The 72,089-nt window shown below is 32.6% G+C and overlaps 2 protein-coding genes and 1 long non-coding RNA gene across 3 annotated transcripts in view; all 3 read left to right on the top strand.

The window, feature by feature from the left end:
* The first annotated feature begins 3,720 nt into the window (after positions 1 to 3,720).
* On the top strand, positions 3,721 to 4,375 carry LOC143258147 (uncharacterized). Its single transcript, XR_013032162.1, has 2 exons — positions 3,721 to 3,864; positions 3,957 to 4,375. It is a non-coding gene; the product is annotated as an uncharacterized LOC143258147 (long non-coding RNA).
* Positions 4,376 to 35,425: 31,050 nt separating this feature from the next.
* Positions 35,426 to 36,392, top strand: LOC143258148 (uncharacterized). The gene is made up of 2 exons (XM_076517161.1): positions 35,426 to 35,635; positions 36,013 to 36,392. The coding sequence occupies exons 1-2, from the start codon at positions 35,624 to 35,626 to the stop codon at positions 36,334 to 36,336; spliced, it is 336 nt and encodes a 111-aa protein (XP_076373276.1). The 5' UTR covers positions 35,426 to 35,623; the 3' UTR covers positions 36,337 to 36,392.
* Positions 36,393 to 72,070: 35,678 nt separating this feature from the next.
* The window catches only part of LOC143257824 (uncharacterized), an 813-nt gene continuing 794 nt past the window's right edge, over positions 72,071 to 72,089 (top strand). Inside the window, exon 1 of the mRNA XM_076516852.1 lies at positions 72,071 to 72,089. This exon is cut by the window's right edge and continues 6 nt beyond it. Coding sequence (XP_076372967.1) covers positions 72,084 to 72,089 — 6 coding nt within the window. The 5' untranslated portion in view covers positions 72,071 to 72,083.

The raw sequence follows: 72,089 nt of genomic DNA on the forward strand, positions 1-72,089 counted from the left end.
AAAAAGTGAGATGATACATTGAAATTTTGAAAAACAACGAAACATAAGTGAAGTTTCTGTTCTACTAAATGCCAACAAACGTAATGTTAGTTCTCAAATAAACATACTTTTAGTAATTTAGTATTATAATGTAATGTTATTTCTCATATGAAAGTGAAATATTTTTCTTCTTAAATATATGTTCTAAAAAAGAAAGATGTTCTAAAAACTGTTACATTGCAAATGGAGGAGAATAATAAGACATACCTTTTGTAATTTAGTATTATAATAAAGGTTTAAGAGAAAATATGTACGTCATACTTGTTCTGGTAGGACAAAACTGTAGATTTCGACTAATATAACGTTTAGCCAGGTCATGTGAACAAATATAACAGTCACTAAATATGTCCCTTTAACACTCTAAGCGAAGAAATATGACAGTCATTAAATATGGCATTTAAACACTTCAAGTGAACAAATATGACAGTCATTAAATTCAAGCCTTGAGCACATCAAGTGAAAAATATGGCAACAACTAAAGACGGCCTTTGAACACTCCAAGAGAAAAAATATGACAATAATTAAAGATGGCCCTTGAACACTTCAAGAGAATGTACATGACACTTACCAGAGAGGAGACTTGAACATTCCTACTCAGCTACTTACTGGTCACAAAGATTGAATATTCTTGTTCATAGTTGGAAAACTATGAGAGAATCGCATATCCTAATTTTCATGATTCGTTGTTAAAGAGCATCCCAATAGTTAAGCAGTGTGTTATATTAACTTCTATCTAATGTTTCGCTTTATATTATGGACAGCGAGCATATTTGATGTGACGGCGATTTGAGCCCACGACTTTCAGATTACGAGCCGAGTGCCTTAATCACCTGGCCATGCAGTGCCTAAAAATGTTTGATTCACTCGTTATAGTTTTGTGTTTCTGTTTTATAAACTGCTACTCTAAAGTGCTCAAAAAAGTTTAATCGCTGTTGTGATATACTTTTGAAATCTCCGCTCACTCAATGTTTATCTCAGTAACTGTTTTCGTTCTAATAATAAGACAGAACGTTGAATTATCGATTTTATTTTATTTTTATTAATAACACCAAACCACATACATATAGTTTATTTAATGTCCGTCGTTGGTAAAGAAAAATATTATATTTTTCGATATAATGTGACATATACTGAAATCCGGACAGAAATTCCTAAATATAATAAATAAATTTATCATAAACACACTTCTAGTAAATAAATTTAGGCGAATACAATAACTAAAACAAAAAATATCAACACGGTAATTTCACAAAATATTAAATCACTACTAATATTCCGAGATACACGAGGGCTATCTGCTCTTGCCGTCCCTAATTTATTAGTTTAAAACTAGAAGGTAGGCAGCTAGTATTCACCACCCACCGCCAACTATTGGGCTACTCTTTTATCATCGAATAGTGGAATTGACCGCACTTTATAATACCCACACATCTGAAACTGCGAACATGTTTGGTATGACAGAGATTCGAACCCGTAACCTTGTGATTACAAGTCGAGTGCCGTAACCATCTGGCCATGCCTGGCTCAATGTGATGGTCAAGTCCCACTTCTCGACTAAATTAGCCAAAATATTAGCGGTGATCGCTGTTGATAAGCTTACTCTTCCTTGAGTATATCAGTTCAAAATTAGCCACGGTGAGCGCAAGTGTGATAAACAAACCAATTAACAAAACTAAATCATTTAACAAGACATCTTTCTTTCGAGCTTATTTAAAATATGTGAAATTTGATATTTTAAGACGCTCAATGGAAATTTAAACGTTTCAAGGCTGAAAAAACCCCTATACAACATAACTAGATTTGTAAAGAACTGGATAAACACTAAAAGATATAGCCAAAATGGTTTAATAACACATCTTGTTATAATACGAAATTATTTTTAAAACAAATAGCCGTTACAATGAACGATCGCACAAATGCACGGGAAGCTCAAAAAACATGCTATTAATTCGTCTAAAGATTTAGAAGAATGCGAAAATTTACATTACAAAATTAAAATTAAATACGAAGCCCAATCAATACCTAAGTCATTTGATTCAACACTTGTGTCTGATTCATACCGGTTTCATGAAGTTCCATGGATAAAGAAAGGTCGAAAAGACAAAGCAGGCTTCTAACAGTGGTGAAGTGTATATGTATGGGGTGGAATACGTCACCACCATCTATTCTGTAAATCATGTAAATGAATCAAAACTCAAAACACCATAAATATTAAAATTTACACCTGACAAACAGTTTTCTCATGCAATCTCAAAACCACCTGGATCAGTAAATAATGTTTGAGTGTAAAAAATTAAATGGAGCTGTAGAGAGATGAAAAATATGCAAACCTGATATTAATTCATGTTCATGTTTGTAGCACAAATAATGTGAACATGGAGTCGAATAGGGTTTTGTATTCCAGAGAAAATAATGTAGGAACGAAATCAAATCCAGTTTCAAGGTTTTTAGAAACCCTAGTTGTATACTTGAAAATATAACATTTGTATTTTGATTGGACTTGTTTGTTTACTTCTTAACGATTCCTAATTCTTCTATCAAATTATCAGTTTTTAGTTATATTGTGTTTACTTACATTTATTAATGAAGAGCTTCCCGTTAGTACAGCGGTATGTCTCCGGATTTACAACGCTAAAATCAGGGGTTCGATTTCCGTCGGTGGGCTGAGCAGATAGCCCTTTGTGGCTTTGCTATACGAAAAACACACATTAATGAAGAATGGTGTTACTGTGTGTGTTTTGTTATAGAAAGCCACATCCGGCTATCAGGGGTGTCCACATAAGGGAAACGACCTCTTATTTTAGCGTTGTAAATTCAAAGATTTACTGATATCCCGGCGAGGAACTAACGAAGGAAGCAAAATAAAAGTGAGAGAAAATCTGATTATGATTTCTTTAAATAAAAGTTTTGTTGAGACTGAGTAATCTAGTTACTGGTGGTCAAAGGTATTGGTTAATTATAGACACGTAATTGACTATTTAAATGTTTCATTCAAAAAATAGATTAAAATATACCGCCATCAGAGTCTTCTTTTCTTTATGTGTGATTTTTTTACATCACTGTCACTTTATTAGAGAAGTAGAAACACCATTAGGAAACGGAGAGACAGCAAATAAATATTTTACATAAGACAGTTCCCCAGTAAATATTTAGCTATTTACAAAGAACAGAGCAATTAAACTATTCGTGGATATTTATCATCTAAGAAAATATTAAAATAAGTCTAATAATTTATAACAAAAGTGTTAACTCAAACGTGAACTCAGTCTGGAAGAACATAATGCTATAAAACAATCTTACCATGCAGTGGTTACATGTATAAAATCTAAAGTAAAATTAATAGCTGTTTTTTTGTTTTTCTTTTTTAGAATTTTGGGTTGATTATCAATTTCAATACAGCTCAAGCCAAAAGTACTACAAGCTAACTTACGAATAGAGCATGTTGACCCTGATATTTTACTTAACGTAAATTAGTCTAACGCAATAAAATATCAGCGATTTCTAAAGGTACTACAAGCTAACTGACGAATAGAGCATAATGACCTTGATATTTTACTTAACGTAAATTAGTTTGACGCAATAAAATATCAGCGATTTCTAAAGGTGGAAATACGAGCCAGAAATGCGTGAACATGCAATATGTATAGTTAAGGAAAACGAAAGAAAAAGTTGACCACCTTCCTTTGAAGGTCTGAATTATGGATGGAGAACTAAACATATGCATTCTTCTGAACCTAAAAGAGAGTATAAAATAATTTGGAAATCAGAAAACAACACATTTCTTTCTGAGAACTAGAGACACAAGCAGTAACCATGAACACTCGGGTAAGTTTCAATTTGTTACGTTTAGCCCGATGACGTTCGAATCGCTTGAACTCTATAAAAATATAAAACAAATGATTATTTCTTTTTACTAGATCGTTTTTCTCGGTCTTCTGGCCTTCTCCCATACTGTTTTACCAATCGCTGGTCTTGTTTTTCAATCTGAGATTGAAGATGTTACTCCCGAACCACGTCGTTTTGCTCGTTTCGCCGTATCTCCCGCTACCTCCACATTTGTCGATGACGTTCATGCAAATGGCGCTGTTTCCGCTGCTTAAGTTTGGCTGCACATTCCTGTTGGACGAACTGCTGCCTCCGACACTCCGTCGGAGTTATACTCAAGAGTAAAAACATTATTCACTAAAATGTTTTCAGTTTAGCTTTAAGAAGCTACGCTCTATTTACTATTTTAATTGAATAAGAATTAGAACTTACTGTATAAATTCTTTTTTCTTCATTTTTTGTAGTTAATCATAAAACTGAGCAATAAACTATACTGCGCTCTGCTTAACAAGTGTACTGAAATTAGTTTCTATTGTTGTTCATCTTGTTTATCTACTGCTCAAATATACCGTTATGCCAATAAAGGACAAAATTGTTTCCCTCGTTTCGTACAATAACATATATTTTATAAACTAAATATTAATATCGTATTAGCAAAAACCCCTTTCCAATTATCAAAGATTATTTGTGCTGCAGAAAAACCGGTTTAATTAATAGAGAACATGCACCAAATTAAAGCAATGGGATAAAGAAAATATATTGTTTGTATTTCAACCGACTCGAAAATTTGTTCTATATCTTAATAAAATGTTTAAAATAGTACCAGTTTGGGAATTTTGTCAATTTTACATAACACTTATTCATGTTTGCAATAGAGCCGCTCTCTCTTTTTGTATCAAACTTTTTCATTCTGTTACAAAATAAAGTCGTTTCAGGATTGTCGTTTCACAATTATATTAAGTAACTGGCTTTAAATTTTGAATGAACGGTATATATTTTTATATAAACCGCAATGGAACGATTCTATTTCACAGCCTACGTTTTCCAGGAGTTCTTTATCACACGTAAAAGTTATATAATATCCTCAGACTTATAAAAAAAAATTGGTCAGTTAGAGCAAATGTCTAAAGAAATTCTTAAAAAATATTCTGTAGAAGTGCATGGCGAAGGACGTGCACACATATTATAACCTCCCTCTTGAAATAAACAAAATAAATGACACGATTGCCGTGAGCGGAAACTTTTGCTGTTTAATTAATATCATATATATTATATTTCCCGTGCAATATTTACTAATGGCCAAGCTTAAAATTCCAGTGAAGGTCAGCCACTTTTTCTCAAAATACTAGTTCTACAAAAAAATATACGAAGAAATAAACAGTGCTGCACCAATTTTAATAATGCAAGAAACTTGTTTAATTACACAAACAAACCAGTAAGTTCAATCAGAAAACAGGTGTTTGAATTATGTTCAACATATACCAGAACAAAAAGAAAAGTAATGGCAAATTTTTACTTCAAGTTTTATGCATAAATTTCCAAGGTTATTATAACAAATGAGCATTTAGTTGTTTTCTAGTAGTTAAAGGAATAACATTCAATTGATTATTTATAGTTAGAGAGACTCGTGGACTATATGTAGAATATCAGTTAAAAAGAAAACGGAGACTTCTCTGCTAAAAGGTTTTCACCGAATGAACATACAAGTTTTTTCTTCAGTTGTTGTTGTTCATTTATCATATTCGTTCATTTGATCGCCGGTTACTTAATAAATCTAAATAAACAAATAAAATAAAAAAGAACACGAATTATGATATTCTTTCATTGTTAAGAGATTTCTGTTACAACAAGTAAATCTCAATAAACAATAATAAAAGGAGCACACTACGATTTTTTTCTTTTTTTACACTTTTCTTTTACAGCAAGTAAATCACAGTAAATAATAGTAAAAAAAAAAAGTACGCTTTACAATTTTTTTCATTTATCAGATTTTTCACTGTTACAACAAACCAAAACGAAATTGTTATTAATGTTCTTCGTAGCAACAAATTTAAGTGCTCACACACAAATAATACGAGCGTGAGAAACTATACAAAACTAATTAAACAAAACAAATGGCCAATTGCGTCGCTTTGTATTTAATAACAAAAAAGAAATACACTGACGCACGTATTTATTATGAGATACATATAATTAGAACTAGAAAACATAAACACAAATTTTTTTACAAAGATCAGCAAAAAGAAAACAACAACATCATGAATATTTGATCTGTTTTTAATTTCGCTCAAAGCTACACGAGGGCTATTTGCGGTAGTTGTCCCTTATTTAGCAGTTTAAAACTAGATGGAAGGTAACACTATAGTCATCATCACCCAACATCAACACTTGACCTACTGTTTTACTGACGAATAATGCTATTGACCATAACATGGCAACGGCTCCACAGCTAAAAGGACGACTTTCATATAACAAATTAGTCTTTTAAATGTCTGGCTATAATAGGCCCCAAATATTTGACATGATTTACTAAAGTATTCTTGAGTTAAGAAATACTTCAGAGGTTTGCAAAAGATGTGAACAAATCCTTTTTATGGTATTGTAAAATGACAGTCAGTCCCATTGTTATTTGAGAAAGAGTAACCCAAAGAATGACAATGGATGGTATGGAAGGATCTACCTTCCCTCTAGTTTAACACTTCAAAAAATATCCCTCGAGTATTATTTTACGATGTTCAATAAATAAAAATTTTCCAAACAATCTCTAGCCTTCATTCAATTAACTCTGTATGCTCATATTATGCATTGTATCGGTATTTGAAGGAAAAATAAAATATTCAATAAAAGTTCAGTGAAAGATACCCAAAAACGGACATGATAAAACAACGTTGCTAAAGAGAAAAATACAACTGGTACTGAATAACCTGAATAAAACAAGAGAGAAAAAAGTCCATAACCTTCAACGATGGGCGTGAACTATGAAAACGATTTAAAGAACATACTAATATCTAACAGAACAAGTTTAACAAGAGTTTGAAGACACGATAAAGGAACCGAGAAGCAAGCGAATAGTATAGTTTTCTTACAGATCAGAAAACAGTAGCACAAACCATGAAATTTCTTGTAAGTGATCATTTAATATTACATTGGGATTAAGCTATTTAAATGAAATCTATGGAGATTTATAAGCGAAAATTTCAACTTGCCAATATCTCTTGTTATTCAAAATATTCTCTGTTGTTTCAAATTTTGCTTTTTAGTTGAAATAAAGATGACAATAAATAGCATATACATATGTATTTTATAATTTATTAACATAAGATTAAAGTAAATTGTTTGGAAACAGTAATTATATATAACTTCAACTTTCCTATTACAACTAAAGTATTAGTCAAACTAAACAGTAACATTTAGTTTTTATTATTTATCAGAAAAAGAAAAAAAACAGTATAACCTTGATAAAATATTTATAATCTTAATATCTATTATTTTACTACTAGATCGTTTTTCTCGGTCTTCTGGCCTACAACCATGCTGGTCTGCTTGGCGCTGTTCATGTTGATCCAGCTGGTGTTGCACCTGTTGCTGTCGCTCCCGCTGCTGTTGCTCGTATTGCCGAAGCTTCCTCTGCCGTAGCACATGGCACTGTTGCCGCTGCTCAAAGTTTTGCTGTACGTGGCATTCCCGTTGGACGTGCTGCTGCCTCCGTCACCCGTATCAACTGACTGTCTGGGAGGACTGGGATAGGAATATGGTCTGGGTCGACTAGGATATGGCTATGATATCGGGTTAGGAAAACCTTTACTACATTAAAGCCCCTGTTTTGACATAAGGTAAATATTTTTTAACGAAACAAATTTTATTGTCTAATCAATGCAGTGTGTGTAATATTTAAGAAGCAGAGTTTACAATGTTAAAGTAAGTCATAAAGTACTGTAGATAATCACTAGTGAAACGTGTAATAAAATAGCCTTTGTAACTTTGTACTTAAACTTTACAAAAGGTTGATCAATAATCATAAAAATTCATATTTTGTTACTAAAATATGTCTTTTATGTACATTTCAGTGTTTTCGATCTGTTGTCGTCTATTGAATTTTCGGTGTTGATCCTCTGATATTTGGGGGTGTAAATTAATTAGTGAATCTATTTCAATAAACGTTTGCAACTTAACATTGCTTTCCTTATAATTCTTTTGTCCACGAAATTATAGCAACAATATAAAGAAAATGATAAAACATATCTGCCCAGACATACCGTTATGCCAATGGAGGACAAAATTGTTTACTACGTTTCATACAATAACATATATTTTATCGTCTAAATATTAATGTTTTATTACGTATAAACCCCTTTCCATTTATTAAAGAGTATTTTTGCTGAAGAAAAACCTGTTTAATTAATAGAGAACATGCACCACATTAAAAAAATGGGATAAAGAAAATATATTGTTTGTATTTCAAACTACGCGAAAACTTGTTCTATATCGTAAGCAAATGTTTAAAATACCGTATTTTCCGGTTAATAAGCCGAATCGCCGAATAAGCCTAGGCGAATTTTCAGCTCTGAAAATGAGGGTTTTTGCTTATTACCGCCCAATAAGCTGAAGCCATTTTTAAGAAGTGACAAGTTTCTTCAAAATGATTTCTTAGTCTCGTTTCAGCGTCAGCATGCATGTTGTGTGTGATCATTGGCGTTCTCTAGTAAAGCAGAACGTGTTGTATTGAGTCAGAGATGGAATCAATATGTCATTCGTTATTGGCTCCACTCAGTGTAATTAGGTAACCAATGAAATTCCACAAACAATGTTTCACTGTAGTATTAACGTGCTTTGCTGATGGGACAAAATTACCGCCTATGGTAATTTTCAAAAGAAAAACATTTCCTAAGAAGAAGAAATTTACGAAAGAAGTGATCGGTCAATAAGCAGACCCCGAAAAGTCAGGTCCAAAATTTAGGGCCAGAAATTCGGCTTATTAGGCGAAAAATACGGTACTATAAAAGAAACATTTCTCGTTCTCCAGTTCGAGTATTTTGTCAATTTTACATAAGACTTATTCATGTTTCGAATATACGAAAATATACAAAGAAATAAACAGTGCTGAACCAATTTTAGTGATGAAAGAAACGTGCTTAATAACACTAACAAATCATTAACTTCAATCATAAAACAGGTGTTCATATTAAGTTCAACGTATACCAGAACAAAAAGAAAAATAATGGAATAAGGCATATTTTTTATTCAAATTTTATTCAAAAATTTCAAAGGTTATTATAACGAAAGGAACATATTATCGAGTGTTTTAACCATCTAGCCATACCAGTCGTCAAATATTTGTCATGACTCACTAAAGTATTCTTGAGTTAAATAATACTTAGGAGGTTAGCAATAGATGTGCACAAATCCTTGCATCCATCTTTTTTTTTCTCTTATCCAATCAAGATATTTTCGAGTCTCAGTTCTTACTAAAATGTCCAAATGATGTCGTTAGTTGTCGGGTGAACATTCTTATGATGTTATGCACTCAGGCTGTGAACTTATTGCTTCAAAAATCTTCACTATAGATTGTATTTTTTAATCATGAACATTTGTTGACTGTGCTGACTCTCCCAGGGGCAAAAAAAAATGGTATTAATATTTTTATTGTTCTAAACATTTTCTAGTATTTACTCTAAGGACACAGAATGTATTTCTTGCCATGAAATTCAAAACAGCAAAACCGTTAACATTGTTGGATAACCTATAGCCTGTGGTTAAAAATGTATGAATATATATTATCACAGTTTTTTCGAAGAATTCAGAATGCTGTAAAAGCAAAGATAGCAAAAAGATACTCAGTGAGAGATAAAATGTGTAAACTTCACATAAAATAGAATTTAAAATGTAGAAAATACATTAGATTCTAATGTAGATTAGAAAATACACGGAAAATTGCGTCATTGAAGATGAAAATGTTATGACTGATCGTAACAAATGGTTCATTTTGAATTCCACGCAACGCTACACAAAAGCTATTTTCGTTAACCGACCCTAATTTCGCAGAGAAAGAATAGAGGGAAGGCAAGTATTCCTGAACACTTACCGCTATCTTTGTTAATGTTATTTTACCAATTTAGTAGAATTCACTAGACCATTATAACACCTCCCCGACAGAAATGGGCGAGCATACTTGGTATATTTGTTTGTTTTTGAGTTTCGCGCAAAGCTACAAGACTGATACGTAAGCTAATTTACCACTGTATGAATAGATGAAAAGCAACTGCTCGTTACCTCCTATTGATAACCCTTTGGCTGCTATTTTACCAACAAACATTGGGATTAACTGTAACATTATAACACGTCCACGAGTAAATCCGGCAAGTATGTTTGGTGTCACGGGAGAAAGAACCTACCATTCTCACCTGACGACTCAACCGATTGTACCTCTTAGCCATGCCAGTCACGGATAAGAAATGGAAGGAAATGGCTCATAAAGACGACCTCACAACCAAATAAGATGAACGTTGACATTGTTATGGTGATTTGTTTTCCGAATTTTATTCATTAAATAAAAAGGAAACAGGATAAAATTTCATGATATGAGATAGCCATTTATAAAGAGAGGGTAATAAATTTAAAACCAGAAACGTTCACATAAAAAAAAAACTGAAAGAAAGCAAAACAATAGGCACGAAGAGGAAAATTAAATAAAGGTATATACAATGCTGTCTGTTAAGGATAATGAACATAAAGAAAACATATGTATTTTGTGTTGTTACACTCAACCACTAATTTCAATAGAGTGTCGATAATCGAAGTCCCTCGCAAGTACAGCAGTATGTCTCCGGATTTACAACGCTAAAATCGGGGTTTGATTCGCCGCGGTGTTTTTGCTATAATAAACATAAAAAAAACTTATTTAGCATTTAATGGCGTAGATATGAAAATTATGAAACTAGCCTAAATACTACCTGGTCAAAAGTTTAAGACCATACCATAGGTGTCGAAACCCGGTTTCTAGCGGTTGGAAATTGCAGACACACCACTGTGCAAAAGAGGGTTTGAGAGAACTGACACAGGTTCAGTTCCTAATTAATTAGAGAGCAACTTGTTTACAACATGTTTGGGTATCTGCAATTATTTGCCCAAATAATTTAACTTTCTTTTTTATCACGCTTTTTATTATGCTGCTCTATTTTGTTTTTTTAATCGTCCATTTCAATTAAACTTAGAGGTTTTCTAACTTAATGATGTGTTTGCTAATAATTACCTTTTTCTTCCTTAGAGCCTAGTTATAATTCACATGTGTAGTTTGGCTTAATAATCGTAGAAAGCTCGTTATAATAGAAATAACAAACCAATATCTTTCCTTAACAAACTCTTAATTCATAGTTGTAGTTGTATACCACATTTATTCTATATGTCACTAAAGAGATAATTACTGAGTAAAGACGAGTCCAATAATTCTTTCTTATCTTGATTAAGAAAGGAAGGTTCTCATCTAAATGAATAAAAGCTCTTAATGCTCTTTATACTTTATATACGGGTAGTGAAGGAACAGTTATTATACATAATATTAATTTATTTAGAAGAATAATATTAATAATTAGAAACACATCTTCTTCAATACTTTCGACTATATTCGATGTTTTATTATTTTCCACAACATGTCCCGAGGAATTAGTTTACAATATTATTTTGTTACTATCCTTTCATTACCTTACACATTTAGTTAATAATCTGTTACAACAAAACATATACTTAACATATACTTCTTAAAGTGAAAACAAAAGTTCTTCGATAATTAAGCACTTAGTCTTTATTATGTTTTAAATTTTCAAAATTAACACAATTTTAAAGCTAATTTAAACTTGCGTCATTTCTGTTACTAATAGCCTTTCTCTTAGTTACGGTAAGTATGTTAGTACAAACCTAATACAGTATTCTATAAGCACTTTAATAGTTTGTTTGTTTGTTGTTAAGTGGAAAACTACATAATTGGTCATCTATCATGTGCCTATCAGAAGCAATAAAATCACATTTTTAGAAATATAAACCTTTTGACTTACTGCTGAGCCACAAGGCGGATGAGGGTGTTCATTCAACAGCTAATACATGGTTTCAATAACGTTAAAAAACTGAAGTCAATTGTTATATAAATGTGGCAGGATTTATTTTAAAAATATATATTATAATCAATCTTCCCCAGCTATATCCATACAGAAAAGAAATCATCCCCATTTCGCGAAAAGATATTTACTCCTCAAAAGAAAACTCTCGTTTGGGGGAAGGCTTAATACTAAATAATTTATATAAAACAGTTTGTTATACCATTTTTTTTTGTTTTACATAAGTACATTATTTAAAGTAGTTGCAATGTTCTTTTCAATCGGCCGGATATGACATCATGGTTATGGTGAAAGGTTGCAAATCGGTAGTTTCAACAAAGAAATGGCAATTTTAAAACGTTAGGACATAAACTAGTAGTTAGGGCTCTCGAATCGTAATGTGAGGGTCACGAGTTTGAATCTTCGTAACACCAAGACATGCTCGCCCTTTCAGCCGTAAGAGTAACCTAACAGTTGGTGGTGGGTGGTAATAACAAGCTGCCTTATCTGTAGTCTTACACTGCTAAATTAGAGACTTCTAGCGCAGATAGCACTCGTGTAGCTTTGCGCAAAATCCAAAAAGAAACAAAACATCTGAGGTCTGTTAGCAAGCCATTTCGCTCTTCTGTTACATACGTTTGAAAATGCCAAGTATTTTTTTTTAATTTGTGGTAGATAACTAAAGCTGGTTTATTTCTAGAACTTGAAATACTTGATTCATAAAACCTGAGAAAATCTACTATTATGGCATTCTTTATCAGGTTTAAGGCTTATGGTAATAGTGTATATATATATATAAAGGAATATGATTTTTATAAGAGGTTCTAATGCTTTCAAGAGTGCAGTAGTAGTGAATTTAAAGTTAGGTGAAAACTCTGCAGGCATTACATGTAGGCTGAAGCAGCGAAACAGGATTTTTAAGATTAACTAATTATCTAGGTCAATAGTAAATTAGGGATCTATTAAAACAGGTTATGATCTAAAAACTTAGCGAGATTCTGGCGAATTGTAAGAAAGCTGGGAGAATACAAAATATACAGCTGGTGTATGTGATCAACAGAATGTAATTAAACACGAATATTGAGTGAGTCGTTTGGTTTTCTAAGGTGAATTTTGAATTCTAGCAGTATATTAAAGAAAAAAGATGCAGTGTTACCTTACATTACGAAAACGCGAGAACTGTGGTGCATACGTTTTTATCGCTTTGTGGTTTATGTAGTATGACGTTTTTGTTGAATTTATTTTCGCTAATATTTTTTGCTCAGTTGTTTATTATGAAATTAAGCACCATGCTACACAATGAGCAATCTGTACTCTACTTATCATGAAACCCAGGTTGTAGCGTTGTAATTCCGAAGACATAACGTTATGTCACATGAGGGATTTTGTGAATGACGATAATGATTGAACTCATCAAATACAACACTGTATTTCAAGAAAGTTTCAAACGTGTTTAAACTGTTCTCAGTGTTCAATATACAAAACTCTATGTCTACACGGCCGAATTCTAATGTTATGAACTGTGTTCTCTGAGGTCCAAGGCTAGAGCAAGCAACATGCTGCTAATACGCTACTCACTTGAAACTGGAGACTCGTTTATAAATGTATTTGTCAAAAACATTATTAGGTTAAAATACCAACACAAGCAGTAAATACTACTTGCAAGTTGCCTTCCTTCTAGTTAGAAGTTGAAAATAGCATAAGGATATGCTTGAAATTTGTAGCTTTCACCTTAACCCCATGGCTAGTGTATTGGTTATTCCACTCAAATTAAGAATATCGTATATGTAAAACTATTGAACTTCTACCATTCAAACCTAAATAAGTGACTATTAAAAAGGGTAAAAAACTGTTACATATATGATTAACACGCAATGATTTCGTATAATAACATCAGATGTGATTATGAAAGCCTTCTTTAATTGTTAAAAAGTATTATAATTCTACAAGAACAAAACAAAATAGAAATGTAGATCAATATTCCTTTCAGTTCACCGACTGTCATTGAGTTACACCGATTTCAAGGAATTCTACCTGTTATCTATTATACAAGTGTAATACTTGTTTATTTTTGGAACACAAATTGTTAAAGACACCACATATCGAAAGAACAGCTCAGATGGATATTAAAGACGTGTCATACTGACTTATTGTTGGGACACAAATTATTACAGACACCACATATCGTCCGAAGAACAGTTGATGTAGGTATAATAAACGTGTAATATTCGTTTGTTTTTCTAAATCGAATTTTTCAGTACTCCAGATATCGAAAACAGAAAAATTCAAATACATGATATAGTTTTATTGTTCTAACACAAATCATCCAATAATTTAGACGTCATTTGTCCAAGTAGCAACCATTCAGGTTATACCATACTTCGTTCAGTAGTATAAACTCACCAGATACTTTAAAACGTTACATTATAAATAAATGTCTTATGTTTTAGCAATATATACGGTACCAAGAGTTATCCAACACCTCAGTTTTACTGCATCTATAAAAAATATTGAAAAACTGTACCACAAATTTTACTGCCTTTTAAGTAAATACTGGTTTCAATAACTATAAAAAAAACGTAAAGCAGTGTAACGAAAAAACACGAAGTATTGTATCGGAAACGAACTGTGAAACATAATATGAACTCGTGAATCTCAGACATCTCTGTACGGAAAGTAAAGACCACAGTTTAGTGAATCTTTGATGCAATATACTCAAGAACCGAAATCACATTCTGTTGAATACATATATATTGATTGTGCAGTCTTAAGGCATGTGAAATGGTGATCGATTAATGAAATATAACAGATCACGCTATTATGTATAGTGTTTGTTACAAGATTTTTATTTTCAAGACATGTAAGAGGATATAATGCAGAATTCTTAGTACATTTTCCAGGATTGAAAGAAGGAGACAGAAAAGAGAGAAAGATTACTATACAGCGGATATTTAACCTTTTCTAGATCTAAATGATAATTTATTAGCAACACACCAACACTCTCTGACGACAAAAACCTATTAACCTTTTGGATTGTGTGACCTGTCATGTTCATTGCTTGCTCATGCTGTCGTAATTAAGCTGTCATATCGGTTTATGAGTTAACATACGTACCAGAACCATGTAGGATCTGAAATTAGAGCCATATGAAGAAATACACATTTTATAACTTAAATTAGTACACTTTTAAACTATATATATTTTTTCTTGTTGTTAAGAACAAGGCGACACATTGGGATTTCTGCGCTATAGGACCTTTTATTTTTAATAGTTTCATATGGGGAATTTACTTCTCTTATTTAACAAAAATTGGATTTTTTTCATTTACACCTACAATCTAACGTAACTAATGCACTTACAAAAGTTATACAGAAAACACATTCTACCATAAAACATAGTTAATTAGGTTATCAACACTTTCTACGAACAAATCATGAAACGTAGTTAGTGTAATTGTCAGGATTTTACAAAATTCAGTAATTTAAGTAAGAGTACACTTCATTCAGAGAAAAGATAAAAACAATACATTACAGTAATATCGGTTTTATTGACTTTTTTTTTTTCTAAAGCATGCTGTGAGTACAATTCACGTAGATCAAGGAAACAGAAATATTCCAATATCAAAACGGAACGGTTTATTATAAGTCATTATAATACCAGGCGTTATAAAATTCGTGTAGTAAAAAATGAAAACATAAACTGATTGAAACTGTCACACAGAAAAAGCGAGATCATACATTGTAATCTTGAAAAACAACGAAACATAAGTGAAGTTTCTGTTCCACTAAATACCAACAAACGTAATGTTAGTTCTCATATGAAAGAGAAATATTTTTCTTCTTAAATATATGTTCAAAGAAGAAAGATGTTCTAAAAATTATTACATTGCAAATGGCGGAAAATAGTAAGACATACCTTCAGTAATTTAGTATTATAATAAAGGTTTAAGAAAAAATATGTACGTCATACTTGTTCTGGTAGGACAAAACTGTAGATTTCGACTAGTATCACGTTTAGCCAGGTCATGTGAACAAATATAACAGTCACTAAATATGTCCCTTTAACACTCTAAGCGAAGAAATATGACAGTCATTAAATATGGCATTTAAACACTTAAAGTGAACAGATATGACAGTCATTAAATTCAAGCCTTGAGCATTTCAAGTGGAAAATACGACAATAATTAAAGATGGCCCTTGAACACTTCAACTGAATGTACATGATACTTACCAAAGAGGAGCCTTGAACATTCCTACTCAGCTACTTACTGCTCACAAAGATTAAATATTCTTGTTCATAGTTGGAAAACTGAGAGCCTGGCATATCCTGATTGTCATGATAAAATGCTCGTAATGTTCAATTTGGTGGTTCGAATCCGGTCACCGAACATATCACTGGAATGCTCAAATGTGACGATTAATCTCATATTTCGTTGTTAAAGAGCATCCCAATAGTTGAGCAGTGGGTGGTATTAACTTCTATCTAATGTATCGCTTTATATCATGGACAGCGAGCATATTTGATGTGACGGGGATTTGAGCCCACGACTTCCAGATTACGAGTCAAGAGCCTTAATCACCTGGAAATTCAGGGCCTAAAAACGTTTGATTCACACAATATAGATTTGTGGTTTGTTATAGAAAAGCCACATCCGGCTATCTGGTGTGTCCACATAAGGGAAACAAACTCCTGATTTTAGCTTTGTAAATTCAAAGATTTACTGATATCCCAGCGAGGAAGTAACGAAAGAAGCAAAATAAAAGTGAGAGAAAATCTGATTATGATTTCTTTATATAAAGTTTTGCTGAGACTGAGTAATCTAGTTAATGGTGGTGAAAGGTAATGGTGAAATATAGACACGTAATTGACTATTTAAATGTTTCATTCACAAAATAGATTAAAATATACCTACATCAGAGTCTTCTTTTCTTTGTGTGTTTTTTTACAGCACTGTCACTTTATTAAAGAAGGAGAAACATCATAAGGAAACGGAAAGACAGCAAATAAATATTTTACATAAGACAGGTCCCCAGTAAAGATTTAGCTAACTACAAAGAAAAGAAACAGTAAACAATTCGTGGATATTTATCATCGAAGGAAATATTAAAATAGGTCTAATAATTTATAACGAAAGTGTAGTTACTCAAACATTAAATCAGTCTAGAAGAACTTAATGCTATAAAACAATCTTACCATGCAGTGGTTATATGTATTAAATCTAAAGTAAAATGAAAAGCTGTTTTTTGTTTTTCTTTTTTAGAATTTTGGGTTGAATATCAATTTCAATACAGCTCAAGCCAAAAGTACTGCAAGCTAACTTACGAATAGAACATGTTGACCCTGATCTTTTACTTAACGTAAATTAGTCTGACGCAATAAAATATCAGCGATTTCTAAAGGTGGAAATACGAGCCAGAAATGCGTGGACATGCAATATGTATAGTTAGAAAAACGAAAGAAAAGCTTGACCACCTTCAAATGAATTTGTGAATTATCGATGGAGAACTAAACATATGCATTCTTCTAAATCTAATTGAGAGTATAAAAGGATTTGGAAATCAGAAAACAACACATTTATTTCTGAGAACTAGAGACACAAGCAGTAACCATGAACACTCAGGTAAATTTCAATTTATTACGTTTAACCCGTTTGAATCGCTTGAACTTTATGAAAATATAAAACAAATTATTATTTCTTTTTACTAGATCGTTTTTCTCGGTCTTCTCGTCTACTTCCATGCTGTTTTACCAATCGCTGGTGTTGTTGGTCCGTCTGATATTAAACCTATTTCTGGCGCTCCTGCTGGTTTTGATCGTTTTGACGTATCTACCACTACCGCCGCACCTGTCGATGACGTTGTTGCAAATGGCGATGTTGCCGCTGGTTAAGGTTTGGCTGCACATTCCTGTTGGACGAACTGCTGCCTCCGTCACTCCGTCAAGTTATACTCAAGAGTAAAAACCTTATTCACTGAAATGTTTTCAGTTTAGCTTTAAGAAGCTACGTTCTATTTACTATTTTAATTAAAAGAGAAATACAACTTACTGTATAAATTCTTTTTCTTCATTTCTTTTAGTTCAGCACAAAACTGAGCAATAAACTATACTGCGCTCTGCTTAACAAGTGTACTGAAATTAGTTTCTATTGTTGTTTATCTTCTTTATCTAGTGCTCAGATATACCGTTATGCCAATGGAGGACAAAATTGTTTCCTACGTTTCGTACAATAACATATATTTTATCGTCTAAATATTAATGTCGTATTACGCAAAATCCCCTTTCCAATTATTACAGATTATTTATGCTGAAGAAAAACCTGTTCAACTAATAGAGAACATGCACCAAATTAAACCAATGGGATAAAGAAAATATATTGTTTGTAATTAGAACGACACGAAAACTTGTTTTATATCTTAATCAAATGTTTAAAATAGTATAAAATAAACATTTCTCGTTTTCCAGTTCGGGTATTTTGTCAATTTTACATAACACTCATTCCTGTTTGCAATGGAGCGCTATCTCTTTTAATATCAAACTATTTCATTCTGTTGCAAAATAAAGTCGTTTTAGGATTGTGGTGAGCTTTCGTTTCACAATTATATTAAGTAACTGGCTTTAAATTTTGAATGAACGGTATATATTTTTTATATAACCACAATGGAACGATTCTATTTCACAGCCTACGTTTCCCAGGAGTTCTTTATCACACGTAAAAATTATATAATATCCTTAGACTTATAAAAAGAAATTGGTCAGTTAGAGCAAATGTCTAAAGAAATTCTTAACAATTATTCTGTAAATGTGCATGGCGAAGGACGTGCACACATATTATAACTTCCCTCTTGATATAAACAAAATAAATGACACGATTCCCGTTAGCGGAAACTTTTGCTGTTTAATTAATATCATGTAAATGATATTTCCCGTGCTATATTTACTCAAGGCCACGCTTAAAATTCCACTGAAGTTCAGCCACTTTTTTCTCAAAATACTGATTCTACAAAAAAAATATACGAAGAAATAAACAGTGCTGCACCAATTTTAATGATGCAAGAAACGTGTTTAATCACACAAACAAACCAGTAAGTTCAATCAGAAAACAGGTGTTTGAATTTTATTCAACATATACTAGAACAAAAAGAAAAGTAATGGCGAAATTTTAATTCAACTTTTATGCATAAATTTTCAAAGTTATTATAACAACATGAGCATTCAGTTTTTTTCACGTAGTTAAAGGAATAACATTCAATTGATTTTTTATAGTTAGAGAGACTCATGGCCTATATGTAGACTATCAGTTAAAAAAAAAAAGAGACTTTTCTGCTAATGGTCACTCAGTGGGACATAAAATGTACAAACGTCACATAGAATAGAATTTAAAATGTAGTGGTGAGAGTGTGCCGTTATCATAAAAGATTGAATCGATACATACATCAGAGAGCGCCATGTTCGGTAATGTGGACACATGATGCAAAAGATAAGAAAGTTACATTGTCAACATAGTCAGAGAGATTGATAAAACTCAAGGGGAAATAACGAAAACGACTAAATAGTAAATGGTTTGAAATTATTAGATAATAGACGGAAAATTGCGTTGTTGAAGAGGAAAATGTCATAGCTGATCGGAACAAATGGAATATTTTTAATGTCACGAAAAGCTACACAAGATGTATCTTCGTTAACCAATCCCAATTTAGCAGAGAACGAATAGAAGGAAGGCAAGTATTTCTAATCACTTACCGCCAACCCTGGGACTGTTATTTTACCAAAGAATAGAAGGATTCACAAGAACATTTTAACGTCTCCATGATTAAAATGTACGAGCATAAATGATATGTTTATTTGTTTTCGAATTTCGTGCAAAGCTACACGAGGGGTATTTGTGCTACCTGTCCCTAATTTAGCAGGGTAAAATTAGAGTAAAGGCAACTAGTCATTACCACCTATTGCCAACCCTTTGAGTGCTGTTTTACCAACAAACATTGGGATGGACTGTAAATTTATAACACATCCAAGACAAAAAGGGGCGAGTGTGTTAGATGTGACGGGAGAAGAAACCTGCGATTCTCAGCTGACGACCCAATCGCCCGTATCTCTTATCCATGCCATGCACGAATAAGAAATGGAAGCAAGTGACTCGCAAAGACGACCTCACAACCAAATAAGATAAAGGTTGGCATGGTTATGGTGATTTGTTTTCCGAATTTTATGCATTAAATAAAAAGTAAACAAGATAATATTATAATATTCTATCGACATTCCTTGCTATCCACCCCCAAACATTTTTAATGGGGCTCAGTTCGGGTAAACACGCTGAATTATACAAAAGAAACACGTTATTCGCCATGAAAAAGTCCTTTTAAAAACAGGTGTTTGAATTAAGTTCAACATATACCAGGACAAAAAGAAAAGTAATGGTACAAGTCGAATTTTTAATTCAAATTTTATGCATAAATTTCCAAGATTATTATAATACAGTGGAGCCCCTCACTAACGACTTCAACAATGACTCGACAAAAAGGTCGTTAATGAGGGGGAGTCGTTAGTGAGGGGTGGATACCCAATTCGTTACCAACATTTAAATTATGTACGTTTTTATAATAGGCAATCGGTCTCTGTTCATTTTAAGGGTATGGAGTATTTAAAAACGAAAAAAAAATTTCTAATATGTAATACAAAATATATTTTCACTAGTTCTCACTACTTTACCTTGATTTTATGAGGCTATTGAGTGTTTAAACACAAGTCTATTCACCATTCTGTACACAAAAAATGTTCAAATGCAGGTTTGAAATACGATCCTAAAATACATTTCTTAAAAAAATCACTGTAAAATGTTACACGCAAAAGTGTTCAAATGCTGACTGGATATACGATCGTAAACTAAAGAAATCACTAATGTTCATGCAGACTTAAAATACGATCATAAAAGACAGTTTTATAAAGAAATCACTGTAGGAGAAATGCTACATACGCGCAAAAATGATCAAATACAGACTTAAAATATGATAATAAACTACATTTTCTTAAAGAAATCACTGTAGGAGAAATGCTACACACGCACAAAAATGATCAAATACAGACTTAAATTACGATAAGAAACTACATTTTCTTAAAGAAATCACTAATTTTTGTTTGTGTTTTCTTCGAAAATTGTACATTTTCAATGTCTTTGCTCACTGTTACCATGCAATCTACAATGTCCATTTTGCCGTGTTTGAGACCAAAATGTAAAAGTTTTTCTGCATATGACATTGCAGTGGCACAGTCAATAGGCTCGAAAGACTCTACAGTTGTGTCGTCACATTCTTCACCATCATCACTCTCGATTTCTTCAGGACACGCGATAATATTGTCAGAAACTAAATCATCACAAACTGGAGTTTCGGTGTCGAAGTTGACATATTCGCCAAGAGTTACACCATTCAAGACAGGCCTGAAGTCGGGGTCAGATTGGTTTTCTGAAACGTTGTCTTCACTTTCGTTTGACACTTCGCCTAAACAGAAGTTAAAGCCGCATTTCAAGAAACACTTTTGAATTGTGGAAGTCTTAACTCATAGCCAAGCGACGCGTAACCACACAATTGCGTTCAGAAGAGTGATTTTTTTGCACAACTCGGGACCTGCAGCCGTCTGGTCGTTATCCATGTGAAACAAAAGTTGTCTTAAGAATGTTTTGCGATACAACAGTTTGACGGTCTGTATAACGCCGGCGTCACAAGGCTGTAGCTTAGAAGTTGCATTAGGAGGAAGTAAAACGATTTAATGTTGAAGTAGATTACGTAATACTGTTTAAATACGGAATAATTAAACTCATTTGTAATATGCCATAAATGAGAAGGCAGACCGCTATGTAACTTCACAGAATATGCCAAATAATAATGTCACTTAGTCGTTAGTGAGAGGTAAAATAATCAAAATTTTTCAATTTGGTAGGTCGTTAGTCGCGTTTGAGGGGAAGTCGTCCACGAGGGGTCAATTTAATGCAAACAGAGTACCGTCAAAAATTTTCCGGTCGTATGACAGGGGAAGTCGTTAGTAAGGGGGTCGTTAGTGAGGGGCTCCACTGTAATATGAAAATTTAGTTGTTTTCACGTAGTAGGAAGAATAACATTTATTTGAATTTATACAGTTAAAGAGAGACACGGAATAAGAGACCCCAATTTATTAGTGAAAGTATAGAGGGAAGGCAACTAGTCGTTACCACCTATTCTCAACCCTTTGGCTCCTATTTTACCAACAAATAGTGGGATTAACTGTTACTTTATAACACGTCCACGAGTAAAAGCGGCGAGTATGTTTGGTGTCACGGGGAAAAGAACCTACCCTTCTAAACTGACGACTCAACCGCCCGTACCTCTTAGCCATGCCAGTCACGGATAAGAAATGGAAGGAAATGGCTCGTAAAGACGACCTTACCACCAAATAAGATAAAGGTTGACATGGTTAGGGACAGAAGTGCCTAAATGTAATAAATAAATTCATCAGAACAGCACTTTTATTTGAGAAACGAACTTCTGATTTTATAAGGGAAACGAAAGACTGATTTTAGCGTTTTATACGAGCGTGAGAAACTAGACAAAACAAATGGCCCATTGCGTCGCTTTGTATTTAATAATAAAAAACAAATACATTGACGCACGTATTTATTATGAGATACATCTAATTAGAACTAGAAAACATAAACACAAATTTCTTTACAAAGATCAGCATAAAGAAAAAACAACATCATAAATGATTGATTTGTTTTTTTAATTTCGCTCAAAGATACACGAGGGCTATTTACGGTAGTTGTCTCTAATTTAGCAGTTTAAAACTTGATGGAAGGTAACACTATAGTCATCATCACCCACCATCAACACTTGGGCTACTGTTTTACTGACAAATAATGCTATTGGCCATACATGGCAACGTTTCCACAGCTGAAAGGACGACCTTCATATAACGAATTCAGACTTTTAACTGTCTGGCTATACCACGCCCCAAATATTTGACATGATTTACTAAATTATTCTTGAGTTAAGAAATACTTCAGAGGTTTGCAAAAGATGTGAACAAATCCTTGTACCCATGCTTTTTTCTTGTCTGATCAAGTGATTTTCATGTCATAGCTGTCACTGAAATATCCATGTGATATCGTTAGTTGTCGGGTGAACATTTTCATTGCAAAGTCTTATCATGTAAAGCGCTCAAGCTCTGAAATTGTTACTTCAAAAATCTTCACTATGGATCGTATTTTTCATTATCAACATTTGTTGACTGTGCTGATTCTCGCTTAAGTAAAAAAAATAGTATTGATGTTTTGAGTGTTCTAATCATAGTCTAATATTTACTCTAAGGACATGGAACGTCGTTTTTACAATGATGTTTTAAACAGCAGAACATTAACATTGTTGCATAAACTATAGCGTGTGGTTAAAAATATATAAACATATCAGAATATATATGAAGATTCTCAGCTGACGACTCAACTTCCCGTACCTTTTAGTCGTGCCAGTCACGGATAAGAAATGGAAGCAAGAAGCTCGTAAAGACAACATCACAACAAAATAAGATAAACGTTAACATGGTTATCGTGATTTGTTTTCCGAATTTTATTCATTAAATAAAAAGTGTGTGCGTGTTCGTGTGTGATTTTCTTATAGCAAAGCCATATCAAGCTATCTGCTAAGCTCACCGAGGTGAATCGATCCCCTGGATAAAATAGCATTAGGGTTAAGCTATTTAGATCAAATTTATTGAGATTCATGAGCGAAAATTTCAATTTGACAATATCTCTTGTTATTAAAAATATTCTCTGTACTTTGTAATTTTTCTTTTCAATTCAAATGAAGATGAAAGCAAACAGGATATATATATATATTATTATTCATTTACACAAAAGGAAAATAAATGATTTTTGAAATATGTCTTTTAAAACAATAATTATAGGTAATTTTTACTTTCCTCATTGAATTGAAGAATCAATCAAACAAAACGACAGGTTGGTATATGGATATGGTCTGGGACAATATGTAGACTATAAGTATAAAAGAAAACGGACACTTTTCTGCTAAAAGGCTTTCACCTAATTAACATACAAGTTTTTTCTTTAGTTGTAGTTGTTAACTTATCATATTGGCTCACCTGATCTTTGTTTACTTGACAAATCCAAATAAACAATAATAATAAATAAAGAGCACGAATTAATATATTCTTTCATTGTTAGGAGTTTTTTGTTACAACAAGTAAATTTCAATAAACAATAATAAAAAGAGCACACTTTACAATTTTTTCTTCATTCAAATTTCTTTTACAGCAAGTAAATCTCAGTAAACAATAGTATAAAAAGTACGCTTTACGAATTTTCTTTCATTTATAAGATTTCTTTTTCTTAGAACAAGCCAAAACGAAAGTCTTAAAATGTTTTTCACAGCAATACCTTTATGTGCTAACATACAAGTAATACGAGCTTGAGAAAAACTAGACAAAACTAAAAACATTATGCCGTAAAATTAGCTAATATATCTGTTATTTTATTTAAAAATGTACTTACAGATATTTTGATAGTGTTATCTAATACGAAAACAATCTGACATAGAGTGTTTCTTTACTGAAATTCATGTTGACGTCTGGGTGAAGTACACTATCAAAATAGCGATACAGTCTGCCAGTAGTTAAATATATCTTAAAGTACCAATGTTGGTTATGAGCGATCTGAAATTTGCCCAAAACGGGTACTGAACCCGATTTATAGTGTTATAAACATTTATACTTATTGCTGAGCAATTAAAAGGCCAACGGAAAGTTTCTTAACTTATGAATCCAGAATTTTGATGGGGAAGCACAAATAGCCATCTGCGAAGTTTTGTGTTTAATAACCAAAAAGAAATACACTGACGCCCGAACTTATTATAAGATCCATCTAATTAGAATTAGAAAATTTAAACACAAAGCTCTTTGCAAAGAGAAGCGAAGAAAACAACAACAACGTCATGAATATTTTGTTTATTTTGAATTTCTCCAAAACCTACACAAGAGGTATTTGCTGTAGCCATCGCTAATTAGGCAGTGTAAAACTAGAAGGAAGGCAACACTATAGTCCTCGACACCCACTGCCAACACTTAAGCCAGTTTTTTACTAACGAATAGTGAGATTGACTGTCACATTGTAACTCCTTCAAGGCTGAAATGGCGACCTTCATATTAGGAATCAAGTGTTTTAACCATCTGGCCTTCCCAGTCCTCAAATATTTGATATGATTCACTAAAGTATTCTAAATTAAATAATGCTTAGAAGGTAAGTTAAAGATGTCAACAAATCCTTGCATCTGTCATTTTTATTTTTATCCAATCAAGTTATTTTCAAGTCCCAATTCTTACTAAAATGTCCATATGATGTTAGTTGTCGGGTGAATATTTTCATTGCAAAGTCTCATCATGTAATGCACTCAGGCTATGAAGTTGTTACTTCAAAAATCTTCACTATAGATCTATCTTTTAATCATGAACATTTGTTGAATGTGCTGATTTTTGCTTAAGCAAAAAAAAAATTATTAATGCTTTTGTGTTCTAAACATATTCTAACATTTGCTCTAAGGACGAAGAATGTAGTTTTTGTCATGATCTACAAAACAGTAGAACTGTTAACATTGTTGGATAAACTATAGCGAGTGATTAAAAATGTGTGAATATATATTATTACAGTGTTATACAAGAATTTAGGAAGTTGTGAAAGCAAGGATAGATAAAAATATATGAAATGTCGTTCGTATCTAAAGTTATATGTAAACAAAATATGTCTGTGAAATTGAAAGGAATATTGTACAAAACATTGGTACCATTAGCCATAATGTCTCGATGTAAAGGTCACTCAGTGGGACATATAATGTGCAAACGTCACATAAAATAGAATTCAAAATGTAGTGATGAAAGTGTACCGTAATCATAAAAGATTGAATTGATACATACATCAGACAGCGCCATGTTCGATAAAGTGGACACATGATGCAAAAGATAAGAAAAGTACATTGTTAACATAGTCAGAGAGATTGATAAAACTCGAAGGGAAATAACGAAAACGAATAAATAGTAAATGTTTTGACATTATTAGATAATAGACGGAAAATTGCGTTGTTAAAGAGGAAAATGTCATAGCTGATCGGAACAAATTGAATATTTTGAATTTCACGGAAAGCTACACAAGATGTATCTTAGTTAACCAATCCCAATTTAGCACAGAACGAATAGAAGAAAGGAAAATATTCCTAATCACTTACCGCCAACCCTGGGACTGTTATTTTACCAAAGAATAGAAGGATTCACAAGAACATTTTAACGTCTCCATGATTAAAATGTAAGAGCATAAATGATGTGTTTATTTGTTTTCGAATTTCGTGCAAAGCTACACGAGGGGTATTTGTGCTACCTGTTTCTAATTTAGCAGGGTAAAAATAGAGTAAAGGCAACTAGTCATTACCACCTATTGCCAACCCTTTGACTGCTGTTTTACCAACAACCAGTGGGATGGACTGTAAATTTATAACACATCCAAGACAAAATGGGGCGAGTGTGTTAGATGTGACGGGAGAAGAAACCTGCAATTCTCAGCTGACGACCCAATCGCCCGTACCTCTTATCCATGACATGCACGAATAAGAAATGGAAGCAAGTGACTCATAAAGACGACCTCACAACCAAATAACATAAAGGTTGGCATGGTTATGGTGATTTGTTTTTCGAATTTTATACATTAAATAAAAAGTAAACAAGATAACATTTTATTATTCTATAGACATCCCTTTTCATCCACCACCAAACATTTTTAATGGGGCTCAGTTCGGGTAAACACGCTGAATTATCCAAAAGAATCACGTTATTCGCCATGAAAAAGGCCTTTTAAAAACAGGTGTTTGAATTAAGTTCAACGTATACTAGGACAAAAAGAAAAGTAATGGCACAAGTCCAATTTTTAATTCAAGTTTTATGCATAAATTTCCAAGATTAATATAATAATATGAAAATTTAGTTGTTTACACGTAGTTGGAAGAATAACATTCATTTCAATTTATATAGTTAAAGAGAGACACGGAATAACAGATTCCAATTTATTAGTGAAAGAATATAGGGAAGGCAACTAGTCGTCACCACTAAAAATGGTGAGTATGTTTCTTGCTTTCCTCAGCTGACGAGTTTACCTCCATCACCACTTAGCCATACCAGGCCCAAATAAGAAAGGGAAGCAAGTGGTTCGTAAAGAGGGCCTCGCTATCAGATAAGACTAACGTTGCCCGGTATAGCCTAACGCGTTAAGGTGTGCGCTTCGTAATCTGAGGGTCGCGGGTTCGCGCGCGAGTCGTGCCAAACATCCTCACCCTCCCAGCCATGGGGGCGTTATAACGTGGCGGTCAATTCCACTATTCTTTGGTAAAAGAGTAGCTCAAGAGTTGGCGGTGGGAGTAGTGATGACATTCGCCTTCCCTCTAGTCTTACACTGCTAAATTAGGGACGGCTAGCACCGATAGCCCTCGAGTAGCTTTGTGCGAAATTCAAAAACAAACAAAATAAAAACAAAGACAAACGTTAACATGGTTATGGTGATTTGTTTTCCGAATTTTATTCGTTAAATAAAAAGTAAAAATGATAAAAGGTAATAAAGTTAAACCAGAAACGTTCACAGAAAAAAAAAAAGAAAGACGTTAGGCACGAAATGAAAATAAAATAGCAAGTTTATATGTTGTTTACGAGTAAGTTCTTGTCTGCTTTGAAACCTGAACATGTGATAAGAGCGCTCATCTCGCGATGAACAGATTCAAAGTCCATCACCTATGTTATGGTATTGTAAAATGACAGTTAGTCCCATTGTTATTTGAGAAAGAGTAACCCAAAGAATGACAATGGATGGTATGGAAGGATATACCTTCTCTCTTGTTTAACACTTCAAAGAATATCCCTCGTGTATTATTCTACGATGTTCAATAAACAAAAATTTTCCAAACAATTTCTAGCTTTCATTCAATTACCTCTGTATGCTCATATTATGCATTGTATCGGTATTTGAAGGAAAAATAAATCATTCAATAAAAGTTCAGATTTATAAGCGAAATTTTCAAATTCACAATATCTCTTCATATTTAAATTATTCTGTTAGTTTAAAATTTTTTATAGTTGAAATCAAGATGAAAATAAAAAGGATAGATGTATTTTTATTATTAATTTACATAATGGAAACTAAATGGCTTTTCAAATAAATCTTTAAAAGCAGTAATTATATATAACTTCAACATAACTCAATAAACTGAAGTATCAATCCTGCTAAAGAGTAAGATAGGGTAAGAGGAATGTCAAGATAACCTCAATAAAATATTTATTATCTTATATCTAGATCGGTTTTTTTCGGTTTTCTGGCCTACACTCGTGCTAAACTGATAGATTTTGGTCTGCTAGGCGTTACTCTTGTTGGTGCATCTGGTGCTGCACTTCTTGTTATCGATCCCGAAGCTGTTGCTCTTCTTAGTAGCACTCCCGCTGCCGCAGCACCTGTCGCTGCTTTCAATGCAACTGGAGCTGTTTCAGCTTCACGTAGTATTCGCGTGGGATGAGCTGCTTTCTCAGTCACGAGTATCATCCACGGTGGTGTAGGCTTGGGTCTTGGCGTTGGAGACAGCGGAATAGGTCTGGGAGGCCCCGGTTATATAGCAATGGTTCGGGAGGGCTGGGATATGAATATCATCTGAGAGAATAGTGATCTGGCTATCGTCTCGGCTTAGAAAAAGGTTTCTTACATTCAAGCCTCAGCTTTGACAATAGTAAATATTTTCTCATGAGACAAAACTGTGTCTACTTCTTATTTTTTCTCGGCTACGAATTTTATTGTCTAATCAGTACTGAGTGAGTAACACGGAAGAAAGAGATTGTAAAAAATAAAAGTAAATCACAAAGTGCTTTGATAATGATCAGTAAAACGTTAAGTGTCAGAAAATAGGCTTTTTAACTTTCTTCTTACAGTTTACAAAAGAATGATCAATAATCACAAAAATTCATATTTTGTTACTAAAATATACCTTTCTGTACATTAAAGTGTTCTCGATCTACTTTCGTCTAATCAAACTTTCTGTATTGATCCATTGATATTTGGTGTATCAGATAATTAGTGTATCTTCTTCAATAAACGTTTTCAACTTAATATTATTCTTGTTTTAATATTTATTTTGTCTACGACACAATAGCAACAATATGAAGAAAATGATAAAACACGAATTATTATTTTATGTTATTGTTAGTTGAAAATACTTTTGTTTCCACACAGTATACCTTGCCACATTTGTTTTAAAAACTGCATTCATATCACATTATGGTGTGTAGAGTAATTCCAGTAACAATTCATTTGGTGGCGAATAGAGCACAGCGAATTTTACGCACATTTTGAAAGAATAATATCTAGAGAATTATCTTTATATATCCATTTAATAATGTAATTCAAGTATAATTATTGTGTTGGATGGATTTAAGAATACGACATTAATAGGAAAATTTCATCTGTGACTGTCGATCACATATAACGAAATTACTTTCTTTAAATAAATACTGCACTAGTTAAGCCGCTCTTCAGTAAGTAGTCATAAAAATAGTTATTATTGTTGTATGTAAATCTGATATAAGAGGGGGAATTAATACATGTAATTCTTGGTATGGTCAAAATTAAATGACGTTAACGCTTAAGTTGGTAGGGTTATTTGTAATACTATGTTTCTATGGAATTTATAAAATACTAAGCACAGATTTGAAATCATTATAAAAAATTTTAAAATTAGCCTTTTAAGTAGATAATACTTCACTAGAAATACAGTGATATCATAAGTTAATCCAGAATCAAAATTGTAAAAATTTTCGTTTCGTAGAATTCAAGTTTTACTACAAAGTACATAACTAATTATACATGTAATTATACTAATAACATACAAATAAAAATGTTAATATTTACACTTTTTTAACAAGTACCACAACTCAATAATAGATTACATTGTTAGTCTCCTGTAGTTCGATATTAACCGAGTCAAGTTTCAACAATTATGTGGTTGTAGTGAAATCAAAACCAACATTCATCTGCCCTGAGATTTCAAACCACTTACTGAATTTTTGACTGTTTTAATGAATACTGAAAATAAATTTCCTACACGTTAATAAACTTAAACACATAATCTATCACACTGAAAATAAGTATAAACATAAAGTCAAAACATGCCTTTGCATATTGAATAAACCATACCACCTAATGTCAAATGGGGAGCAAATCTCCATTTACAATATAGACTCCATTACAATTCCAGTACAAATCGACCGACAAAAATAATATCAATTACTGATTATAGAAACCTACTTGAATAAACTACAACAACTACTGAACCGTTTTTATGTTCTATAAGCTTAAATTATAGATCTCGGTATCGTTAAAATAATAAATTCGAATCACACCTTAAATAAAAAACTTTTCTCTTCAGATGGATTGTTCAACAAATTAGAATAATAGCAATTCCTTTCGACTTTAAAATTCTTAGTATTTTCAACGGATTTCTCGTAGATAATGATAGTTCGAACAGAAGTTGCAGTTTTGGCAATAATTCTTAAATATGGCCATCATAATGAGAAGGAATAGCGATGTAGAAGCTAATTCCAAAGGAAACAAGAAAACTGGAACATTTTTCTCATAATATGTTTTAATTGAGATGTCTAAGCATGTAATACTAAATAGCATAACATACTGTTTTATATAAATTATTTTTCACTAAAAATGTTTTCATTTTAGATTTAAGATGCTACATTCTATTTAACATTTTCATTCAATAAGAATTAGAACTTACAGTGTAAATTATTTTTCTTCATTTCTTGTAATTTACCACAAAGCTGCGCAGAGGACTATACTCCGCTCTCCTTACAAAGAGTACCGAAACCAGTTTCCATGGCTGTAAGTGCCCAGACATACCGTTATGCCAATGGAAAAAAAAATTGTTTTCTAATTTTCGTACAGTGTCATATATTTTATACTTTAAATATAAAGAAACAACATTTTAATTATAACCTATTACACAAAAATCTCTTTTCAATTATTAAAGAGTTTTTGTGCAGAAGAAAAAACTGTTTAATGAATAGAGAACATGTATCTTATTAAAGCAATGGGATAGAGAAAATATATTGTTTGTATTTCAAACTATACGAATACTTGTTCATAATCACAAGCACATGTTTAAAATAGTGTAAAATAAGCATTTCTAACTTTTGTTAGTTAAATACTTTCACACATATCATATTTCCGTGGTATATTACTAATGACCAAGCTTTAGAATTCCAATGAAGGTCTGCCACTTTATTTCTAAATGCTGGTTACACAAAAAATATATATACGAAGAAATAAACAGTGCTGCACTAATTTTAATAATGCAAGAAACGTGTTTAATCACACAAACAAACCAGTAAGTTCACTCAGAAAGCAGGTGTTTAAATAATGTTCAACATATACTAGAACAAAAAGAAAAGTAATGTAATAAGGCAAATTTTTAATTCAAATTTTATGCATGAGTTTTCAAGGTTATTATAACAATATGAACATTTAGTTGTTTTCACGTAGTTAAAAGAATAACATTCAATTGATTTTTTATTGTTAGAGAGACTCATGGACTATATGTAGACTATGAGTTAAAAAGAAAACGGAGACTTCTCTGCTAAAAGGCTTTCACCGAATAAACATACAAGTTTTTTCTTCAGTTGTTGTTGTTCATTTTTCATATTGGCTCTCCTGATCTCTGGTTACTTAATAAATCTAAATAAACAATAATAATAAAAAGAACACGAATTACGATATTCTTTCATTGTTAGGAGTTTTTGTTACAACAAGTAAATCTGAATAAACAACAATAAAAAACAAACTTTACGATATTTTTCTTTTTTACACTTTTCTTTTACAGCAAGTAAATCACAGAAAACAATAGTAAAAAAAGAGTACGCTTTACAAAATTTTTCTCATTTATGAGATTTTTCTCTGTTACAACTAGCCAAAACGAAATTGTTATTAATGTTCCTCATAGCAACAAATTTAAGTGCTAACACACAAACAATATGAGCGTGTGAAACTAAACAAAACTAAAAAAATATTATGAGGTAAAATTAACTAATACATCTGTTATTTTATCTAAAAATGTACTTACGGATATTTATGATAGTGTTTTTTAATACGAAAACAATCTGATATGAGAGTGTTTCTTCACTGAAATCCATATTGACGTCTGGGTGAAGAACACTGTTAAAATAGCGATACATTCTGCCAGTAGTTAAATCTCTTTTTAAATACCAATGTTCGTTATGAGTTATCTGAAATGTGCCCCAAATGGTTATTGAACCTCATTTATAGTGTTATAAACATTTATATATATTTCTAAGCCATTGAAAGCCAACGGAAGGTTTATTAACTTTTGCATTCGGAATTTTGATGGGGGAGGCACAATTAGCCCATTATGTCGCTTTCTATTTAATAACAAAAAAGAAATACACTGACGCAAGTATTTATTACAAGATACATCTAATTAGAACTAGAAAACGAAAACACAAAGTTCTTTACAAAGATCATCAAAAAGAAATAAACATCATGAATATTTACTTTCGCGCAAAGCTACACTAGGTATATTTGCGGTAGCCGTCCCTAATTTAGTAGTGTAAGGAAAGGCTACACTATAGTCATCACCACCGACCATACTACACTTGGGCTACTGTTTCACTGACGAATAATGCTATTGACCATAACATGGCAACGTCTCCACAGCTGAAAGGACGACCTTCATATAAAGAATCCAGTCTTTTATCCATCTGGCTATACCAGGCCCCAAATATTTGACATGATTTACCAAAATATTTTTGAGTTACGTAATACTTGAGAGATTTGCAAAAGATGTGAACAAATTCTTGTAACCATGCTTTTCTCTTGTCTGATCAAGTTACTTTCATGTTATAGCTCTTACTGAAATATCCATGTGATATCGTTAGTTCTCGGGTGAACATTTTCATTGCAAAGTCTTATCATGTAAAACACTCTAGCTGTGAAGTTGTTACCTCAAAAATCTTCACTATGGATCGTATTTTTAGTTATCAACATTTGTTGACTGTGCTGATTCTCGTTTAAGCAAAAAAAAATAGTATTGATGTTTTGACTGTTCTAATTATATTTAAACAGCAGAACATTAACATTATTGTATAAACTAGAGCGTGTGATTAAAAATATATGAATATTTATTATTATAGTGTTATAGAAGAAGTTAGGAAGTTGTGAAAGCAGGGATAGAAAAAATATATGAAATGTCGTTCGTATTTAAAGTCATATGTAAACAAAAGATGTCTGTCAAAATGAACGAAATATTGTACAAAACAATGGTACGATTAGTCATAATGTTTGGATGTAAAGGTTACTCAGTGGGACATAAAATGTGCAAACGTCACATAGAATGAAATTTAAAATGTAATGGTGAAAGTGTGCCGTTGTCAGAAAAGATTGAATCGATACATACATCAGAGAACGCCATCTTCAGTAATGTGGACACATGATGCAAAAGATTAGAAAAGTACGTTGTTAACATAGTCAAAGAGATTGATAAAACTCGAAGGGAAATAACGAAAACGACCTAAATAGTAAATGGTTTGACATTATTAGATAACAGACGGACAATTGCGTCGTTGAAGAGGAAAATGTCATAGCTGATAGGAAGAAGTGGAATATTTTGAATGTCACGCAAAACTACACAAGATATATCTTCCTTAACCGAATTCAATTTAGCAGAGAACGAAGATTGGTATTCCTGATCACTTATCGCCAACCCTGGCACTGCTATTTTACCAAAGAATAGAATGGTTCACTTGAACATTTTAACGTCTCCAGGATTAAAATGTACGAACATAAGTGATATGTTTATTTGTTTTCGAATTTCGTGCAAAGCTACACGAGAGGTATTTGGGCTACCTGTCCTCAATTTAGAAGGGTAAAAATAGAGTAAAGGCAACTAGTCGTTACCACCTATCGCCAACCCTTTGACTGCTATTTTACCAACGAACAGTGGGATTAACTGTAAATTTATAACACATCTAAAACAAAAAGAGGCGAGTGTGTTCGGTGTGACGGGGGAAGGAACCTGCGATTCTCAGATGATCTACATGCCATGCACGAATAAGAAATGGAAGCAAGTGACTCGTAAAGACGAACTCACAGCCAAATAAGAAAAAGGTTGACATGGTTTTGGTGATTTGTTTTCCGAATTTTATGCATTAAATAAAAAGTAAACAAGATAACATTTTATTATTCTATAGACATCCCTTGCCATCCACCCCAAACATTTTCAATGGGGCTCAGTTCAGGTAAACACACTGAATTATCCAAAGGAATCACGTTATTCGTCATGAAAAAGTCCTTTTAAAAACAGGTGTTTGAATTCTGTTCAACGTATACTAGGACAAAAAGGAAAGTAATAGCACAAGTCGAATTTTTAATTCAAGTTTTATGCATAAATTTCCAAGGTTCTTATAACGATAGCAACATTTAATTGTTTTCACGTAGCTGGAAGAATAACATTTATTTCAATTTATATAGTTACAGAGAGACACGGATTAACCGACCTCAATTTATTAGTGAAAAATAGAGGGAAGACAACTAGTCTTCCCCACCTACCGCCACAACTAAAATGGTGAGTATGTTTCTTGCTACCCTCAGTTGACGTGTTTACAGCCCTTACCACTTGGCCATACCAGGTCCAAATAAGAAAGGGAAGCAAGTGGCTCGTAAAGAGGACCTCGCTATCACATAAGACAAACATTGGCATTGTTATGGTGATTTGTTTTCCGAATTTTATTCATTAAATAAAAAGTAAACAGGATAAAAAATTATTATGTAAAATAGCCATTCATAAAGATAAATGTAATAAAGTTAAACCAGAAACGTTCACAGAAAAAAAAAGAAAGACGTTAGGCACGAAGATGTTTGCTTTGAAACCTGACCTTGTGATAAGAGCACTCACCTCGCGAAGAACAGATTCAAAGTCCACCACCTATGTTATGGTATTGTAAAATAATAGTCAGTCCCATTGTTATTTGAGAAAGAGTAACCCAAAGAATGGCAATGGATGGTATGGAAGGATCTACCTTCCCTCTAGTTTAACACTTCAAAGAAAATGCCTCGAGTATTATTCTACGATGTTTAATAAACAAAAATTTTCCAAACAATCTCTAGCCTTCATTCAATTACCTCTGTATGCTCATATTATGCATTGTATCGGTATTTGAAAAAAAAAACAAAAAACATTCATTAAAAGTTCAGTGAAAGATACCCAAAAACGGACATGATAAAACAACGTTGCTAAAATCGTTACTTTTTCCTGAAGCAGACGTAGCTGCACGTACTATTAAGGTAATCCACGTTTATATTAATAAGAAAGTTGTTGAAAATTAACAGAAAAATACAACTGGTACTCAATAACCTGAATAAAACAAGAGAGAAAAATTCCATAACCTTCAACGATGGGCGTGAAGTATGAAAACGATTTAAAGAACATACTGACATCTCACAAAACATGTTTAACAAGAGCTCGAAGACATTATAAAGGTACCGAGAAGCAAGCGACCAGCACAGTTTTCTTCCACATCTGAAAACAGTAGCACAAACAATGAAATTTCTTGTAAGTGATCATTTAATATTACATTGGGATTAAGCTATTTAAATGAAATCTATGGAGTTTTATAAGCGAAAATTTCAACTTGCCAAAATCTCTTGTTATTCAAAATATTCTCTGTTGTTTCAAATTTTGCTTTTCAGTTGAAATAAAGATGACAATAACTAGTATATACATATGTATTTTATTATTTACTAACATAAGAGGAAAGTAAATTGTTTGGAAACAGTAATTATGTATAACTTCAACTTTCCTATTTCAACTAAAGTGTTAGTTAAACTAAAGAGTAACATTTAGTTTTTATTATTTATCAGAATAAGAGGAATGTCAGTATAACCTTTATAAAATATTTATTATCTTAATATCTATTATTTTACGTCTAGATCGTTTTTCTCGGTCTTCTCGCCTACACCCATGGTGGTCTGCTAGGCGCTGGTCTTGTAGGACCAGCTGGTGTTGTACCTTTTGCATTCGCTCCCGCTGCTGTTGATCTTATTGCCTTAGCTCCCGCTGCCCTAGCACCTATCGCTGCCTTTGATGCAATTGGCGCTGTTGCCGTTGCTCAATGTTTGGCTGTACGTGGCATTTCACGGTGGAGTAGGCTTGGGTCTTGGAGTTGGTGCCTGCGGACTTGGTCTGGGAGAACTAGGATATGGCTATGGTCTCGGCTTAGAGAAAGCTTTATTACATTAAAGCCCCTACTTTGACATAAGTAAATATTTTTTAATGAAACAAATTTTAATGTCTAATCATTGCTGTGTGAGTAATATTTAAGAAGAACAGTTTATATTATTAAAGTAAGTCATAAAGTACTTTTGATATTCTCTGGTGAAACGTGTAATAAAATAGCCTTTGTAAATTTGTACTTAAACTTTACAAAAGTTTTGTTTGTTTGTTTTGGAATTTCGCACAAAGCTACTGCAGGTCTATCCACGCTAACCGTTCCTAATTTGACAGTGTAAGACTACAGGGAAGACAGCTAGTCATTACCACCCACCGCCAATTCTTGGGCTACTCATTCACTGTTACATTATAACACCCCCACGACTGAAAGGGTGAGCATGGTTGTTGTGACGGGAATTTGAAGTCGCGACCATCGAATCGAGTGCATTTTCTACCTGGCCATGCGTACTCGTTGACCTGATTCTTAAAGATGCGTATCACACAAGGTTAAAAAATACCAAATACACAATATATTGAAAAATAACATCATTATCTAATTTCAGACACATATAATGTTAAAACTTTTATTAATATTAATAAACTTTTTTACTTCGAGAGTGTTATGCTTTTAGCGTTAATGTGAAATCAATAGAAACCTACTTGAATAAACTAGAACAACTACTGAGCCGTTGTTACGTTCAATAAGCTTTAATTATAGATCTGGTTATTCCTCTCGGTATCGTTAAAATAATAAATAAGATTTAAATTTAGATTCATAAGTTAATAGTTCATAAGATTCGAATCACACCTTAAATAAAAAAAACTCTTCTCTTGAGATGGATTGTTAAACAAACTAGAATAACAGCAATCACGTTCGACTTTAAAATTCCTAGTAGTTTCAACGGATTTGTTCATAACTTTTGTGCCGTTTCTCGTAGATAATTTTTCGATAGAACAGAAATAGCGGTGTTGACAATAGTTCATAAATATGGCGATCAGAATGAAAACGAATATCGATGAAGAAACTTGTTCCAAAGGTAAGAAGGGACCTCGAACATTTTTCTTATAAGATGTTATTAACTGAGGTGTATAAGCAAGTTATAATAAACAGCAAAAACATTTTTCACTACAAATGTTTTCAGTTTAGCTTTAAGAAGCTACGTTCTATTTACTATTTTAATTAAATAAGAATTAGAACTTACAGTATAAATTCTTTTTTCTTCATTTCTTGTAGTTAAGCACGAAACTGAGCAATGAACTATACTGCGCTCTGCTTAACAAGGGTACTGAAACCAGTTTCTGTTGTTGTTTTGTGCTCAGACATACCGTAATGCCAATGGAAGACAAAATTGTTCCCTACGTTTCGTACAATAATATATATATATCATCGCCTAAATATTAATCTCCTATTACTCAAAAATTCGATTCCCATAATTAAAGATTATTTGTGCTGAAGAAAAACCTGTATAATTAATAGAGAACATGCACCACATTAAAGCAATGGGATAAAGAAAATATATTGTTATTCATGTTTCGAATATACGAATATCTACGAAGAAATAAGCAGTGATGCACCAATTTTAGTGATGAAAGAAACGTGCTTAATAACACTAACAAATCATTAACCTCAATCAGAAAACAGGTGTTCGAATTAAGTTCAACGTATACTTGGACAAAAAGATAAATAATGAAATAAGGCAAATTTTTAATTCAAATTTTATACATAAGTTTATACAAGGTTATTATAACGAGAGGAACATTTACTTCATATTATCGAATGTTTTAACCATCTGGCCATGCCAGTCGTCAAATATTTGACATGATTCACTAAAGAATTCTTGAGTTAAATAATACGTAGGAGGTAAGCAATAGATGTGAACAAATCCTTGCATCCATCTTTTTTTCTTATCCAATCAATTTATTTTCAAGTCACAGTTCTTACTTAAATGTCCAAAAGATATCAGGTGAACATTCTCACCGCAAAGTTTTATGATGTAATGCACTCAGGCTTTAAACTTATTGCTTCAAAAATCTTCACAACAGATTGTATTTTTAATCATCTACATATGTTGACTGTGCTGACTCTCGCTTAAGCAAAAAAAAATAGTATAAATATTTCCAGTGTTCTAAACATATTCTAGTATATAATCCAAGGACATAGAATGTAGTTCTTGCCATGAAATTCAAAACGGCAGAACCGTTAACATTGTTGGATAAAATATGGCGTGTGGTTAAAAATGTATGAATATATATAATTACAGTGTTATAGAAAAATTCAGAAAGCTGTAAAAGCAAAAAGATGCATGAAATGTTGTTCGTATCTAAAGTCACAGGTAAACAAAAGATGTCTGTGATATTGAAAGGAATATTGTACAAAACATTCGTACCACTAGCCATAAAGTTTGGGTGTAAAGATTACTCAGTGGGAGATAAAAGGTGTAAACTTCACATACAATAGAATTTAAAATGTAGAAAATATATTAGATTCTAATGTAGATTAGAAAATACACGGAAAATTGCGTTATTGAAGGTGAAAATGTCATAACTGATCGTAACAACTGGTTCATTTCGAATTCCACGCAAACCTACATAAAAAGCTGTCTTCGTTAACCAACCCCAATTTCGCAGAGAAAGAATAGAAGGAAGGCAAGTATTCCTGAACACTTACCGCTGTCTTTGTTAATGTTATTTTACCAAAGAATAGTAGAATTCACTAGACCATTATAACACCTCCCCGACAGAAATGGGCGAGCATACTTGGTATATTTGTTTGTTTATGAGTTTCGCGCAAAGCTACAAGACCGATACTTAAGCTAATTTACCACTGTATAAAGAGATGAAAGGCAACTAGTCGTTACCACCTATTGCCAACCGTTTGGCTGCTATTTTACTAACACATAGTGGGATCAACTGTAATTTTGTAACACGTCCACGAGTAAAACCGGCGAGTATGTTTGGTGTGACGGGAAAAAGAACCTATCCTTCTAAGCTGACGACTCAACCGCTTGTGTACCTCTTAGCCATGCCAGTCACGGATAAGAAATGGAAGGAAATGGCTCGTAAAGACGACATCAGAACCAAATAAGATAAACGTTGACATGGTTATGTTGATTTGTTTTCTGAATTTTATTCATTAAATAAAAAGTAAACAGTATAAAATTTCATGATGTGAAATAGACATTTATAAAGAGAGAGGTAATAAATTTAAAACCAGAAACGTTCACAGAAAAAACTGAAAGAAAGCAAAACATTAGGCACGAAGAGGATAATAAAATAAAGATATATACACTACTATCTGTTAAGGATAATGAACATAGAGAAAACATATGTATTTTGTGTTGTTAGACTCAACCACTAATTGCAATAGAGCTTCGAAAAACGAAGTCCTCCGCAAGTACTGCCGGATTTACAACGCTAAAATCAGGGGTTCGATTCCCCTCGGTGATTTTGCTATAAGAAGACATAAAAATAAAAACGTATTCAGCATTTAATGGGGTAGATGTGAAAATTATGAAATTAGCCCAAATACTAGCTGGTCAAAAGTTTAAGACCATACCATAGGTGTCGAAACTCGGTTTCTAGCGGTTAGAAATTGCAGACATACCACTGTGCAATAGAGAGCTAAAGAGAACTGACACAGGTTTTGAATTTCGCACAAAGCTACTCGAAGGCTATCTGTGCTAGCCGTCCCTAATTTAGCAGTGTATGACTAGAGGGAAGCCAGCTAGTCATCACCACCCACCGACAACTCTTGGGCTACTCTTTTACCAACGAATAGTGGGATTGACCGTCACATTATAACTTCCCACGGCTGAAAAGGCGAACATGTTTGGCGCTTCAGGGATGCGAACCCACGATCTTCAGATTACGAGTCGCACGCCTTAACACGCTTGGCCATGCCGGGCCTTATATTCGATGTTTTATTATTTTCCATAACAAGTCCCGAAGAATTAGTTTACAATATTATTTTGTTGTTATTTTTTCATTACCTTACATATTCAGTTAATAATCTGTTACAACATAACATATCCTGAACATATACTTCTTAAAGTGAAAACAAAAGTTCAACGATAATTAAGCACTTGGTCTTTATTATGTGTTAGATTTTCAAAATTAACACAATTTTAAGGCTAATTTAAACTCGCGTCATTTCTGTCACTAATAGCCTTTCTCTTAGTTACGGTAAGTATGTTAGTACAAACCTAATTCAGCATTCTATAAGCACGTTAACAGATTGTTTCTTTGTTGTTAAGTGCAAAACTAAATATTGGTCATTTATAATGTGAATTTCCAGAAGCAATAAAATCACGTTTTTAGAGCTATAAACCTTTTGACTTACTGCTGAGCCACAAGGTGGATGAGGGAGTTCATTCAACAGCTAATGCATAGTTTCTATAATCTTAAAAAACTGTAGTAAATTGTTATATAAATGTGGCAGAATTTATTTTAAAATATACATAATAATCAATCTCCCCGAACTATATCCACACAGAAAGAAATTATCCCCATTTCTCGAAAAGATATTTACTCCTCAAAAGAAAAACCTCGTTTGGGGGAAGGCTTAATACTAAATAATTCATATAAAACAGTCTTTTATGCCATTTTTTTCTTATTTTACATAAGTACATTATTTAAAGTAGTTGCTATCTTCTATTCAATGGGCCGGATATGGCATGATGATTATGGTGAAAGGTTGCACATTGGTAGTTTCAACAAAGAAATGGCAATTTTAAAACGTTAGGGCATAAACAAGTCGTTTGGGCTCTCAAATCGTAATGTGAGGGTCACGAGTTCGAATCTCCGTCACACGAAAACATGCACGCCCTTTCAGTCGTAAGAGTAACCTAACAGTTGGTGGTGGGTGGTAATAACAAGCTGCCATATCTGTAGTCTTACACTGCTAAATTAGAGACTTCTAGCGCAGATAGCACTTACAAAATCCAAAAACACACAAAACCTCAGAGGTCTGTTAGCTAGCCATTTAGCTCTTTGTTACATACCTTTGAAAATACCAAGTATTTTTTTTCTAATTTGTGATAGGTAACTAAATCTGGTTTATTTCTAGAACTTGAAATAATTGATTCATAAAACCTGAGAAAATCTACTCTTATGGCAATTCTTAACTGAATCAAATCGGTTCCAATCAAAACTATTGTTTGAATTTGTTGTTTCATTGTTGACAGTTTTCAGTTAATTAAGAAACAATTTAAGTTTGAAATAGTAAAACACACAGGTGAAAATAAAGCGTAAAATCGGTAATTGCAAGAAGAAGGAAAACTTGAAAACAAAACAAGAAAAGTAAATATGTGGAACTTCGAGTACACTTTTTTTATTTGCAGAAACTACTTAATGCATAATAAGCATTGTTACAAATACTTTATGATGTTATGTCTTAGTCTACCGTATAAAGTCGTTAAAAACATGAAATTAAAACGTCTTTAAGGCTTATGGTAATAGTATATATTTCTATATATTTTTATATATATATAAAGGAATATGATTTTTATAAGAGGTTGTAATGCTTTCAAGATTTCAATTGTAATGGATTTAAAGTTAGGTGAAAACTCTGCAGGCATTACATGAAGCTGTAGCAGCGAAACAGGATTATTGAGATTAACTAATTATCTAAGTCAATAGTAAATAAGGGATCTATTAAAACAGGTTATGATCTAAAAACTTAGCGAGATTGTCGCGAATTGTAAGAAAGCTGGAAGAATACAAAATATACAGCTGGTGTATGTGATCAACAGAAGGTAATTAAACACGAATATTGAGTAAGTCGTTTGGTTTTCTAAGGTGAATTTTGAACTCTAGCAGTATATTAAAGAAAAAAGATGCAGTGTCACCTTACATTACGACAACGCGGGAACTGTGGTGCATTCCTTGTCATCGCTTTGAGGTTTATGTAGTATGACGTTTTTGTTGAATTCATTTTCGCTATTATTTTTTGTTCACTTGTTTATATGAAGTTAAGCACCATGCTACACAATGAGCAATCTGTACTCTATTTATCATGAAACCCAGTTTGTAGCGTTGTAATTCCGTTATGCCACTTGAGGGCTTTTGTGAATGACGATAATGATTGAACTCATCAAATAAAACACTGTATTTCAAGAAAGTTTCAAACGTGTTGAAACTGCTGTAATTGTTCAATATACAAAACTCTATGTCTACGCGGTCGAATTCTAGTGTGATGAACTGTGATCTCTAAGATCCAAGGTTAGAGCAAGCAACATGCTGCTAATACGATACTCACTTGAAAATAAAGGGTCGTTTATAAATGTGTTTGTCAATAACGTTATTAGGTTAAAATACCAACAAAAACAGTAAGTATTACTTGCAAGTTTCCTTCCTTCTAGTTAGAAGTTGAAAATGATATTAGGTTGTGCTTGAAATTTGTAACTTTTACCTTAAACCCATGGCTAGCGTATTGGTTGTTCCACTCAAATTAAGAATATCGTATGTGGAAACCTATTGAACTTCTACCATTCTAACCTAAATAATTGACTATTAAAAAGGGCAAAAACTGTTACATATATGATTAACACGCAATGATTTCGAAAAATAAGCTCAGATGTGATTATGAAAGCATTCTTTAATTGTTAAAAAGTATTATAATTCTACAAGTACAAAACAAAATAGAAATGTAGATCAACATTCCTTTCAGTTCACCAACTGTCATTGAGTTACACCAATTTCAAGGAATTCTACCTGTTATCTATAATAGACATGAAATACTTGTTTATTTTTGGAACACAAATTATTAAAGACACCACATATCGAAAGAACAGCTCAGATGGATATCAAAGACGTGTCATACTGGTTTATTGTTGGAACACAAATTATTACAGACACCACATATCGTCCGAAGAACAGTTGATGTAGGTATTATAAACGTGTAATATTCGTTTATTTTTCTAAATCGAATTTTTCAGTACTCCAGATGTCTAAAAAAGAAAAATTCAAATTCCAGATATAGTTTTATTGTTCTAACACAAAACATCCAATTATTTAGTCGTCATTTCTCCAAATAACAACCACTCAGGTTATACCATACATCGTTCAGTAGTCTGAGGTAAGACCTCAGTTTTTCTGTATCTATAAAAAATATTTAAAAACTGTACCACACATTTTAGTGCCTTTTTAAGTAAATACTGGTTTCAATAACTATAACAAAAGGTAAAGCAGTGTAAAGAAAAAAACACGTTAGTACACGAAGTATTGTATAGAAAACGAACTGTGAAACATAATATGAACTCGTGAATCTCAGACATCTCTGTACGGAGAGTAAAGACCACAGTTTAGTGAATCTTTGATGCAATATACTCAAGAACCGAAATCACATTCTGTTTAATACATGTATATTGATCGTGCAGTGTTAAGGCATGTGAAATGGTGATCGGTTAATGAAATATAACAGATCACGCTGTCATGTATAGTGTTTGTTACAAGGTTTCTATTTTCAAGCCATGTAAGAGGATATAATGCAGAATTCTTAGTACATTATCCAGGATTGAAAGAAGGAGACAGAAAAGAGAGAAAGATTACTATAGAGCGGATATTTAACCTTTTCTAGACCTCGATGATAATTTATTAGCAACACACCAACACACTCTGACAACAAAAACCTTTTGACCTTTTGGATTATGTGACTTGTAATATTCATTACTTGCTCATGCTGTCGTAATTAAACTGTAGTGTCGGTTTATGAGTAAACACACGTACCAGAACCAAGTAGGATCTGAAATTAGAGCCATATGAGGAAATACACATTTTATAACTTAAATTAGTGCACTTTTAAACTATATATATATTTTCTTATTGTTAAGAACAAGGCTACACATTGGGATTTCTGCGCTAAAGGACCTTTTATTTTTAATAGTTTCACAGGGAAATTTACTTCTGTTATTTAAGAAAAATTGGATTTTTTTTCATTTACACCTATAATCTAACATAACTAATGCACTTACAAAAGTTATACAGAAAACATATTCTACCATAAAACATAGTTAATTAGGTTACCAACACTTTCTACGAAGAAGACATGAAACGTAGTTAGTGTAGCTGTCAAGATTTTACAAACCTCAGTAATTAAAGTAAGAATACACTTCATTCAGAAAAAAGATAAAAACAATACATTACAGTAATATCGGTTTTATTTACTTTTTTTTTTCTTTTTAAAAGGATGCTGTGAGTACAATTCACGTAGATGAAGGAGACAGAAATATACCATTATCAAAATGGAACGGTTTAGTATAACTCATTATAATACGAGGCGTTATAAAATTCGTGTAGTAAAAAAATGAAAACATAAACTAATTGAAACTGTCACACAGAAAAAGCGAGATCATACATTGTAATTTTGAAAAACAACGAAACATAAGTGAAGTTTCTGTTCTACTAAATGCCAACAAACGTAATGTTAGTTCTCAAATAAACATACTTTTAGTAATTTAGTATTATAATAAAGGTTTAAGAAAAAAATATGTACGTCATACTTGTTCCGGTAGGAAAAAACTGTAGATTTCGACTAGTATCACGTTTAGCCAGGTCATGTGAACAAATATAACAGTCACTAAATAAGTCCCTTTAACACTCTAAGCGAACAAATATGACAGTTATTAAAGATGGCATTTAAACACTTCAAGTGAACAAATATTACAGTCATTATATTCAAGCCTTGAGCATTTCAAGTGGAAAATATGACAACAACTAAAGATGACCTTTCAACACTTCAAGTGAAAGTACATGATACTTACCAAAGAGGAGCCTTGAACATTCCTACTCAGCTACTTACTGGTCACAAAGATTAAATATTCTTGTTCATAGTTGGAAAACAATGAGAGCCTGGCATATCCTGATTGTTATGATATAATGCTCGTAATGTTCAAGTTGGTGGTACGAATCCGGTCACCGAATATATCACTGGGGTGCTCAAATGTGAAAATTAATCTCATATTTCATTGTTAAAGAGCATCCCAATAGTTGAGCAGTGGGTGGTATTAACTTCGATCTAATGTATCGCTTTATATCATGGACAGCGAGCATATTTGATGTGACGTGGATTTGAGCCCACGACTTTCAGATTACGAGTCGAGTGTCTTAATCACCTGGCCATGCAGGGCTTAAAAACGTTTGATTCAATTAAAGATATAGTCAAAATGGTTTAATAACACATCTTGTTGTAATACGAAATTATTTTTTAAAGAAATAGCTGTTACAATGAACGATCTCACAAATGCACGGGAAGCTCAAAAACATGCTATTAATTCATCTAAAGATTTAGAAGAATGCGAAAATTAACATTACAATATTAAAATTAAATACGAAGACCAATCAATACCTAAGTCATTTGATTCAACACTTGTATCTGATTCATACCGTTTTCAAGAAGTTCCTTAGATAAAGGAAGGTCGAAAAGACAAAGCAGGCTTCTAACAGCGGTGAAGGGTATATGTTTGGTGTGGTATACGTCACCACCATCTATTCTGTAAATAATGTAAGTATAAAATCAGTTTAATGAATCAAAACTCAAATCACTATAAATATTAAAATTTACACCTGACAAACAGTTTTCTCATAAAATATCAAAACCACCTGGCTCAGTACATAATAGTTGATTGAAAAAAATTAAATGGAGCAGTAGAAAGATGAAAAATGTGCAAAATTTATCTTAATTCATGTTCATGTATGTAGCACAAATAATGTGAACGTGGAGTCGAATAGGGTTTTGTATCCTAGAGAAAATAATGTAGGAACTATATCGAATCTACTTTTAACTTTTTTAGAAACCATAGTTGTAGACTTGAAAATATAACATTTATATTTTGATTGGACTTGTTTCTGTACTTCTTAACGATTCCTAATTCTCCTATCAAATTATCAGTTTTAGTTATATTGTTTTATCTTCACTTATTAATGAAGAATGGTGTTACTGGAGTGTTTTGTTATAGAAAGCCACATCCGGCTACTGGTGTGTCCACAAAAGGGAAACGAACTCCTGATTTTAGCGTTGTGAATTCAAAGATTTTCTGATCTCCCAGCGAGGAACTAATGAAGGAAGCCAAATAAAAATTATAAAAAATCTGATTATGATTTCTTTATATAAAAGTTTTGTTGAGACTGAGTAATCTAGTGAATGGTGGTGAAAGGTAATGGTGAAATATAGACACGTAATTGACTGTTTAAATGTTTCATTCACAAAATAGATTAAAATATACCTCCATCAGAGTCTTCTTTTCTTTGTATTTTTGTCACATCACTGTCACTTTATTAAAGAAGTAGAAACACCATTAGGAAACGGAAAGACAGCAAATAAGTATTTTACATAAGACAGGTCCCCAGTAAAGATTTAGCTAACTACAAAGAAAAGAGCCAGTAAACTATTCGTGGATATTTATCATCCAAGAAAATTTTAAATAAGTCTAATAATTTATAACGAAAGTGTTGTTACTCAAACATTATCTCAGTCTAGAAGAACAAAATACTATAAAACAATCTTACCATGCAGTGGTTACAGGTATAAAATCTAAAATAAAATTGAAAGCTGTTTTTTTTCTTTTTCTTTTTTAGAATTCTGGGTTGAATTTCGATTTCAATACAGCTCAAGCCAAAAGTACTACAAGCTAACTTTCGAATAGAGCATGTTAACCCTGATATTTTACTTCACGTAAATTACTCTGACACAATAAAATATCAGCGATTTCTATAGTTACTTCAAGCTAACTAACGAAAAGAGCATGTTGACTCTGATATTTTACTTAATGTAAATTAGGCTGACGCAATGAAATATCAGCGATTTCTAAAGTTACTACAAATTCACGTACCAATAGAGCATGTTGACCCTGATATTTTACTTAACGTAAATTAGACTGACGCAATAAAATATCAGCGATTTCAAAAGGTGGAAATACGAGCCAGAAATGCGTGGACATGCAATATGTATAGTTAAGGAAAAGGGAAGAAAAAGTTGATCACCTGCAAAGGAAGGTATGAATTATGGATGGAGAACTAATCATATGCATTTTTCTAAACCTATATGAGAGTATAAAAGAATATGGAAATCAGAAAACAAAACATTTCTTTCCGAGAACTAGAGACACCAGCAGTAACCATGAACACTCTGGTAAGTTTCAATTTATTACTTTTAGCCCGATGACGTTCGAATCGCTTGAACTCTATAAAAATATAAAACAAATGATTATTTCTTTTTACTAGATCCTTTTTCTCGGTCTTCTCGCCTACTCCCATGATGTTTTACCAATCGCTGGTCTTGTTGGTCCATCAGATATTTAACCTGTTTCTGGCGCTCCACCATGTTTTGCTCGTGTTGGCGTATCTCCCACCACCGCAGCACCTGTCGATGACGTTGATGCAAATGGCGCTGTTGCCGCTGCTTAAGGTTTGGCTGCACATTCCCGTTGGACGAACTGTTGCCTCCGTCACTCCGTCAAATTATACTCATGAGTAAAAACATTATTCACTAAAATGTTTTCAGTTTACCTTTAAGAAGCTACGTTCTATTTATTATTTTAATTAAATAAAAATTAGAACTTACTGTATAAATTCTTTTTTTTTTATTTCTTGTAGTTAAGCACAAAACTGAGCAATGAACTATACTGCGCTCTGCTTAACAAGTGTACTGAAATTAGTTTCTATTGTTGTTTATCTTGTTTATCTAGTGCCCAGTTATACCGTTATGCCAATGAAGGGCAAAATTGTTTCCTACGTTTCGTACAATAACATATTATTTATAATCTAAATATTAATATCCTATTACGAATATCCCTTTCAATTATTACAGATTATTTGTGCTGAAGAAAAACCTGTTTAATTAATAGAAAACATGCACCAAATTAAAGCAATGGGATAAAGAAAATATATTGTTTGTATTTCGAATGACACAAAAACTTGTTCTATATATTAATCAATGTTAAAAAACGTATAAAAAAAACATTTCTTGTTCTCCAGTTTGGGTATTTTGTCAATTTTACATAACACTTATTCATGTTTGCAATGGAGCCGCTCTCTCTTTTTGTATCAAACTATTTCTTTCTGTTACAAAATAAAGTCGTTTAAGGATTGTCGTGAACTTTCTTTTCACAATTATATTAAGTAATTGGCTTTAAATTTTGAATGAACGGTGTATATTTTTATATAAATCACGATGGAACGATTCTATTTCACTGCCTTCGTTTTTCAGGAGTTCTTTATCACACGTAAAAGTTATACAATATAATTAGACTTATAAAAAGAAATTGGTCAGTTCGAGCAAATGTCTAAAGAAATTCTTAACAAATATTCTGTAGATGTGCATGGCGAAGGACGTGCACACATATTGTAACTTCCCTCTTGAAATAAACAAAATAAATGACACGATTGCCGTGAGCGGAAACTTTGCTGTTTAATTAATATCATATATATGATATTTCCCGTGGTATATTTACTAATGGCCAAGCTTAAAATACCAGTGAAGATCAGCCACTTTTTCTCAAAATACTGATTCTACAAAAAAAAAAATATATACGAAGAAATAAACAGTGCTGCACCAATTTTAATGATGCAAGAAATATGTGTAATTACACAAACAAACAAGTAAGTTCAAACAGAAAACAGGTGTTTGAATTATAATCAACATATACTAGAACAAAAGAAAAGTAATGGCGAATTTTAATTCAAGTTGTATGCATAAATTTCCAAAGTTATTATAACAATATGAGCATTTAGTTGTTTTCACGTAGTCAAAGGAATAACATTCAATTGATTATTTATAGTTAGAGACTCATGGACCACATGTAGACTATGAGTTAAAAGGACAACGTAGACTTCTCTGCTAAAGGCTATCACCGAATGAACATTCAAGGTTATTTTTCAGTTGTTCTTGTTCATTTATCATATTCGCTCACCTGATCTCTGGTTACTTAATAAATCTAAATAAACAATAATAATAAAAGAACGCGAATTAAGATATTCTTTCATTGTTATGGGTTTTCTGTTACAACGACTAAATCTCAATAAACAATAATAAAAGAACACACTACGATTTTTTCTTTTTTTACACTTTTTTTTTTTACAGCAAGTAAATCACGGTAAACAATAGTAAAAAAAGAGTACGCTTTTTTTTCATTTATAAGATTTTTCACTGTTACAACAAGCCAAAACGAAATTATTATTAATGTTCATCGTAGCAACAAATTTAAATGCTAAACCACAAATAATACGAGCGTGAGAAACTAGACAAAATTAATTAGACAAAACAAATAGCCCATTGCGTCGCTTTGTATTTAATGACAAAAAAGAAATATACAGACGCACGTATTTATTATAAGATACATCTAATTAGAACTAGAAAACCTAAACACAAAGTTCTTTACAAAAATCAGCAAAAAGAAAAAACAACATCATGAATATTTAATTTCGCGCAAAGCTACACTAGGTATATTTGCGGTAGCCGTCCCTAATTTAGTAGTGTAAGGAAAGGCTACACTATAGTCATCACCACCGACCATACTAAACTTGGGCTACTGTTTCACTGACGAATAATGCTATTGACCATAACATGGCAACGTCTCCACAGCTGAAAGGACGACCTTCATATAACGAATCCAGTCTTTTATCCATCTGGCTATACCAGGCCCCAAATATTTGACATGATTTACTAAAATATTTTTGAGTTACGTAATACTTGAGAGATTTGCAAAATATGTGAACAAATCCTTGTACCCATGCTTTTTTCTTGTCTGATCAAGTTACTTTCATGTTATAGCTCTTACTGAAATATCCATGTGATATCGTTAGTTCTCGGGTGAACATTTTCATTCCAAAGTCTTATCATGTAAAGCACTCAAGCTGTGAAGTTGTTACCTCAAAAAAATCTTCACTATGGATCGTATTTTTAGTTATCAACATTTGTTGACTGTGCTGATTCTCGTTTAAGCAAAAAAAAAATAGTATTGATGTTTTCACTGTTATAATCATATTTAAACAGCAGAACATTAACATTGTTGTATAAACTAGAGCGTGTGGTTAAAAATATATGAATATTTATTATTATAGTGTTATAGAAGAATTTAGGAAGTTGTGAAAGCAGGGATAGAAAAAATATATGAAATGTCGTTCGTATTTAAAGTCATATGTAAACAAAATATGTCTGTGAAAATGAACGAAATATTGTACAAAACAATGGTACGATTAGCCATAATGTTTGGATGTAAAGGTTACTCAGTGGGACATAAAATGTGCAAACGTCACATAGAATGAAATTTAAAATGTAATGGTGAAAGTGTGCCGTTGTCAGAAAAGATTGAATCGATACATACATCAGAGAACGCCATCTTCCGTAATGTGGACACATGATGCAAAAAAGATTAGACAAGTACGTTGTTAACATAGTCAAAGAGATTGATAAAACTCGAAGGGAAATAACGAAAACGACCTAAATAGTAAATGGTTTGTCATTATTAGATAACAGACGGACAATTGCGTTGTTGAAGAGGCAAATGTCATAGCTGATAGGAAGAAGTGGAATATTTTGAATGTCACGCAAAACTACACAAGATATATCTTCCTTAACCGAATTCAATTTAGCAGAGAACGAAGATAAGTATTCCTGATCACTTATCGCCAACCCTGGCACTGTTATTTTACCAAAGAATAGAATGGTTCACTTGAACATTTTAACGTCTCCATGATTAAAATGTACGAACATAAATGATATGTTTATTTGTTTTCGAATTTCGTGCAAAGCTACACGAGAGGTATTTGGGCTACCTGTTCCCTAATTTAGCAGGGGAAAAATAGAGTAAGGACTGCTATTTTACCAACGAACAGTGGGATTAACTGTAAATTTATAACACATCTAAAACAAAAAGAGGCGAGTGTGTTCGGTGTGACGGGGGAAGGAACCTGCGATTCTCAGATGATCTCCATGCCATGCACGAATAAGAAATGGAAGCAAGTGACTCGTAAGGACGAACTCACAGCCAAATAAGAAAAAGGTTGACATGGTTTTGGTGATTTGTTTTCCGAATTTTATGCATTAAATAAAAAGTAAACAAGATAACATTTTATTATTCTATAGACATCCCTTGCCATCCACCCCCAAACATTTTCAATGGGGCTCAGTTCGGGTGAACACACTGAATTATCCAAAGGAATCACGTTATTCGTCATGAAAAAGTCCTTTTAAAAACAGGTGTTTGAATTATGTTCAACGTATACTAGGACAAAAAGGAAAGTAATAGCACAAGTCGAATTTTTAATTCAAGTTTTATGCATAAATTTCCAAGGTTCTTATAACGATAGCAACATTTAATTGTTTTCACGTAGTTGGAAGAATAACATTTATTTCAATTTATATAGTTACAGAGAGACACGGATTAACCGACCACAATTTATTAGTGAAAGAATAGAGGGAAGACAACTGGTCGTCCCCACCTACCGCCACAACTAAAAATGGTGAGTATGTTTCTTGCTATCCTCAGTTGACGTGTTTACAGCCCTTACCACTTGGCCATACCAGGTCCAAATAAGAAAGGGAAGCAAGTGGCTCGTAAAGAGGACCTCGCTATCACATAAGACAAACATTGGCATTGTTATGGTGATTTGTTTTCCGAATTTTATTCATTAAATAAAAAAGTAAACAGGATAAAAAATTATTATGTAAAATAGCCATTCATAAAGATAAATGTAATAAAGTTAAACCAGAAACGTTCACAGAAAAAAAAAAAGAAAGACGTTAGGCACGAAGATGTCTGCTTTGAAACCTGACCTTGTGATAAGAGCACTCACCTCGCGAAGAACAGATTCAAAGTCCACCACCTATGTTATGGTATTGTAAAATAATAGTCAGTCCCATTGTTATTTGAGAAAGAGTAACCCAAAGAATGGCAATGGATGGTATGGAAGGATCTACCTTCCCTCTAGTTTAACACTTCAAAGAATATGCCTCGAGTATTATTCTACGATGTTTAATAAACAAAAATTTTCCAAACAATCTCTAGCCTTCATTCAATTACATCTGTATGCTAATATTATGCATTGTATTGGTATTTGAAAAAAAATAAAACATTCATTAACAGTTCAGTGAAAGATACCCAAAACGGACATGATAAAATAACGTTGCTAAAATCGTTACTTTTTCCTGAAGCAGACGTAGGTGCACGTACTATTAAGGTAATCCACGTTTATATTAATAAGAAAGTTGTTGAAAATTAACAGAAAAATACAACTGGTACTCAATAACCTGAATAAAACAAGAGAGAAAAAAGTCCATAACCTTCAACGATGGGCGTGAAGTATGAAAACGATTTAAAGAACATATGACATCTCACAAAACATGTTTAACAAGAGCTCGAAGACATTATAAAGGGACCGAGAAGCAAGCGACCAGTACAGTTTTCTTCCAGATCTGAAAACAGTAGCACAAACAATGAAATTTCTTGTAAGTGATCATTTAATATTACATTGGGATTAAGCTATTTAAATGAAATCTATGGAGTTTTATAAGCGAAAATTTCAACTTACCAATATCTCTTGCTATTCAAAATATTTTCTGTTGTTTCAAATTTTGCTTTTCAGTTGAAATAAAGATGACAATAAATAGCATATACATATGTATTTTTTAATTTATTAACATGAGAGGAAAGTAAATTGTTTGGAATCAGTAATTATATATAACTTCAACTTTCCTATTACAACTAAAGTATTAGTCAAACTAAACAGTAACATTTAGTTTTTATTATTTATCAGAATAAGAGGAATGTCAGTATAACCTTTATAAAATATTTATTATCTTAATATCTATTATTTTACGTCAAGATCGTTTTCTCGGTCTTCTTGCCTACACCATGGTGGTCTGCTAGGCGCTGGTCTTGTAGGACCAGCTGGTGTTGCACCTTTGCATTCGCTCCCGCTGCTGTTGATCGTATTGCTTTATCTCCCGCTGCCCTAGAACCTATCGCTGCCTTTGATGCAATTGGCGCTGTTGCCGTTGCTCAATGTTTGGCTGTACGTGGCATTTCACGGTGGAGTAGGCTTGGGTCTTGGAGTTGGTGCCTGCGGACTTGGTCTGGGAGAACTAGGATATGGCTATGGTCTCGGCTTAGAGAAAGCTTTATTACATTAAAGCCCCTACTTTGACATAAGTAAATATTTTTTAATGAAACAAATTTTAATGTCTAATCATTGCTGTGTGAGTAATATTTAAGAAGAACAGTTTATATTATTAAAGTAAGTCATAAAGTACTTTTGATATTCTCTGGTGAAACGTGTAATAAAATAGCCTTTGTAACTTTGTACTTAAACTTTACAAAAGTTTTGTTTGTTTGTTTTGGAATTTCGCACAAAGCTACTGCAGGGCTATCTACGCTAACCGTTCCTAATTTAACAGTGTAAGACTAGAGGGAAGACAGCTAGTCATTACCACCCACCGCCAATTCTTGGGCTACTCATTCACTGTTACATTATAACACCCCCACGACTGAAAGGGTGAGCATGGTTGTTGTGACGGGAATTTGAAGTCGCGACCATCGAATCGAGTGCATTTTCTACCTGGCCATGCGTACTCGTTGACCTGATTCTTAAAGATGCGTATCACACAAGGTTAAAAAATACCAAATACACAATATATTGAAAAATAACATCTTTATCTAATTTCAGACACATATAATGTTAAAACTTTTATTAATATTAATAAACTTTTTTACTTCGAGAATGTTATGCTTTTAGCGTTAATGTTAAATTAATAGAAACCTACTTGAATAAACTAGAACAACTACTGAGCCGTTGTTACGTTCAATAAGCTTTAATTATAGATCTGGTTATTCCTCTCGGTATCGTTAAAATAATAAATAAGATTTAAATTTAGATTCATAAGTCTATAGTTCATAAGATTCGAATCACACCTTAAATAAAAAAAACTCTTCTCTTGAGATGGATTGTTAAACAAACTAGAATAACAGCAATCACGTTCGACTTTAAAATTCCTAGTAGTTTCAACGGATTTGTTCATAACTTTTGTGCTGTTTCTCGTAGATAATTTTTCGATAAAACAGAAATAGCGGTGTTGACAATAGTTCATAAATATGGCGATCAGAATGAAAACGAATATCGATGAAGAAACTTGTTCCAAAGGTAAGAAGAGACCTCGAACATTTTTCTTACAAGATGTTATTAACTGAGGTGTATAAGCAAGTTATAATAAACAGCAAAAACATTTTTCACTACAAAGGTTTTCAGTTTTGCTTTAAGAAGCTACGTTCTATTTACTATTTTAATTAAATAAGAATTAGAACTTACAGTATAAATTCTTTTTTTCTTCATTTCTTGTAGTTAAACACGAAACTGAGCAATGAACTATACTGCGCTCTGCTTAACAAGGGTACTGAAACCAGTTTCTATTGTTGTTTTGTGCCCAGACATACCGTAATGCCAATGGAAGACAAAATTGTTCCCTACGTTTCGTACAATAATATATATATCATCGCCTAAATATTAATCTCCTATTACGCAAAATTCGATTCCCATAATTAAAGATTATTTGTGCTGAAGAAAACCTGTATAATTAATAGAGAACATGCACCACATTAAAGCAATGGGATAAAGAAAATATATTGTTATTCATGTTTCGAATATACGAACATATACGAAGAAATAAGCAGTGATGCACCAATTTTAGTGATGAAAGAAACGTGCTTAATAACACTAACAAATTTTATTCAAATTTTATACATAAGTTTATAGAAGGTTATTATAACGAAAGGAACATTTACTTCATATTATCGAATGTTTTAACCATCTGGCCATGCCAGTCGTCAAATATTTGACATGATTCACTAAAGTATTCTTGAGTTAAATAATACGTAGGAGGTAAGCAATAGATGTGAACAAATCCTTGCATCCATCTTTTTTTCTTATCCAATCAATTTATTTTCAAGTCACAGTTCTTACTAAAATGTCCAAAAGATATCAGGTGAACATTCTCACCGCAAAGTTTTATGATGTAATGCACTCAGGCTGTAAACTTATTGCTTCAAAAATCTTCACAACAGATTGTATTTTTTAATCATGAACATATGTTGACTGTGCTGACTCTCGCTTAAGCAAAAAAAATAGTATAAATATTTCCAGTGTTCTAAGCATATTCTAGTATATAATCCAAGGACATAGAATGTAGTTCTTGCCATGAAATTCAAAACAGCAGAACCGTTAACATTGTTGGATAAAATATGGCGTGTGGTTAAAAATGTATGAATATATATAATTACAGTGTTATAGAAAAATTCAAAAAGCTGTAAAAGCAAAAAGATGCATGAAATGTTGTTCGTATCTAAGGTCACAGGTAAACAAAAGATGTCTGTGATATTGAAAGGAATATTGTACAAAACATTGGTACCATTAGCCATAAAGTTTGGGTGTAAAGATTACTCAGTGGGAGATAAAAGGTGTAAACTTCACATAGAATAGAATTTAAAATATAGAAAATACATTAGATTCTAATGTAGATCAGAAAATACACGGAAAATTACATTATTGAAGGTGAAAATGTCATAACTGATCGAAACAAATGGTTCATTTCGAATTCCACGCAAACCTACATAAAAAGCTGTCTTCGTTACCCGACCCCAATTTCGCAGAGAAAGAATAGAAGGAAGGCAAGTATTCCTGAACACTTACCGCTGTCTTTGTTAATGTTATTTTACCAAAGAATAGTAGAATTCACTAGACCATTATAACACCTCCCCGACAGAAATGGGCGAGCATACTTGGTATATTTGTTTGTTTTTGAGTTTCGCGCAAAGCTACAAGACCGATACTTAAGCTAATTTACCACTGTATAAAGAGATGAAAGGCAACTAGTCGTTACCACCTATTGCCAACCGTTTGGCTGCTATTTTACTAACACATAGTGGGATTAACTGTAATTTTGTAACACGTCCACGAGTAAAACCGGCGAGTATGTTTGGTGTGACGGGAAAAAGAACCTATCCTTCTAAGCTGACGACTCAACCGCTTGTGTACCTCTTAGCCATGCCAGTCACGGATAAGAAATGGAAGGAAATGGCTCGTAAAGACGACATCAGAACCAAATAAGATAAACGTTGACATGGTTATGTTGATTTGTTTTCTGAATTTTATTCATTAAATAAAAAGTAAACAGTATAAAATTTCATGATGTGAAATAGACATTTATAAAGAGAGAGGTAATAAATTTAAAACCAGAAACGTTCACAGAAAAACTGAAAGAAAGCAAAACATTAGGCACGAAGAGGATAATAAAATAAAGATATATACACTACTATCTGTTAAGGATAATGAACATAGAGAAAACATATGTATTTTGTGTTGTTAGACTCAACCACTAATTGCAATAGAGCTTCGAAAACGAAGTCCTCCGCAAGTACTGCCGGATTTACAACGCTAAAATCAAGGGTTCGATTCCCCTCGGTGATTTTGCTATAAGAAGACATAAAAATAAAAACGTATTCAGCATTTAATGGGGTAGATGTGAAAATTATGAAATTAGCCCAAATACTAGCTGGTCAAAAGTTTAAGACCATACCATAGGTGTCGAAACTCGGTTTCTAGCGGTTAGAAATTGCAGACATACCACTGTGCAATAGAGAGCTAAAGAGAACTGACACAGGTTCAGTTCCTAAAGAATTAGATAGCAACTTGTTTCTAACATGTTTGGGTATCTGCAATTATTTGCCCAAATAAGTTAACTTTCTTTTTTATAATGCTTTTTATTATGCTGCTCAATTTTGTTTTTTATTCGTTCATTCCAATTAAACTTAAAGGTTTTCTAACTTTATGATGTGTTTGCTATTAATTAACTTTCTCTTCCTTAGAGACTAGTTATAATTCACATGTGTAGTTTGGCTTAATAATCGTAGAAAGCTTGTTATAATTAAAATAACAAACCAATATCTTTCCTTGACAAACTGTTAATTCATAGTTGTAGTTGTATACCATTTTATTGTTATGTCACTTAAGAGTTAATTTCTGAATAAAGACGTGTTCAATACTTCCCTCTTATTTTGATTAAGGAAGGAAGGTTCTCAACCTAAATGAATAAAAGCTCTTAATGCTCTTCATACTTTATATACGGGTAGTCAAGGCACAGTTAGAGCGATCATGATAATACCCGTTATTCTACTTATACAAAATATAGGGTTAACAAATAGTTAAAACTTATAATCCGTGATTCTATTTTGTTTCATCTTGCATCCATGATGAAAGTACATAATCACATGACGAAGGTATCACTAGTAATTTTATCACCTGCAATTACCTCATCCTACTTATTGCTATCGAATTTCGCGCAACGCCACTCTAGGGCTATCTACGCTAACCGTTCCTAATTTAACATGGTAAGACTACAGGGAAGGCAGCTAGTCATCACTACTCACCAACCGTCAATTCTTGAGCTACTCATTGACCGTAACATTATAACACTCACAAAACTGAAAGAGTAAGCATGGTTGTTGTGACGGGTATTTGAACCCGCGACCATCGAATTACGAGTCGTGTGCATTAACCACCTGGCCATGCCTACTCGTCGACCTAATCCTTAAAGTTGCGTATCACACAAGGTTGAAAATTACCAAATACACAATATATTGAAAAATAACATCATTATCTAATTTCAGACACATATAATTTTAAAACTTTTATTAATATTAATAAAATTATTTAATAAAGTTTTTACTTTCAGGATGTCTTGCTTTTAAAGTTAAAGCGAAATCCAGAAAATTCCAAATTTAATGTTAAGGCAAGTGCTCTCATGATATTTGAACTCTTCGAGATAATATATGTTCGGAAAAAAGACCTTCCTATTAAATAAATTAAAACAATACAGCATTAATAAATTGTTTTGAAAAACTCTTTCTAACCATATGAACTCTTAGCAGCAAAAACAGACCTGAAAAAACGATGCTCCATGAATGTTAGTTTCATTGTTCTCACCAGATGTCACGATAATTATTAAGCATTTAAACAAGATATTTATTTTTTGGGTTGAGAAAATGTTTTTCACATTGAATGTAACAATCTTAAGTCAGAGAAATTAATATTTATTATACCTAATATTAATTTATTTAGAAGAAGAATATTAATAGTTAGAAACACATCTTCTTCAATACTTTCCATTATATCCGGTTTCTTTCTTTGAATTTCGCACGCTACTCAGGCTATCTGTGCTAGCCGTCCCTAATTTAGCAGTGTATGACTAGAGGGAAGGCAGCTAGTCATCACCACCCAACGACAACTCTTGAGCTACTCTTTTACCAACGAATAGTGGGATTGACCGTCACATTATAACTTCCCCACGGCTGAAAAGGCGAGCATGTTTGGCGCGTCAGGGATGCGAACCCACGATCTTCAGATTACGAGTCGCACGCCTTAACACGCTTGGCCATGCCGGGCCTTATATTCGATGTTTTATTATATTTCATAACAAGTCCCGAAGAATTAGTTTACAATATTATTTTGTTGTTATTCTTTCATTACCTTACATATTCAGTTAATAATCTGTTACAACATAACATATCCTGAACATATACTTCTTAAAGTGAAAACAAAAGTTGAACGATAATTAAGCACTTAGTCTTTATTATGTGTTAGATTTTCAAAATTAACACAATTTTAAGGCTAATTTAAACTCGCGTCATTTCTGTCACTAATAGCCTTTCTCTTAGTTACGGTAAGTATGTTAGTACAAACCTAATTCAGTATTCTATAAGCACGTTAACAGATTGTTTCTTTGTTGTTAAGTGCAAAACTAAAAATTGGTCATTTATAATGTGCCCACCAAACAATAAAATCACGTTTTAGAGCTATAAACCTTTTGACTTACTGCTGAGGCACAAGGTGGATGAGGGAGTTCATTCAACAGCAAATGCATAGTTTCTATAATCTTAAAAACTGTAGTAAATTGTTATATAAATGTGGCAGAATTTATTTTAAAATATACATTATAATCAATCTCCCGAACTATATCCACACAGAAAAGAAATTATCCCCATTTCTCGAAAAAATATTTACTCCTCAAAAGAAAAACTTCGTTTGGGGAAGGCTTAATACTAAATAATTCATATAAAACAGTTTTTTTATGCCATTTTTTCTTATTTTACATAAGTACATTATTTAAAGTAGTAGCTATCTTCTATTCAATGGGCCGGATATGGCATGATGATTATGGTGAAAGGTTGCACATTGGTAGTTTCAACAAAGAAATGGCAATTTTAAAACGTTAGGGCATAAACAAGTCGTTTGGGCTCTCGAATCGTAATGTGAGGGTCACGAGTTCGAATCTCCGTCACACGAAAACATGCTCGCCCTTTCAGTCGTAAGAATAACCTAACAGTTGGTGGTGGGTGGTAATAACAAGCTGCCATATCTGTAGTCTTACACTGCTAAATTAGAGACTTCTAGCGCAGATAGCACTTGCAAAATCAAAACACACAAAACCTCAGAGGTCTGTTAGCTAGCCATTTAGCTGTTTCGTTATATACCTTTGAAAATACCAAATATTTTTTCAAATTTGTGATAGGTAACTAAATCTGGTTCATTTCTAGAACTTGAAATAATTGATTCTTAAAACCTGAGAAAATCTACTCTTATGGCAATTCTTAACTGAATCAAATCGGTTCCAATCAAAACTATTGTTTGAATTTGTTGTTTCATTGTTGACAGTTTTCAGTTAATTAAGAAACAATTTAAGTTTGAAATAATAAAACACACAAGTGAAAATAAAGCGTAAAATCGGTATTTGCAAGAAGAAGGAAAACTTGAAAACAAAACAAGAAAAGTAAATATGTGGAACTGCGAGTTCACTTTTTTTATTTGCAGAAACTACTTAATGCATAAAAGCATTGTTACAAATACTTTATGATGTTATGTCTTAGTCTACCGTATAAAGTCGTTAAAAACATGAAATTAAAACGTCTTTAAGGCTTATGGTAATAGTATATATTTCTATATATTTTTATATATATATAAAGGAATGTGATTTTTATAAGAGGTTGTAATGCTTTCAAGGTTTCAATTGTAATGGATTTAAAGTTAGGTGAAAACTCTGCAGGCATTACATGTAGGCTGTAGCAGCGAAACAGGATTATTGAGATTAACTAATTATCTAAGAAGAAAAAAGATGCAGTGTTACCTTACATTAGGAAAACGCGGGAACTGTGGTGCATACGTTTTTATCGCTTTGTGGTTTATGTAGCATGACGTTTTTGTTGAATTCATTTTCGCTAATATTTTTTGTTCACTTGTTTATATAAAGTTAAGCACCAAGCTACACAATGAGCAATCTGTACTCTACTTATCATGAAACCCAGTTTGTAGCGTTGTAATTCCGTTATGCCACTTGAGGGCTTTTGCGAATGACGATAATGATTGAACTCATCAAATAAAACACTGTATTTCAAGAAAGTTTCAAACGTGTTGAAACTGCTGTAATTGTTCAATATACAAAACTCTATGTCTACGTGATCGAATTCTAGTGTGATGAACTGTGATCTCTAAGGTCCAAGGTTAGAGCAAGCAACATGCTGCTAATACGATACTCACTTGAAAATAAAGGGTCGTTTATAAATGTATTTGTCAATAACGTTATTAGGTTAAAATACCAACACAAACAGTAAGTATTACTTGCAAGTTTCCTTCCTTCTAGTTAGAAGTTGAAAATGATATTAGGTTGTGCTTGAAATTTGTAACTTTTACCTTAAACCCATGGCTAGCGTATTGGTTGTTCCACTCAAATTAAGAATATCGTATGTGGAAACCTATTGAACTTCTACCATTCTAACCTAAATAAGTGACTATTAAAAAGGGCAAAAACTGTTACATATATGATTAACACGCAATGATTTCGAAAAATAAGCTCAGATGTGATTATGAAAGCATTCTTTAATTGTTAAAAAGTATTATAATTCTTCAACTACAAAACGAAATAGAAATATAGATCAATATTCCTTTCAGTTCACCAACTGTCATTGAGTTACACCAATTTCAAGGAATTCTACCTGTTATCTATAATAGACATGAAATACTTGTTTATTTTTGGAACACAAATTATTAAAGACACCACATATCGAAAGAACAGCTCAGATGGATATCAAAGACGTGTAATACTGGTTTATTGTTGGAACACAAATTATGACAGACACCACATATCGTCCGAAGAACAGTTCATGTAGGTATTATAAACGTGTAATATTCGTTTATTTTTCTAAATCGAATTTTTCAGTACTCCAGATGTCTAAAAAAGAAAAATTCAAATTCCAGATATAGTTTTATTGTTCTAACACAAAACATCCACTTATTTAGTCGTCATTTCTCCAAATAACAACCACTCAGGTTATACCATACATCGTTCAGTAGTCTGAGATAAGACCTCAGTTTTTCTGTATCTATAAAAAATATTGAAAAACTGTACCACACATTTTAGTGCCTTTTCAAGTAAATACTGGTTTCAATAACTATAACAAAACGTAAAGCAGTGTAAAGAAAAAAACACGTTAGTACACGAAGTATTGTATAGAAAACGAACTGTGAAACATAATATGAACTCGTGAATCTCAGACATCTCTGTACGGAAAGTAAAGACCACAGTTCAGTGAATCTTTGATGCAGTATACTCAAGAACCCAGATCACATTCTGTTTAATACATGTATATTGATCGTGCAGTCTTAAGGCATGTGAACTGGTGATCGGTTAATGAAATATGACAGATCACGCTGTCATGTATAGTGTTTGTTACAAGGTTTTTATTTTCAAGCCATGTAAGAGGATATAATGCAGAATTCTTAGTACATTATCCAGGATTGAAAGAAGGAGACAGAAAAGAGAGAAAGATTAATGAAGAGCGGATATTTAACCTTTTCTAGACCTCGATGATAATTTATTAGCAACACACCAACACACTCTGACAACAAAAACCTTTTGACCTTTTGGATTATGTGTCTTGTAATGTTCATTACTTGCTCATGCTGTCGTAATTAAACTGTAGTGTCGGTTTATGAGTAAACACACGTACCAGAACCAAGTAGGATCTGAAATTAGAGCCATATGAAGAAATACACATTTTATAACTTAAATTAGTGCACTTTTAAACTATATATATTTTTCTTATTGTTAAGAACAAGGCTACACATTGGGATTTCTGCGCTAAAGGACCTTTTATTTTTAATAGTTTCACAGGGAAATTTACTTCTGTTATTTAAGAAAAATTGGATTTTTTTCATTTACACCTATAATCTAACATAACTAATGCACTTACAAAAGTTATACAGAAAACATATTCTACCATAAAACATAGTTAATTAGGTTACCAACACTTTCTACGAAGAAGACATGAAACGTAGTTAGTGTAACTGTCAAGATTTTACAAACCTCAGTAATTTGAGTAAGAATACACTTCATTCAGAAAAAAGATAAAAACAATAGATTACAGTAATATCGGTTTTATTTACTTTTGTTTTCTTTTTAAAAGGATGCTGTGAGTACAACTCACGTAGATGAAGGAGACAGAAATATACCATTATCAAAACGGAACGGTTTAGTATAACTCACTATAATACGAGGCGTTATAAAATTCGTGTAGTAAAAAAATGAAAACATAAACTAATTGAAACTGTCACAGAGAAAAAGCGAGATCATACATTGTAATTTTGAAAAACAACGAAACATAAGTGAAGTTTCTGTTCTACTAAATGCCAACAAACGTAATGTTAGTTCTCAAATAAACATACTTTTAATAATTTAGTATTATAATAAAGGTTTAAGAAAAATATGTACGTCATACTTGTTCCGGTAGGACAAAACTGTAGATTTCGACTAGTATCACGTTTAGCCAGGTCATGTGAACAAATATAACAGTCACTAAATAAGTCCCTTTAACAGTCTAAGCGAACAAATATGACAACAACTAAAGATGGCCTTTCAACACTTCAAGTGAAAGTACGTGATACTTACCAAAGAGGAGCCTTGAACATTCCTTCTCAGCTACTTACTGGTCACAAAGATTAAATATTCTTGTTCATAGTTGGAAAACAATGAGAGCCTGGCATATCCTGATTGTTATGATATAATGCTCGTAATGTTCAACTTGGTGGTACGAATCCAGTCACCGAATATATCACTGGGGTGCTCAAATATGAAAATTAATCTCATATTTCGTTGTTAAAGAGCATCCCAATAGTTGAGCAGTGGGTGGTATTAACTTCGATCTAATGTATCGCTTTATATCATGGCCAGCGAGCATATTTGATGTGACGTGGATTTGAGCCCACGACTTTCAGATTACGAGTCGAGTGTCTTAATCACCTGGCCATGCAGGGCTTAAAACGTTTTATTCAAACGTTATAGATTTGTGTTTCTGGTATATAAACTGCTACTTTAACGTGCTCTAAAATTTTAATCGCTGTTGAAACATAATTTTGAAATCTCCGCTCACTACATGATTATCTTAGTAACTGCTTTCGTTTTAATAATAGGACAGAACGTGAAATTATCGATTTTAATTTCCATTTGGATAACACCAAACCACATACATTTAGTTTATTTAATGTCCGTCGGTGGTAATGAAAAGTATTATATTTTTCGATATAATATGACTTATACTGAAATCCGGACAGAAGTTCCTGAATATAAGAAATAAATTCATCACAAACAGCACTTTTCATTTCAGAAACGTGAGATTCTAGTAAATAAATTCAGGAGAATACAATAACTAAAGGAAAAGATATCAACAACGTTAATTTCACAAAATATTAAGTCAGTACTAAAATTCCGTGCAACACGAGGACTATTTGCTCTTGTCGTTCCTAATTTTTCAGTTTAAAACTAGAAGCTAGGCAGCTAGTCATCACCACCCACCGCCAACTCTTGGGCTACTCTTTTATCATCGAACAGTGGAATTGACCGCACTTTATAACGCCCCACACATCTGAAAGGTCGAACATGTTTTGTGTGACAGAGATTCGAAACCGCGACCTTGTGATTACAAGTCAAGTGCCGTAACTATCTGGCCATGCTGGACCGAAAATGATGGTCAAGTCCCACTTCTCGACAAAATTAGCCAAATTATTAATGGTGATCGCTGATCATTAGCTTGGTCTTCCATGAGTATATCAATTCAAAATTAGCCACGCTGAGCGCAAGTGTGATAAACAAACTAATTAACAAAACTAAATCATTTAACAAGATATCTTTCTTTCGAGCTTATTTAAAATATGTGAAATTTGATATTTTAAGACGCTCAAAGGAAATTTAAAAGTTTCAAGGCTGAAAAAAACCCCAATACAACACACATGACTAGATTTGTACAGAACAGGATAATCACTAAAAGATATAGTCAAAATGGTTTAATAACACATCTTGTTGTAATACGAAATTATTTTTAAAACAAATAGCTGTTACAATGAACGATCGCACAATTGCACGGGAAGCTCAAAAACATGCTATTAATTCATCTAAAGATTTAGAAGAATGCGAAAATTAACATTACAATATTAAAATTAAATACGAAGACCAATCAATACCTAAGTCATTTGATTCAACACTTGTATCTGATTCATACCGTTTTCAAGAAGTTCCTTGGATAAAGGAAGGTCGAAAAGACAAAGCAGGCTTCTAACAGCGGTGAAGGGTATATGTTTGGTGTGGTATACGTCACCACCATCTATTCTGTAAATATTGTAAGTATAGAATCAGTTTAATGAATCAAAACTCAAATCACTATAAATATTAAAATTACACCTGACAAACAGTTTTCTCATAAAATATCAAAACCACCTGGCTCAGTACATAATGGTTGATTGAAAAAAATTAAATGGAGCAGTAAAAAGATGAAAAATGTGCAAAATTTATCTTAATTCATGTTCATGTTTGTAGCACAAATAATTTGAACGTGGAGACGAATAGGGTTTTGTATTCTAGAGAAAATAATGTAGGAACATTATTAGGAATTAATTCGAAATAATATATCGAATCTACTTTTAACTTTTTTAGAAACCCTAGTTGTAGACTTGAAAATATAACATTTATATTTTGATTGGACTTGTTTCTGTACTTCTTAACGATTCCTAATTCTCCTATCAAATTATCAGTTTTTAGTTATATTGTTTTTACCTTCACTTATTAATGAAGAATGGTGTTACTGGAGTGTTTTGTTATAGAAAGCCACATCCGGCTATCTGGTGTGTCCATATTAGGGAAACGAACTCCTGATTTTAACGTTCTGAATTCAAAGATTTTCTGATCTCCCAGCGAGAAAATAATGAAGGAAGCAAAATAAAAATTATAGAAAATCTGATTATTATTTCTTTATATAAAATTTTGCTGAGACTGAGTAATCTAGTTAATGGTGATGAAAGGTAATGGTGAAATATAGACACGTAATTGACTATTTAAATGTTTCATTCACAAAATAGATTAAAATATACCTCCATCAGACTCTTCTTTTCCTTGTGTGTGTTTTTCTACAGCACTGTCACTTTATTAGAGAAGTAGAAACACCATTAGGAAACGGAAAGACAGCAAATAAATAGTTTACATAAGACAGGTCCTCAGTAAAGATACAGCTAACTACAAAGAAAAGAGCCAGTAAACTATTCGTGGATATTTATCATCGAAGAAAATTTTAATATAAGTCTAATAGTTTATAACGAAAGTGTTGTTACTCAAACATTATCTCAGTCTAGAAGAACAAAATACTATAAAACAATCTTACCATGCAGTGGTTGCAGGTATAAAATCTAAAATAAAATTGAAAGCTGTTTTTTTCTTTTTCTTCTTTAGAATTCTGGGTTGAATTTCAATTTCAATACAGCTCAAGCCAAAAGTACTACAAGCTAACTTTCGAATAGAGCATGTTGACCCTGATATTTTACTTCACGTAAATTACTCTGACGCAATAAAATATCAGCGATTTCTAAAGTTGCTACAAGTTAACTTACGAAAAGAGCATGTTGACTCTGATATTTTACTTAACGTAAATTAGGCTGACGCAATGAAATATCAGCGATTTCTAAAGGTACTACAATCAACGTACCAATAGAGCATGTTGACCCTGATATTTTACTTAAAGTAAATTAGACTGACGCAATAAAATATCAGCGATTTCTAAAGGTGGAAATACGAGCCAGAAATGAATGGACATGCAATATGTATAGTTAAAAAAAAGGAAAGAAAAAGTTGATCACCTGCAAAGGAAGGTATGAATTATGGATGGAGAACTAAACATATGCATTTTTCTAAACCTATATAAGAGTATAAAAGGATATGGAAATCAGAAAACAACACATTTCTTTCCGAGAACTAGAGATACCAGCAGTAACCATGAACACTCTGGTAAGTTTCAATTTATTACGTTTAGCCCGATGACGTTCAAATCGCTTGAGCTCTATAAAAATATAAAACAAAAGATTATTTCTTTTTTACTAGATCGTTTTCTCGGTCTCTCGCCTACATATTATTTATAATCTAAATATTAATATTCTATTACACAAAATCCCCTTTCCAATTATTACAGATTATTTGTGCTGAAGAAAAACCTTTTTAATTAATAGAAAACATGCACCAAATTAAATCAATGGGAAAAAGAAAATATATTGTTTGTATTTCGAATGACACGAAAACTTGTTCTATATATTAATCAATGTTAAAAAACGTATAAAAAAACATTTCTGGTTCTCCAGTTCGGGTATTTTGTCAATTTTACATAACACTTATTCATGTTTGCAATGGAGCCGCTCTCTCTTTTGTATCAAACTATTTCATTCTGTTACAAAATAAAGTCGTTTTAGGATTGTCGTGAACTTTCGTTTCACAATTATATTAAGTAATTGGCTTTAAATTTTAAATGAACGGTGTATATTTTATATAAACCACAATGGAACGATTCTATTTCACTGCCTCCGTTTTCAGGAGTTCTTTATCACACGTAAAAGTTATACAATATACTTAGACTTATAAAAGAAATTGGTCGGTTAGAGCAAATGTCTAAAGAAATTCTTAACAAATATTCTGTAGATGTGCGTGGCGAAGGACGTGCACACATATTGCAACTTCCCTCTTGAAATAAACAAAATAAATGACACGATTGCCGTGAGCGGAAACTTTTGCTGTTTAATTGATATCATATATATGATTGTTCCCGTGGTATATTTACTAATGGCCAAGCTTAAAATTCCAGTGAAGATCAGCCACTTTCGCTCAAAATACTGATTCTACAAAAAAAAAAAATATATACGAAGAAATAAACAGTGCTGCACCAATTTTAATGATACAAGAAACGTGTTTAATTACACAAACAAACCAAGTAGTTCAAACAGAAAACAGGTGTTTGAATTATATTCAACATATACTAGAACAAAAAGAAAAGCAATGGCGAATTCTTAATTCAAGTTTTATGCATAAATTTCCAAAGTTATTATAACAATATGAACATTTGGTTGTTTTCACGTAGTTAAAGGAAGAACATTCAATTGATTTTATATTGTTAGAGAGACACGTGGACTATATGTAGACTATGAGTCAAAAGAAAACGGAGACTTCTCTGCTAAAGGCTTTCACCGAATGAACATACAAGCTTTTTCTTCAGTTGTTGTTGTTCATTTATCATATTCGTTCACCTTATCTCTGGTTACTTAATAAATCTAAATAAACAAAATAATAAAAAAAGAACGCGAATTACGATATTCTTTCATTGTTAGGAGTTTTCTGTTACAACAAGTAAATCTCAATAAACAATAATAAAAAGAGCACACTGCGATTTTTTTCTTTTTTTACACTTTTCTTTTACAGCAAGTAAATCACGGTAAACAATAGTAAAAAAAGAGTACGCTTTACAATTTTTTTTCATTTATAAGATTTTTCACTGTTACAACTAGCCAAAACGAAATTATTATTAATGTTCATCGTAGCAACAAATTTAAATGCTAAACCACAAATAATACGATCGTGAGAAACTAGACAAAACTAATATGACAAAACAAATAGCCCATTGCGTCGCTTTGTATTTAATAACAAAAAAAATATACAGACGCACGTATTTATTATAAGATACATCTAATTAGAACTAGAAAACATAAACAGAAAGTTCTTTACAAAGATCAGCAAAAAGAAAAAATAACATCATGAATATTTGATTTGTTTTTAATTTCGCTCAAAGCTACACGAGGGCTATTTGCAGTAGTTGTCCCTAATTTAGCAGTTTAAAACTAGATGGAAGGTAACACTACTGTCATCATCACCCACCATCAACACTTGGCCTACTGTTTTACTGACGAATAATGCTATTGACCATAACATGGCAACGGTTCCACAGCTGAAAGGACGACTTTCATATAACGAATTCAGTCTTTTAACTATTCGGCTGTAACAGGCCCCAAATATTTGACATGATTTACTAAAGTATTCTTGAGTTTTTATTTTGTATTTATTTTAATTAAATTTTTATTTTTATTTATAAAAAAAATTTTATTCAAATTTTATTCATAAATTTCAAAGGTTATTATAACGAAAGGAACATATTATGGAGTGTTTTAACCATCTGGCCTTCCCAGTCCTCAAATATTTGATATGATTCACTAAAGTATACTCGAATTAAATAATGCTTAGAAATTTAGTTAAAAATGTCAACAAATCCTTGCATCTATCTTTTTTTTTTTATCCAATCAAGTTATTTTCAAGTCCCAATTCTTACTAAAATTTCCATATGATGTTAGTTGTCGGGTGAATATTTTCATTCCAAAGTCTCATCATGTAATTCACTCAGGCTGTGAAGTTGTTACTTCAAAAATAATCACTATAGATCTATCTTTTAATCATGAACATTTGTTCAATGTGCTGATTCTTGCTTAAGCAAAAAAAAAAATAGTATTAATGGTTTGTGTGTTCTAAACATATTCTAATATTTGCTCTTAGGACGTAGAATGTAGTTTTTGTCATGATCTACAAAACAGTAGAACTGCTAACATTGATAAACTGTAGCGACTGATTAAAAATGTATCAATATATATTATTACAGTGTTATAGAAGAATTTAGAAAGTTGTGAAAGCAGGGATAGAAAAAAATATATGAAATGTCGTTCGTATCTAAAGTTATATGTAAACAAAATATGTCTGTGAAATTGAAAGGAATATTGTACAAATCATTGGTACCATTAGCCATAATGTCTCGATGTAAAGCTTACTCAGTGGAACATAAAATGTGCAAACGTCACATAGAATAGAATTTAAAATGCAGTAGTGAAAGTGTACCGTTATAGTAAAAGATTGAATCGATACATACATCAGAGAGCGCCATGTTCGGTAATGTGGACACATGATGCAAAAAATAAGAAAAGTACTTTGTTAACATAGTCAGAGAGATTGATAAAACTCAAGGGGAAAAAACGAAAACGACTAAATACTAAACGGTTTGACATCATCAGATAATAGACGGAAAATTGCGTTGTTGAAGAGGAAAATGTCATAGCTGATAGGAACAAATGGAATATTTTGAATGTCACGCAAAGCTACACAAGATGTGTCTTCGTTATCCAATCCCAATTTAGCAGAGAACGAATAGAAGGAAGGCAAGTATTCCTAATCACTTACCGCCAACCCTGGGACTGTTATTTTACCAAAGAATAGAAGAATTCACAAGAAAATTTTAACGTCTTCATGATTAAAATGTACGAGCATAAATGATATGTTTATTTGTATTCAAATTTCGTTCAAAGCTACACGAAGGGTATTTGGGCTACCTGTCCCTAATTTAGCAGGGTAAAATAGAGTAAAGGCAACTAGTCGTTACCACCTATTGCCAACCCTATCACTGGTATTTTACCAACGAACAGTGGGATGGACTGTAAATTTATAACACATACAAGAAAAAAAGGGGCGAGTGTGTTTGGTGTAACGAGAGAAGGAACCAGCGATTCTCAGCTGACGACTCAACCGCTTGTACCTCTTAGCCATGCCATGCACGAATAAGAAATGGAAGCAAGTGACTCGAAAAGACGACCTCACAACCAAATAAGATAAAGGTTTGCATGGTTATGGTGATTTGTTTACCGAATTTTATGCATTAAATAAAAAATAAACAAGATAACATTTTATTATTCTATAGACATCCCTTGCAGTCCACCCCCAAACATTTTTAATGGGGCTCAGTTCGGGTAAACACCCTGAATTATCCAAAAGAATCACGTTATTCGCCATGAATAAAGTCCTTTTAAAAACAGGTGTTTGAATTAAGTTCAACGTTTACTAGGACAAAAAGAAAAGTAATGGCACTAGTCGAATATTTAATTCAAGTTTAATGCATTAATTTCCAATATTATAATAATAATATGAAAATGTAGTTGTTTTCACGTAGTTGGAAGAATAACATTTATTTCAATTTATATAGTTAAAAAGAGACCCCAATTTATTAGTGAAAGAATAGTGGGAAGGCAACTAGTCGTCACCACCTACCGACACAACTAAAAATGGTGATGATGTTTCTTGCTTTCCTCAGCTGACGAGTTCACCTCCCTCACCACTTGGCCACACCAGGCCCAAATGAGAAAGGGAAGCAAGTGGCTCGTAAAGATGACCTCGCTATCAGATAAAACAAACGTGGCCCGGCATGGCATAGCGCGTTAAAGCGTACGCTTCGTAATCTGAGGGACGAGGGTTCGCGCCCGAGTCGTGTCAAACATACTCGCCCTCCCAGCCGTGTGGGCGTTATAACGTGACGGTTAATTCCACTATTCGTTGGCAAAAGAGTAGCTTAAGAATTGGCGGTGGGAGTAGTGATGACTAGCTGCCTTCTCTCTAGTCTTACACTGCTAAATTAGGAACGGCTAGCAAAGATAGCTGTCGAGTAGCTTTGTGCGAAGTTTAAAAACAAAGACAAACGTAAAGAGGACCTCGATATCAGATAAGACAAACGTTGACATGATTATGGTGATTTGTTTTCCCAATTGTATTCATTAAGTAAAAGGATAAAATTGATTAAGTAAAATAGCAATTTATAAAAATAAAGGTAGTAAAGTTAAACCAGAAACGTTCACAGAAAAAAAGAAAGAGGATAGGCACGAAATTAAAATAACAAGTTTATATCTTCTTTACGAGTTAGTTCTTGTCTACTTTGAAACCTAAACATGTGATAAGAGCGCTTGCCTCGCAATGAACAGATTCAAAGTCCATCACATATGTTATAGTATTATAAAATGACAGTCAGTCCCATTGTTATTTGGGAAAGAGTAACCCAAAGAATGGCAATGGATGGTATGGAAGGATCTACCTTCCCTCTAGTTTAACACTTCAAAGAATATTCCTCGAGTATTATTCTACGACATTCAATAAACAAAAATTCTCCAAACCATTCAATTAACTCTGTATGCTCATATTATGCATTGTATCGGTATTTGAAGGAAAAATAAAACATTCAATAAAAGTTCAGTGAAAGATACTTAGAAACGGACATGATAAAACAACATTGCTAAAATCGTTATTTTTTCGTGAAGCAAACTAAGGTGCACTTACTATTAAGCTAATCCACTTTGATATTAATAAGAAAGTTATTGAAAATTAACACAAAAATACAACTGGTACTCAATAACCTGAATAAAACAAGAGAGAAAAAAGTCGATATTCTTCAACGATGGGCGTGAACTATGAAAACGATTTAAAGAACATTCTGATATTTAACAGAACAAGTTTAACAAGAGCTCGAAGACACTATAAAAGGACCGAGAAGCAAGTGAAGAGTACAGTTTTCTTCCAGATCAGAAAACAGTAGCACAAACCATGAAA

Source organism: Tachypleus tridentatus, chromosome 7, assembly GCF_004210375.1.
Source record: "Tachypleus tridentatus isolate NWPU-2018 chromosome 7, ASM421037v1, whole genome shotgun sequence".
Taxonomy (NCBI): domain Eukaryota; kingdom Metazoa; phylum Arthropoda; class Merostomata; order Xiphosura; family Limulidae; genus Tachypleus; species Tachypleus tridentatus.